The sequence below is a fragment of the Phaethon aethereus genome (assembly GCF_964289735.1).
Source record: "Phaethon aethereus genome assembly, chromosome: 20".
In the NCBI taxonomy this organism is placed as follows: domain Eukaryota; kingdom Metazoa; phylum Chordata; class Aves; order Phaethontiformes; family Phaethontidae; genus Phaethon; species Phaethon aethereus.
The window spans coordinates 9,969,781-10,039,618 of record NC_138596.1 but is presented as its reverse complement, the minus strand read 5'-3'; the positions used below and the strand labels follow the sequence as shown (position 1 = coordinate 10,039,618).

Genomic DNA, 69,838 nt, shown 5'->3' with positions numbered 1-69,838 from the left:
TAGTTAGCATTGGGTGTAACAGCAGATTTATCATTCATAAAAAACACTGGCAATGTTCCTTCATTCGTAATAACTTGCATCCACGGTTTCTGTTTAGAAGCTTCTTAAAAAGTGTTTATGGTTCTGCACATTTCATACCAAACTGGAGGAAAATGGTAAACATGTCTTCTTTCGATGCAATCCCATTCAGTAATCTTCTCCCCAAGAACTCAGGGTCATTTACGAGTCTGAGTCTTCTTTGGCACTGCAGGTCGCTTGGCTTGCCACAAGTGGTTATGAATAGTAAGAGCATCCACGCTGACAGACATGGTTTTGGCCGGAATCACGTTAAACTGTTTTCTGTCCGAACTGTACTTATAAAGTTTGTCAATCATTTTCTTGGTGATGCTCTTTGGCCCTGTTCCAGTCAGCTTGTAGATTTCTTCGGTGTCAGGATAGTAGCAATAAAGTGCTCTAAACTGGCAGCCAGCATCGCGGAACAAAATGATGTAGTGGTTGGCATCACATTTTTCTAATTCCTGCATTAAAAATAAACACACATATACATAGATCGTTCACAGTGAAATTTCCCGTATTATACCAAGCTTTAAGCTTTCACATATAGCTGAATAACTGCTTAAAGTTTTTTGAAACACTAGATCCGTAACTATGATTTTCAGTCCTTCTATAAACTTACGAGTTAAACTCTTAATACAGGATCATGTTTTCCACAAGCCCGTACAGTCACAGGAAGTAAAGGATTCTCAGTACAGGCACTTCTAGGAAATGGCATTCACTACAACGCACCAGGGGGATTATGAAACGAGCATTACAGATACATTTTATTGTGAGCGCATTAATATTTCCGTATTTTAATGTTTACCTCTAATATTGAATTCTTATGTGGTTCATTCACTTTTCCAGCAAGACAGCAGTGAGATATAGCATTGTGAATAATAGGTTTGTTCGATTTGCTGCTGGGTTCCTTAAATAATTTTGGACCTAAGGAAGATAAACAGGTAAAAAATTATTTGCCCTACATTTATGAACATTAAGATTTTCATTCATCAAAGTGAAAAAAACCCCTCAAATATTTTTCTACAAAAAATACCTACTTTTGGAGATATTAAACAGAACAAAGTACACCTGACAACTTCTCAAAAATACCAATGTGTCACATCAAATACACCACAGCTTTTTATGACCTGCTAGTCGTAACAAATGCTTAAATTAAAACAAAATAGTCACCTGTGTATTCTGCCACTGAAGCAATAGAAGATGCCGTTGAAGCGTTCTCCCAGTCTCTTTCTGTGTTTCTGCTAGGATTCCTGCTCAGTATTGGTAAGGACTCCATTGATTCAACTCTGGGGGGAAGGGGGGTGATAAAATATATGCCAAGATTTTGGGGTTTTCCCTTCCAATCTTAAATAAATTCACCAGTTGCTGGCCCTGAACGGAATAGGCTATTGTCCCTTTTCCCACCCCAAAACAGTCAGATACGCCCTGCTAGATTATCAAAGCAAAATTCTATTATTCCTTTGGGAGAAAACAAAACAAAATTGCAAGTTTGTACAGAACATTGGAGTTGGCAGCCACAGAAAATAGAAGATGAATTCACTAATTACTATTGTGCCTCTGTGCCAGTGAACTGAAGGAAACAGCACTGAATCCCAACACTATTCCATAACATAGTAAAAAATAAAAAAAAATTGAAATTGAGCCTATCTCTCTACCTCTGAGATGGCGTGCCACCAGAGTGCACACTTTCAGGTTCAGTTGTTGCTGCTGAGGCCAAAGAAAGACTGGAACCAGACTGAGCACTGCTCAAATTATCAGCTACAAAATAAAAAAAAAAAACCACACACACAACCGTGAAACACATTTTGTTAAAGTAGATTTGCAGACTCAGGGAGAGCAAACAAATCAAACTTCTTACGTGTGGAAGAACACTTTGTCCCTGAATCACTGTAAGATTCTTCACGATGGACTGACTTTGGCCTGGGTTTTTTGGGCTTTGATTTGGGCTTTCCAAGCCCTTGCTCCTCCAAAATTTGCTGCTGCTTTTTCCTTAGATATTCTTGCTTGATAAGTTCTCTTCGAGCCTTCTCTTCTTCTTTCCGTATTCGGTCCTCCTCAGCTTTGCGACTGAAAAGCAAACACAACATTATATTCCACATATAATAATTTTCCTCATCCTAAAGATCAAAATAAGTATTCTTTTCCACGTTATTACCGAGCTTCATCTCTTTTTTGTTCAACTTCAGCCTCCAACTGCTGTTTCCGAATCCGAGCCTCCTCAGCTTTGCGCTGCTGTTTCAAAAGGAACGCTGCACGTTTTTTTGCGAGCTCATCTTCTGCTTTCTGTTCATCCTACAAAATTCATACAGCAATAGAAAGTTTTAAAGAGTAGAAGAGACTATACTAAGCTGGACATCACAAGCTTGCTGAGGATTCCAGGAAGATATGAGGAAAACATAAGCTATTACTTTTGGAAATCTTTACATTTTTAGAATTGAGGAGTGTAAATCAGAACCGCATTGTACTTTTTGTTGTTCAAGAAAAATTTAAGAGACAGTTTTAGTGTTCCCTTAAGTCTGTGAGGAGGGAAAAAAAAGGGTCTCGTCTTACTCTGACTTGTTTTTAAGTATGCTTAATCATCGCAAAAGCTTCTAGAACTGCAAAGGACAATGCAACTACCATGTGGGCTGGGATGGACAGCACAAATAACCCCAGCATAACGATAGCCTTTGAGTCAGTCAATATTAATCACACTATATAAACCCAAAAATTAAATTCACCGAGATTGAGACAGCCTCGCTCGATGTTCTTGAAAGAGAAATTAAAAAAGAAAGTATCGCCATGCCAGCACATTTGAGGTATTTACAATAATCATTGCTAAGCACAAATTAAGATACTAAATGTTCCAATAGCAGTTCTGAACTTCACTAGGAGTAGACACATTATTTTAAAACCATCCAACCCAACAATAGAAGAAATACCACTGTACTAAACCAACAGCTTAACAAGCCTTCTCCAAGCCAGAGTTAGGTGCGAAATGAGAAAAATTACTTACATTTAATACATTTTCATCATGAGCCCTATACACTACCATTATAGGACAAAAATGAAAGCTGCATGAAAAACAGTAATTTCTTCCAGTAATTCCAACAGTGCATTGAAGCACCTAATTTTTCACTTGCATCTACAGCCATATAACTAAATTCTCCAATACAGCCCATGACTTTTAGGCTGCTAGGCTGCTCAAAATCAGGAGAAATTTGGGTGCAAATCCCCCAAAATACCCAGTGCAGACTCTCAGCTCCCTGACAAGTTTTAAAACCTGTTCAGCAGGCTTTTACTAGATACCTGCGTTCCGTCAGAATTTTTTCTTTCAGTTGATACAGGTTCACAGAATGCTGGGATTTCAAAATGGTAAATTCTTCCCTTGCATAATGTGATTCTTTTGTGCTGAGTATTTACAACATGTTTGTATGTTTGTCTGTTGCTCAAATAGGAAAAAAACTACAGGAAAGAGAAGAAAAGCAAGGTTAAACCTGGTTCCTAGTAAGGTTAACAAGAACCAGGATTTCATACAAGTCAAAAACATTTTTCTCCACAAACAATTCTTTTCCAGTGCAATTTTTAAAAATCCTAATATTGCAACCGAGAGGTACTGTGTTCCATCAGAAGACTGGAGGATGAAGTGGACAAAAATAGTTCTAACGCTGGGCAAATGTGTAACAATAACAAAATATAGAAAGGTAATACGTTTACCTTGAAGAAAAACCCCACACCAGACTTCTGATCACCTTCACTAATTATATCCGTAGAGCTATCCTGGTTTTCAAGTTCTCCTTCATCTGGAGCTTTTAAGTCAGACAGGTCTACTTCAATGAGATTAGCCTTGCTTCTCAGTGGCTCATCCACTGGGACATTTTCTTTTCCTGAGCCATCAGAAGAATTCAACCCTGTTTCCTTGAAGCTGTTATTCACCTCTTTGCTCATTTCAGAAATAATATTTGCATCTTTGGAGGTGGAGAGAACAAGTGCCCGTTGATTGCTCTCATCATGAAGTCTATAGGTATCAAAGAAACACTTTTCTTGACAACCACTTCCATGATCAGGACTATTTTCCAAGCCAATTTCTGTTGGTGTCTTTGACAAGCTATTGGATGGAAATGGTCTTAAATGTGGTAAGGTTTCTAGACTCTGTGTTGGGGTTTTAACACGTGCTGAATTTTGTTGTCTGTCTTTAGTGACTTTCAGATCAGCTGGTCTTCCTGATCGAGGACTCCTTCCCTGACCAAATCGAGGTGGTTTACGAAGACTGTTCATTCCAGTTGGAGATAGGGGCTCAACAAAATGAATTGATGGTTTTACCTTTTGGTCCTGAGAGTTACTTCTGGTTCCTGGTGATGGCACTGATGGAGATTTCATAAGTAGTTCCTGTTGCTGAGAAATCTTTAATATAGCCTGCTGAAGTGTACTAATTGTTTCATTTAGTTTTTCTATAGAAAGATCACATTCATTTATATCCACTTCAGTAACATTGTCTTCTAGGAGGGCAACAGAAATAATTTTACTTTTTTCCAAATCATGTAGAGCAGCAGAGTCTTTTGGTTTGTGTTGCTCAGCAAAAGCTAGGCTTTCTTGCATTTTTACTTTTGTTACTTCTTGAGAGTCATTAAGCATTTCTTCTCTCTCCTCCTCTTTCACAAGAAACTCCTCAGATTTGGAACCCAAAGAAACTTCATCTAAGTCTTCACCATTGTGCCGAGAATATTCTTTTGCAAAATGTTCTGGTTTAAGTGGCTGTGGAACATCAGGAGATTTCCCTTTTTTAACAACATGCAAGAAAGCAGCCTTGCCCAATTTTAGTCGCTGCCTTGCTGATAAGGCTTCCATCTTCTTCTTCTGAGCTTCTATTGCTCTTCGTTTCTCTTCCAACTGCATGTGAAGCTGCACCAGTTCAGAAGCTAAAAGATTAACATTATCTTTATTTTGTCTGCTGGGGCTTTGTTCTCGTTTTTGTTTCCATGTGGTCAGTGGTGCTGGGCAGCTTTCTGATCCATCTGGTGTGGTCTTCTGTGAACTACTTGTGCTGGACTTCGTTTCATAGCTATTAAGTCTCTGAAGCTTTCGTTCTGCGAAATTGGTCATTCGGACACTCCCGCTAGCCACTGACACACTGCTGACTTGAGAAATTGTACTCAAACATGGGCTGGAACGTCCACTAGCATCATCCTTATCTTCATGTTCTTTTACCTTCATATCTTCTTGCAATTTTGCAGATTCTTCCTCACCAATGTATTTACTGACTATAGGATGGTCACCTATGACTACCAAATCCTGTTCAGCGTCTTCTATGTCTAAGAGATCTGAATCAGAGTCCTGTCTGACCATAGTCCATGTAGTGTCTGGAACATGCAAATTGAGACTTTTCACATAATTTACACTGACTTTACTTGCTATGTCATCATCAGATTTAGCAGCATGAAGAAAAAATCCTCCAGTGGATAGCTCCTGAGTGGAAGGATCTAGACTGCTACTAGCCAAAGGTCTGGAAGCTTCTAACCCTGCCTCCACCAGTGCCACCGAATCTGCAGTACTAGCATCTGCAGCTGGAGTGAAATCAGAACTAGAAATTGGAGTAAAAGTCCTATTGAGGTCATGGTCACCGTAACTGCTAGTTGTTTTCTTCCGGATCAAAGGCAAGTGTCCCTCATTTAATCTCTTTGTTATAAAACTCCTTTGCTTCCCCTCCCCACATTCATCCTCTTTATTGATTATCTGTTTTTCCTTTGCTGGCTTTAGAACTGCAGGCATTAAGGGCTCCAAGTAAAAACTGTCTGGTTTGCTTTCGGAAGTCTCGCTATTTGTTTTTGGAGACCACGCGGTCGCAATTATGCTGGGTACTCTGGCTGATGCATTCTGCAATTCAAGATCACCACGGTTTGGCCTTTCTTCAGATCTGATTATTGCAATAAGCTCTTCATCTTCATCCTCAATTTCAACATTGTTCAGCAAGCTCTTCCCGTTAGTTTTTGTTGATGGAGGATGGGGCTGATTTTTTGGTGTTACATTAACAATGTTTGAAGCAAGACTGTCTTTGCTGATTGATCTAGCCAGACTAATGCTATCACCAGACCCAGGGTCCACATCACTACTGGCAGAATGATGAAGAGCAAATGGTGTTGGCTGAGACAGAGGCCTAGAAAAGATAAGAACAGTCTACTGACACTCAAGCACAAAAAGTTACAACTGGTTGAACTAATTTTTGCTCCATTTGTAAAATGTATCCTGTATCAAAAGTGACCAGCAATACTAAGCAGCAATTTCAGATACTTAAGTTTTCAACAGTGCTTACTCAAAACCACGTTTAAGGTATTTTCAATTGCAACCCTAAAATCAGTCATCTCTGAAAATGTACATTGAAAGAAAACAAAATTAAGTGACTCTCAGTCCAGTTTTAAGGAAGAGATGCCACATTACAGTGACAATGAAATTGTCACACTATCCTTTCATTAAACAGTATTGTGATACTTAAATGCATCTCTTACCTGGGTTTCCTCTCTGGCCATGCAAGAACTGAACCTCGTGGCTGCCCGTCAACACGGGTCAGAGAATTAGAACGATGCCGATGTCCTGAAATATTTTTTTAAATTGTTAATGGTTTGGAAATGGTCTTTAAACTAGCACTTTTACTATATTTAATAGCAAACATCATAAACTCTTTCACCAAGAGATGGCAGCAGAAAACAGATTTGCTGAAATATTAACCAAAGACAGACAGACAGTCAAAGCCTGAAAAAACCACCCCCACAATGAAAAGTGCCCACATACACAAATCTGACTTTTGGATTTCCAAACATGAAACTGTTCAATTTGCTTTCCCTGTCAATCCCCCAACCTTAAAACAAATTAAAAAGAGTCCTCACTGCATGCTTTTAGAGCCTAAGCAATTGGAATGTTTGGTACTTTAGCTGATAAAAGAAATTATGAGCATCTCTGGGTAAGCATAAAGCCTAGGTTTTCAGTAATTAAAAAAATGTTTAGGCGCAGTACCAGAGTTTGTCATTCTGGATGACAATCTTGCTTCCTAAGACTTTTGCTAGTCTTATGAACATTTGAAAAGTGGCTTTTTCCTTTCTTTCCACAGGATTGACATTATTATTTTTAATTTCTTGCACTTGAGATTCTGAGAAATAAGCTCATTTGTGAAAGAAAAAAAAAAGTCCAGTTACTTTCTCAAAAGATCTTTAAAATTTTTCATTGCAAACAAAGATGATTTACTCAAACTAAACATGCTTACCACTTGGCTGATTGCAGTTTAATTCAATTTTAGATCATTCACATATATGAACTTATATTTCTATTCATTACTGTATTGACATTGATGGTCATTGCCTGTTGAAATGCAAATTCAAGGTAGACTTACCAGGGCTGTCTTCTCCCTGTAAAGATTTTTGTTGCTTTTGTCTCAAAGGAAGCAGTGGATGGGAAGGGCTAAAGGCAGGGCTTCCTCCTTTGCCACTAATTCAAAAAAGCAAAAATTCATTACAACATGAATTTTTATTCTATAATGACAGAAATTATATAGCTGCAAAGCTATACTGGTAATAGTTACTCCCATCCTCTTTAAAACACAGTAATATTCATTTCAACAAAGCTACTTAAAGAGAAGAAAAGGTTTTCACATGTAACAGAACAAAAGTAAACCTATTACCTGAAATCAAACTGTTTAAGTTTCTGAATACAGCAGATTTAAGATGTAGCTCATGTAAGTAGTATATTAGAGACAGAGTAAAGGCTGAAATAACTTATTGGCTGCCATCAGACTTAGGTCAGCTGAAAAACGTTGTCATTAACCTTTTTGTCCATTAGATTCTAATTAAATGCATTTTCATATTGTCGTTCATAGAATACGGTTAGGTAAAGATGGGCTGCTTGAACAGTTTTCATGTTGCACATTTTTTCCAAAATCGAAGTTAGACTAACTACTTCTTCTATTATGCAATGGTGACGTTTACTGGTGGGGCATATTGGCATTTGCCAAACAAAGATCAAACATAACAGCGCAAACTATTTCTTTGGACTTGAGAATTGAGAATATTTTAGAGACTGGCTGCACACAACTCAAATTCACTCCATTTGTAGAAAAATCAGAACATTTAGCAGCAGAAACTCCTAGGTTATCCAAATGGAAGCATAAATTAGTCTGAACAACATGAAAACAGACTTACAGATAGTCAGGCTCCTCAGGGTGCAGGTAGTACCTATTGCAAGCTTCAGGGCCTGTCTGAGCAGAGGGCTGCAAGTCTGCTGGGCTTGTACTAGCAGGGGTAGCCATGAAACTTCGCTTAGTTGCATTGGAAATAGGAACAGGTGGACGACTGCTCTTCTGCTGCAACACTGTTTTAACTGTGCATATATTTGTAACATGAACACAACTTATACTAGCCATTAAAATAACAAAACAGAACAGGAAGTTTCCACACTGCAGTAAATTAGAATGAAAACTTTTCAACACAACACTAAAATGAAACCTGAAGTAATAGGCTGTATTTAAAATATGTATCTTAAGGTGACCTCATAGGAAAGGAAGTTAGAAGTAAATAATTAGTGGGTCTAGGGAAAAATTACCTGTCCATCTCCTTCCAAACATTAGAAATTAAGTGGATCTAGGACTAACTTTCTTTCCATCTTTACTGCTTTGAAAGATCCCCAGCAAGCAGAAACTTTGGGTAGAAACAAAACTCCAAAGGAAACACCACTGTGCAACAGTTTCTTTGTAATATAAGTATTTTAAATAACATGCTAACATTTATTAAGAGTTTAAAAACTTACCATCTTTTATTTCCTGAATATCTCTTGGTTGTACAAAATCTGGTTTGACATTCTCAAACCACCAGAAGAGTTCCGCAATGAATACCATGACATTAGGCTAAAGCGGGGAAAAAAAGAAAAAACACACTTCACAATAACAAACCACTTATGATTTACCCACATATTATTTAAAAATACATCTTTCATTATGTTTCTTACCTTTAAAACCAAAGGAGCATATAACATGTCCTCCAATGTGAGGTAAAAGCATTTGTTTAGATATTCATTCGAGAATTCTCTCAAAAGTTGAATATTATAGAGGCTGTCTGCAATTGAAGTTACCTCCTTCAAACAAATATCTGAAAAGGTGGGAAAAAGTAAGTTATGACACTATCCCAATGAAGTAAGCTTCCATCCACAAATTAACAGAAACACTACATACGGGAACTTCACACACTGTTTATACACCGTCATTTAATATTTATTGGCTACCAGTGACATTTCTCTACCTGTTAAGTACCAGAGGGATAGGAAAAGGAGGAAGAAAAACACAAATAAAACAGTATCAATTCTGCATTCATTTTAGAATCCACTTAGGATTCTGTCTATCACAGCGACAGAAAAGTTAAGCAGGCTACAAAGAACACACATAATGACAATATATAAAAGCAATTAAAACCAGACATCTTGATTTGCAGATAATAAAAGGTTACTCCTAGGAGTCACAGTGCTGGTTCCTTCTGAAACCATTCAGGAGCTCTGCAAGGTACAACACATCTGAGAATTTAAAAACCAATACAAAAATGTTGACTTGTAGAAGTTAAATGCAACAAGGATATTGAATTATTAAGAAAAACATTTTCTGGGAAAGAGAACTCATGCTTGATATGCTGAAGAGTGACAATGGCTGAAGATTGGGAGACATTATTTCAAAAATCTAGATTTTTAAAATGTCAAGTTACGGACTCATAGGGAAGAACATGAGAATTATCAGCTAACAGTAGTGGACACATATTCCTTTTTTATGGTCTATTAAAACCAAGCTCAGTTATTTGAGCAAAGCGAGCCATGTCATCCAGATCTATAAAAGATAGGATTATTTTGTAGCTCATAATATACAGAGCACAGCCTTCTAAATACAGTAAGTAAAAAAAGAAAAAAAAAAAATCAGAGAGGTTACTTTTTTAAATACACTGATGCAGATTCCATATGTGACCTGACTCCAACTTGCCGTAGTCCACTACCTATTAGATGTGTTGCATTTTCATTTGACAACGTATTTCTAGTTCAACTTCCAAAGATTGAAGAATTTTTTTAAAATTTATTTTCCAGAAACCTTTATTACATACCATCTAGTTTCATTTGCTCTGGACAATAATAGTGTATCACAGCTAGAAGAGCAGCACCATCACTCCCATCCTTCATCAAATCTTCAAGCAAAGGAAAGTAAGGTAATTGCCTGCTTGAAAGATGGTCTCTTCGGTAACGCACCTAACAAAAGGAAACAAGTGTTCATATGATGCTAACGAAAAGGAAAAAAAAAAAAGAAAAAAGAAAAAGGAGTTTTTGTTAAGCACTGAAAACTCTTTACCGTGGATCCTTTACAGCATTCTGCTCTAAGTCAAAAACAATTTACAAGGTTATACTTTTCTCTCAGCAGAAGCCAATTCTGAAGAATACGGTGCTTCCCTTTTCATCATTCTCCTCCTATCTGGAAGCAATCCGTGCTGCTGAATTCCTAGCTTCGTTCACAGATTTTAACTTATTACAAGCAATTTCAGTCAAAATCCTTCCACACAGATGCACGAATGCAGCAGATCCAAAGAAAGAGACACAGGTAGCTACATGAAAACACTTAAAGCTTGGGGAAAACAAAACACAGCAAAAAATAATTCAGATGAGCTAGTGATTTCTCATACATTACTTACATTCACACACTTGCCCTCATGTCCACAGACAGCAAAGTTCTCTCAGAGATTCAGAACATCTTATGTCTGGCAAACCAGTACACAACACTAATGTCATGCAAAAAAACCCCAAGCATGGCCTTTTCCAAAAACGGTCAGCAAGAGGAGCAAGCAGGCCTTTTAAACCAACGGCACAACGCTCTTTGATTTCACTATAGATACATACAAAATTTTTCTGCAAACCATCTCCTAGCCCTCACGTAATTTGGAGCATAGCTGAAGAGTAGCTAAAGCCAGTCAACTAAAGAACAAATCTTGGCATTGCTTCTTGCAATTTTTGCAAGAAAAGTTTTAGTGGTGACATTTACAAAGCATCCACATGCTAGCTAGACTAAAAGGCTGCAACTAAGTTTGAGCAGCAAAGCGAGCGGGCAAGCGAAAGAGCAATAAACTGCAGAGCCTAGCAGAAATACCTTTCAGTGCTGGAAAAAGATTCCTTTTACACTTTAGTGCATTAATATCACTTAGCATTTAACAAACTATCTTGACTGATGTGCTGGCCTAACATGTAGATATACAGAGAATGTATTTAATCATCAGTGGAAAGTTGGATTTTACCAATGGTATCATGCACTTCCCAAGACAACCTGGGGAAGCTCTCTACACAAACATACACATACTCATATGTGTCAATTTAGGATGGCACAGGCTGAGAAAAAAATCTGTTTAAAGGAACGAAGATCACTCATACTCAGAGTAATAAGAACCAGTTTCATTTACTTATTCTGCACAAATATAAACATGTTATGTTGAGTTTCCCTGGCAAAGGCAAGTAACTCTAAAAGCTATCTCTGCACTCTAATGCTATTTTTCCTGTCCTTTTACAAGGTACAAATTATTTTTTTTTTCCCCCAGCCTGGAGCACTCCAAAAATATGTAATGGAACGTGAATCATACTGTACCACACGAGCATATTCCACTGGTTCCAGCATGCAGTGCGATATGGCATGCATCAGATCAGGCTTACACAAAAAGAAATAGTGAGATACACGATGGTGATTATTCAAACAAGAAACAAATCAAATGCATTAGCAACATCCATTATGCACTGGAAATTGGTCATTAAGTCTGGTGAAATAAGTATGCACACTAAGGTGAACTGGTTAGCTTAAAAGGTTCATCATTTATCCCCATAGTTGAAGTAAGCATATTAGAGACAAACTTCAGAAATTTCTTTTTTTTAAACTGTAATTCCTCCTGTATTTAAAGTAGATAAAAATATTTCCTTTCCAATAGGTTTAAATGGAATTTAAGCCAACTACAGTCAATACTGAGAACTAAAATCTGTAAGAATTCCTTGTTTATTTTAGCTTTGGTGAAAAAACCCACATATTTATCATGAAAGAGGTTTTTTATGGACTTAATTCCTTATTTTTTGCTCAACTATTATTCACTTAACCGTTCAGTCTTTTATACTGAAAATTCTGAATTCTTTCTTATATTCTAAGCTGAGTTTTGCGGTTTGTTCCTCCTCCCACCCATGCATACAATTAAAGACATTTGTACGCATTAAAGTGCAGAAATGGGTGCTACTGAAATAGAGATAACTATATTTAAAAAAAAAACACACAGGGAAAAAAAAAATACAGAAGGGACACAGTGTGACAACTACTATGGCGACTGCAAAATCTGTCAGTAAACCAGTATAAGCCAAGTGGTACTGGACTAGCAGTGAGATAACCTCTGTTTACTTCTTCCTTTACCACTAACTTGCTCAATGATATCCTGCAAGTCAATCCCATTCCTGTAGTTTCTTCTACTCTCACCCAGTTGTCTCCAAACAAAACATAAGCCTACTCAACTTCCGCGAAAGGCTATCAAATGTATGCCTCAAATACAGATGCGATCTTTAAGCACACTAGAATGCAAGTGATACACACTAGGTCAATACTTCATTACACACTGGTGCAGGTCATTAAGTGAGGCTGGAAGGCAGGGCTCCGTCACAGATTTTATTAGCCTGCAGGTCCCCACCTGAATTTCCTTTATTTCAGATATTTAAAGTTTTTACTGTGGTCCATATATTTGGTTCAAAGAAATAAAAGATTATGAGGCAGAGGAGTGGGACTGAGCTCTCTGTGAAAAGGCAGAGAGATTGTGGGGGCAGGTGACTGCCTGATCACGCCTGCCTTTTCCAACCACACTGCTCTTTGGAACTTGCAACTGAGACAACAGATTTCATCTTCCCAGAGAGAAAATGAAAAACCCTAAATCCAGCAAGAGCAGGAGAAAGGCTATCAAGGCTAAGGAAAGCAAATGAACAAAGGAAAATCTCTGCAAGTGGAAATAAAACCAAGAAAGTCAGCCAAAAGCAAGCAGGTTTGTATACTAGAAGTACGACTTTATTGTTTTTTTATATATAGTGGAATTGATACTCCGTTTTCACTCTTCACCATAAAGAAAATAAGTATTTTGTTCCAATACGTAAAATGTTAATTCTATCTTTCCTCCAGTTATGCCAGCTGCAGTCTCATTAATTTACCATACAATTCCAGCAACTGTCATAACAGGTCCAAACTGGTTTGTCAAATCTTCTAACCCCATCTCAATGAATAACGGCGTTCTGGTTTTGACAGATTTACAAACCTGTGCAAGAGCAGGTGCAAGAGGAGTGCAAGAGCATTATTTAATGAACTACTGCAAACATCTGGGTAACTATGGATTCAAAGATTAATCAACCATTTAAACCGACCAGCTCTTATACCACCTTAGTGCTGTGATCAATTGCCTACTTACAACAAAAATAGTAAATGCAACCATTTCAACTGTTGTTAATTTTCTACATTTTTGCTGCTACTCCATATCCCTCACTCCTGCACTGTGGAAACAATAGTGAAATGCTGTAAAGTGATTATGCTATATGCTGTACAGTATGCAGAAATCATGTTATGAAAACTAAGTCTGATGACCCAAAAGCTTACACAGGTGTGTTTTCAAAGACCATCTAAGAAGCATTGTAATGGAAACAAACATTCTGAAGAAATTTAAAAAGCCATGATTTTGTGGATGACAACTGGTGTAAAAGTAGTTCACTTACAGGTACTAATTTCCAATACCATTTGGAAGGAGACTGCTCAGGAAGCAAGGAAAGGAACGTAGGAATAGGAAAGGAACATCAGCAATGCAAGTTAAAAGCAGTAATACTTGAATGCACTTCAGCAATAAACACTTTCATATTTTAGAGGGGTTGTAGCCTAGAAATTTAGATTTAAAAATATTAAAATGAGACCCAAAAGTTAATAGAGTCAAATAGTTAAAGGGATCCTTCAGACCACACATCAACTTGTAAATTAAACAGCTCTTTAGCCCCTAATCATTGAAGGATATTATTTTACATAAAAAGCACATTAAAAACCTTTGCCACTAACATGGAAGTCAAACAATTGTGCCTTGTTCATATGTCACACTTTTATCCCCTTTGTACAGCAATGCCAATTGAAGGAAAGAATATAGCAGTTTTTCTTAAGGCTTCAACAAGTCATAAATTGGGAGCTCAGACAGCTGATATACATTATGTTTCAGAAAGATCTGTTTTACATTCTCCAGAAATGAAAGTGTACTATATGTTGCAATGTTAGTGCATTGTCATATAATTTCAAGGGAAAAAGGTGGAAAAAACCACAAACACACACATATAACATTTGAATGCCAAGAGTATGCTTACTAGATAGAACTTAAATAAGTCTCTAAATATACATTAGACAACCCATGCATAATGAATATGCCTCAAGAGCTTTCAAAATATAATATATATTTTGTGCTTTGAAAGCTGAGTCATATTTACCCATGTAAAGTTAATACAAGTTATTTTAAGTTGAAACAAGTTATCTTAGTCCAACTGAAACGTAAAGGAAAGTCAGAAGATACCAGTGAGCTTGAAAGGTAAGGACAGGCAGTGACAATAGACACAAAACAAACTGCACGCACAAAATCTCAGGAGTTTTGAGGACTGGATGCCTCACACTTCTCAGACAAAGAAAATACTGATGTGTTTATATTTAAATCCATTAATCATCAACTCACAAAATCACAACTGAAGACAAATTTGTTTTACCTTCTGGTGCCCTGGACTTTCCATTAGTTGCTGTTTCAATTTAATCTCTTTCTCTGTTATCTCTCTCATTTTAAGGTTCACCTAAAAGGGCATAGCAAAGATATTAAAAAACATCTGAATACATATTTCCACTAGTCAAGTTTTCTTCTTTCTCCCCTTAATGGTCAATCCATTCTACAAACATAAAAAGTTCACAGAATAATGTGTTACACAGTTTTCAAGACCAACTCTTTTATTAGCAGTAGCTATAATCACAACAAGGAAATCCTGGGTTTGCAAAGGAAACATTCTCTTTGGAATGTGACTCTGTTGTCACTTGAAAGGGTTTCAGTAACTTAATCTCTACCCTTTGAAAAGCTTCACTATTTCTGTTAAATGCATTCAAACTAGTCAGAATTAAGTCTCTACTGTTATTTAACATGAAACAAAGTTTCACCTAAAAAAAACCCCAAGAAATCCACACCTCATAGCAGCTTGTCTGAAAATAAAGAACTCAGGTTCTACAGTTTTCCTAATTTGGTTCTTCATTATCATCTTTTTTTTAAAATTTGCCTTGAAAAATTTACCAGCTTTATTACAGCATCGCTAGGAAAAACAAACTTCATTTCCCTGCTAGTCTGATTCTCTTTCCCAATGCATATGGAAACCTTGGGAAGCCAAGCAAGAAGATGAAATTAGAATACATTGCAGTAATAAGGGAATCAAATGCCATTAATAATAATCTGTATTAGGAGGATGTTATACCCAACTACCATTGGACTTAAGGTAACAAGTAACAACACAGAAATTAAAGCAGTTCTCTTCATCTGAAGTGGAAAAGATGATAGAAATGCACAGGTAAGAAAGATGTAAGACACTCATGAGAACCTTTTTAAAAATCTGGAAAGTGACAATAAGAAACAGGCATGCTTTTCTCAAAATAAATTTTACCTTGTTAATCCAGAAAACCATTGCATCCTCCAAATCATAGGGCAGTTCTTTTGAGGCACTGAATGTAGAGAAACGCTTGACACTAGCAACCACTTTTTCAATGCTGATCATTTCTACAGTATAGGCCATCATAAGAGCATCAATCATTGCCATATGAGAACTCTAAAAGAAAACAGTGAGTATTGAAAAATAAAATTCTTTAAGAAAAAAAAAATTCTATGTTCTAACTGTATTTAAAATGAAAAATTCCTGAGGTTAGCGACCTAGAAATCAAGAGCTCTTCATTCCATTAACTATTTTAAATAGCGTTAAATAAAAAGAAGATCATTAGGTGGATTTAATTAAGCTAACCATTTTGATTGGTGCACAGCCCAGATCAGATTCAGACACAGGTGTATCATCACTCTCCATGACGTAAATCCCTTTTCGAGACAGAGCCTGGATCACTGACTGGTGTCCCTGCAGAGCAGCCACCTGATCCCCCTTCAGAATGAGGCTACAGACACGGCAGTACAGCTCGCTGGAGAGCAGCAGCTTGATGACGGGTGGTTTAATATGTTCTTGCTCATACTGATCTATGTAAAATGGGTCCTTCAGCTCCTCTGGGACATTATCTGAAACAGCAAAGAAAACTTTCAACAAGTGGGATTAGTTATAAACAAAAGTAAACATTTCTAAGTTAATTCAAAGATAGCATAGGAAAGAACAAAAAAGCACCAAGCACAAAAAATACTGAATGTAATTGTCTGCAGTTTTGTATTGCAAATGGTTTTCAATAGGTCTTTGTGCTTAAATTTTAATTAAGTAAAGCATATATAATTGGCTCCCACCATATACATGCTTCAGTAAAAATCCTATACATTACCAGCCAGCTTTCTCAAGATACTAGAGTCCCTTTCAAGAAAGCACTTCAACATGGACAAAAGTCCCACTGTCCTCTATGCATCTCCAGCTGTTTCCTTGAATAAGACCCATCTTAACCAGAACGATACACTGTCAACTCTACTGATTAGTGCATATTATTAGTATTTTAATTTTATTTGGAATGATAAATTATTTACTTAGATCACAGGCTAAAATGCTCTGTGTATCAGATGAACAAAGTATGTATCTTCAAAGAAAAATTTACAGCTACTTCAAGCAACATCCCAAAACATCTGTGCACAGCAATTAAATAACTGCAATGCTCAGTCTCTAAGAGGGGCTGGCCAAACATTCTCAAACTGAAAAACAAAACTAAACCGCCTACTTCTTGGTTCTAAACTGCCAAAGTTCATGGAAAGACCGAAATATCTCTAAAACCTTGAACATTTTACAAACGGTTTGCAAAACAATTGAGTCTCCAGTGAGCTGATTGTCTGTTTTTGAAGACAAGAGTATTGCAGCAAACTATTGCAGCTTTTCAGCCTTTAAATAAAAATAAAGAAAAACCACTCCACTTGGACTTGGATTTAACATGAAATTTAAACCAAGTCCAAAATTAACTTCTTTTGGAATGCCACAATTTCCACAAGTTGTCTTATGTTTTTATCGAACTGAACACAGCTCCTGAGTGTAGCGATATACATGCAAGTTAAAATTAGCAACACAGAAGGCTTCATCCCCACACACCACTTCTTCCCCGCCAGTTCCCAATCCTCATAAAGACTTAGACTTTTGCTAGGAATCAGCACAGCTTCATAGCTGGCAGGAAAGAAAGGGACTAACAACAGCTAATATTCTGATCACTCTAAAGACATCTAAGATATTTCAAATCCACGCGTTGCTCGCTGAAGTACTGCCAGTGCTAAAGGTTGTGAGCTACAACACAGGGCAAATGTCAACTGATACACAGTTGAAAGTGGAAGGAAATGCTGTTGTAAGCAATAATTTGTTGGTATTATTGAAAAGACATAAAACAAGTTAAAAATAGATATATCGCCAAATAAATACTTCTTACTCATATTCAAAAATCAGACTAGAAGCTATTGATCTTTATAATAGCCTAGTAATAATACAGACAGTTTTCAACTCCAGGAAAATACTTTCTAGCCTCAAGTGTGTTGTCTTAATAGAAGCCTGACATTTCATAATTTTCAAACATAAAATTCTATCTTACGCTATCCAGTCACTCTGAAAATCTTCCCCTGAAGTCATTTCAACAGTTCATTTTAAATATGTACATCTACAGTTAAAGGAATTATTAATTTGGCAGCATATTTACTTTTCATTCAGCCCGTTTCCAGAATAATTAAATTTCCCCATTCAAAAAAACTCCTACCCATAGCATATCTTTGAACTGCAAAATAAGCCGCACTGTATTTGTATACTGCAGAGCACTTAATGTTCATAAAGAAAAGAAACTGAGACAGAATGTTACCAATTACATGAGCCAGAGGTAATCTCATTGAAATAAAAATATGTAGTAGACCAGTGTTGTCGTAACAGCTCTACCAGCTACTCAGTCGTAGACTACTGCCCCTGTTTTTCAAAATGGAAAGCTTTTTGAAGTTTTTAAAAATTAAGATCACTCTTTTTCCTTTATGTGACATTGAATGTTGTGACATAAGGACTGTATAGTGAGGATGGTTGGAAGAGACACAACAAAACTCCGCTGGAACTACGTAAGTAGCATTTGTTAACATGGGTGTCCATTTTTAGTGAAATTGATAATAAATTCAAATATTTTTAATCTTCTTAACATTAGTCAACCTGACCTAAAATCAAAGGCTGTTGAAAGCTAATTCCATTTAATGGTCACTGCCATTTCCAGAAAGACAACTAGAGCTTCCATTTCTAAAGACTGGGGAAAGATCCAAAAATCAAAAGCTAAAGCAGCTCGTATAATTCAACATTTTAGCTTTGTTACAAGCAGCTACGCCTTTAACAATCGAAGATACATTGCTTTTTACTAAAATTATTTGTGAAAGGAAATAATAGAATACTAGCTCATAAAATATCCATGAAGTAGTACATTTCCAGCAAAAGCGTTAGCAGTACTCCAAGTTTTAAAGGCTTTTTAAAAACAAAAAAAAAGCGCTAATTCAAAATATCTGAAAGCTGAAGTACTTAGACGAGGGTTTTAGTACGAACATCTGCCCTCCACCAGCTCCGCAGACCCCCGCAGAGCAGGGTAACCGAGGTGACTGTCTGAAACTGCGCTGCAAGCAATGGCTGGACAAAGAACCCTGAACTTGGGCGGCACATCAGCTGCCCGTGCAGACCACCGCACCAGCAGCCAGGCAGCTCACTGCGGGGTTTCTTCGGGTCCCTTTCCCACAAGGTAGGCTGCAATTACATTACAGACTGTAACTACAGAAAGCAAAAAGCATTCTCTTCAACACCAACATACCCACAAGGGATACAATCGATTGGATTGGGGTCTTTGCACAACGTATTAAAACAGAAGCGACTCTCGGAACGCGATGCTCAGCTTCCTGTGTGACAGGGGCAGTAAATCCTCCCCCATTAATTTTCATTTAAACTAGCAACATTTTAATGATTTTTAAAAGCCCTTTCTAGCAATAAATGGATCTAGTTCTTACTGATAAGGTTCCTTATCACAGAAATCAATATATTAAAAAAAAAATACACCTTGTATCTTGGCTACTGTTCTTTATTCTGATGATCCAGTCAAGAGATCTGAAATATTTTTCTCCTGTATTGAAGAAACCTCTAACTTCATGTTTCTGATCTCCATATAATTGCTTAAGGACTGAATGGATTTGGATTGACCAAGATTAAAGACACCAGGGAGAGGGGGAATAACTTCTAGTATCAGGATTAATAACGTGAATACTATCATAAGAAGTTATTCATAAACATTAATCCTCCCATAATTGCAACTTATTTCACTGTAAACACTTGTCCAGTTTTATTTTCTACATTAGCTGGCAGAAGTGTTGTATACACTAAATCTGCCTATCTGCGACAGAAAAGAACAATTTTGTAACTAATTTGATGTCCTGACTAAAGGCCCACAGAAATTTTAAGATATAAAATCCGCATCAAAGCTCAAGAGTGATAATATTAACTTCACTATTTAATTCAAATTTATTTCATGCTGGACATAATCGTACTATCCACATGGCAGGCACAAATAAGTAAGAAATGGCAGGAAAAACTGTAATGTAGAAATTATGCTATAGAAGAACGTAACTCTGAGTTGAGAAACTTCCAAATACCATAGTTGTAGATGATGTACACAGTGCAATTATCTCAAACAGGGTAACACAGCCTTCCTAGACAGGCACAGATAAAAAAAAAAGTGCTCTAATTGCGAGATATCTTCAAAACTTGAAACCCGCACCTGAAAGTGCGACATAAGAAACCTATCTTATCTTTCACATCTCAGCTAATTATTCTTATCTGTACTATAATGTCACACAAACCACTTGCAGCACCCAGGTCTGCTCATTCTCCAAAACTGCCTTAAAAATGTCAAAATTGTCACATTGCCAAAAATCTCAGAAATACATTGCCGTTTTAGAACAATTACACACCATCAGAGTTAACCTAACACTAATTTAAACAACATACTATGGATACACAAGTAGCCACCAGTATTATGGATAGCTTTTATCCCCAGTTTTTATGGTTGAAATGTGTCATATGCTTTTTGCTTGCCTCACTACAGAACGTGTCAATGCTCTTTTTGAAGAAAATGTCCCAGTCTTTCCAAGTCCCAGTTTCTATAGCATCTTTTTCAACACCTTACTTTCATCACCTATAACTGAACTTAGCTGTTAGAAAAATTCTGTTCATTAAAACATGTGTGTGTATATATATATTTTTTAGGCTTTGGAATTTGGAAAAATCAACATGAAAAATTAATTTCTGAACAATTAACATCTAAGCTATAGCTACAAAAATTTCTGCTCGAGCAGTTTAACAAACCGTACCAAAGCAAATCAAAACCAATTAAACTTTGTCCTTTTTTTCTTATAAAAAGGTATCCAATACCATCTTAATTCCAAAAGGGAGTCACTTTTACGTTACTATTGCATATTATCGAAGAGCTTGCAAACCCCTTCTGGTTTTCCCTAATGTGATTTCTGAGTTGTTACACCAGCAAAATGTTAGCATCAACTTCAACGCAAGCTTTACAGTTGCCAGTTTTAGACAAACTGAGGTTCAAAAGACATAAAGCTTAAGAACTACCAGTGTTTTTATAGTAACTTAAAAACAATGGCACATAACCTGATAATCAGATCTGAGAAGGCAACCATCATTAATTCAGTTTGTCCTAAGTTTTTTTTTTTTTTATCAAGAATTGTTGAAGAATTTATGGTGCTACACTCAATATCAGCGTTGACTGGATCTCTTTCACACATGGAATGTATGTGAATTTTATACCATGTTACTTAGTTGCATGTAGTCATCTTATTATAGAGCAAAAATGGTTATTTTTGCTGTTTCCCACACTTTTAAAAACAAAGTAATAACATATTTTTTCCAAGTTTCAGCAGCATAAGCTTTTAGGTGTTCTTGCCCCACTGAGCCTACTGGAGAGATATGTCTACCCCCTATTTTTATAAAAGAGATGAAGGACTCAAAAATAAATCATCATAATTTCTAGTGAAGCAATTCTTTTGGTCTGTTCCATCATATCCATGAGCTCTAATCTCTCAAAAAGCTGTCAGTTCCAAGTATAAATCATCACATACGACATAGTCCACAGGATTACAAAAATAACTTCACCTGTAACCACCATCAGAGAGACAATTACTGCCAGACTCTTCTCTCCTAGCTTTAGGGTAGGGACCATTTCTCTACCATCTCACTTACAAAAACCTGTTCAAAGACGACTACCTGATTATGATTTGATAAAGAAAAATACAGCAGTCTGAACAAATTTGACTTACACCTTGAACTGGAGAAGTGGATACACCCCAGACCTTATTTTACCTCCAGAAGCATGAAGAACTGGTTTCACATGGAAAGAGAGCCAAAGCATCATGGTAAACAGAAAGAAGCTTATTCAAATACTGAGTAGGATTTCATTAGTATCAGTATCTGTTCACAGAAAAATTTAGTACGGTGTAGATGTCTTCTAAGCTGCGGACCATGAGCAGAAGCTACATTTTCTCAGCAACTAAGACCACCTGCATTATAATAAAAACATTCTGGGTTGGTTCTCATTACAGAACTGTATTATAAACTCTGCAAGTGATCTATAATGTTACACATGAAAATTTATACACAACAGACAGAAAAAAAACCCAAGCTAAAGACTTTGTATACTACTGGTGAGAGTGACCACACTCTCATTACCTTATCTTTTGAACAAGCATAAACCCACAAACCTAGATGAAGCAGAAGAGACAAAATAATAATTATGGAATTCTTCACCCCTGTAAACTTCACACAAGTAACATTCAGTGTTTATGAAACGGGCATTATTAAGGAAACAAACATTTAACTATTGAATATTTGCAAAACACAACAGCTTGCTTAAAAATATTTTTACTGTGGACCTGAGAAGAAAGTTGACAAGGAATAGAAGCAGGGAACCCAGGGATTTAGGCAATTTAGCCCAGGAAACATGCTCACACTGCTGCTACCAACCAGTAACTGTGGGAAGTTATTAAGATCCTGTAAAACCTTATTTGACAGGTAAGTATTAAGTACTTCAAAGACCAAAAAAAGTCTCAACTTCCATTTCCCCTACAATGTATTACCTTGGCTCTCCTGCCTGTGTCTTGCCAAAGGTCTTCAGGTTAATGTTAGCACTAAGTCTGGAAACTATGTAAAGCTCCTAGCCCTAATAAATACGTCAAAAAAAACCCCCACCCCACCAAGTTCATTTTGAAAAATCCAAATGTTATGAACTGTTTTAAAGAAGCAACAACATTTGCTATGGAAAGGGATGCAAACAACCCACTTGGTCACAGCAAGCTGCAACGCTAAAAAACTTCCATAGACTCCTTCCAGATCTAAATTGTAACATTATAACCATGATGATGGAAAACATAATTTCTATGTATAAATTAATTCTGTACTAACTAAATCTGCTGAGAAATCACAATTTTTCAATGTCATTGTCTATTTTCCCAAGTTGTACCTAGTTGTGTTCATTCTGACTGCTGCTGCTCAGAGCCCGAGGGGACAGTGGCACTGAAGGACCAGGTCCGTTTCCCTCTGCTCCGCGTTGTGTGGCATGTGGCCCTGTTACTGCTTGGCAATCTGGTTCATTCCACCAACTGAAAAAGTGATCTCTCCCACGGACAGCTTGCCAAGCCTCTCTAAACCTCCCACACTCACCTCCTGTGAACTGAAGTTCCACAAACTCAGTGGCACCCTTGCTCCTCAGCCACTTAAAAGTTATGAATTGTATTTTCACACTGCCAGTAGAATTCCTTAAAGTACACATTTGGCTCTAGTCAAAGTTTGCTGATGAAAAAGACAATTCCATTCCCTCAAACATCTCAGCTAAACAAACTTTATAATCTCTCAAGTGTACAGGTTTCCAGATGTTGTGCACAGACTTTTAGAATGATCCATGACAGTACTCACAGATTTATTTAGGGAGAGGGAGGGGGGCGACACCAAATGGGGAAACACGTTCCTTCACAACATTCTTCCCCTCCATCTTCTGAAATTCGGGCAAATAGTTGTAAGGGAGGGAGTCCATCTGTGACAACCAGGCAGCCACCACAGACAGGAGGAGCTATGGCCTTCCAGAAACAAACCATTCAGTCCAATTCCTATGCAAGAAGAGGGGTTTCTCTCTAGCAGTAAGTGTATTGGAGAGAAGGTAGCTGTGCGCAGCTGTTTGGCTACCAAAATTCTCTCTTTTCATGGCCAGGAAGGAAAAAAGGAGGAATGCATCATCAAATGAAACAAAGCACAAACGAGGCCTTCAACTCCACATTATTTGTCATGCATGCTCTCAGTAATTTGTCCTTGGAAAAAAAAAAAAAAAAGGATGAAGAATTTTTCTACTTAGCCGCCAGCTTAGATATGGAGAATTCAAATATCCTGTAACAGTAAATAGAAAATACAGTTTCAGGTAAAACCCGCAGTTGTAAATGACTTTTAGTAACAGTCTACACTAGAATCAAACTCCTGTTCTTGACCATTCCCATACTTCAGCACAAACTTAGCCTTACTCAGATGAAAATGAAATCTAGAATATGCATCAGCATTTGAAAAATTAAGGCACAAAATTACATCAATTCATGTATGTCAATTCCAAATCCAACATTTCAGAAAAACACTCTTTACTTAGCCACTTGAAGGCAGTTATGGAAACCCTATCAGATAAGAATTACTTCAGAATATAAGACAGTGTTTTAATATTATAAACAGAGAAGCATTTTTTTTTCCACCAAATTGACCAGAGGGAAGTCTAAAATAACATAAAGGCCCCCCAAAACTTTTATCTGACTAGTGAGATTTTATGTAACAGATTTGCAACTGTTTGGTAGCTGCCCAAGACCCACTTAACAACATCCACTATCTTAACACAAAAAGAAAACCCTGAGAGACGACCAGTCATGTACTAAGTTCAAATATTATTCAAAACGATAATCACATAGGAAACCTTTTTAAACCCATCTCTCTCTGAATTAAAGAGGCTTATACATTTCTAAGCATTTTACAATGCTATTGCAAAAGTAGTGGTTACTGTGTGACAACGCTTTGCACGAGCCATTTCAAAAATCAAACTAAATTTCCATGTACCATGGTCCTGCAAAGATATACACACACAAAACACCTTACTGGAGTTAACCAACAACGCAACACCAAAAGCCCCAGAAAAACTATTTTTTCCTACTGTTGATGGCATTTACCTTCTATTAAAATATAATCTGAACAAGCCTAAATACAGGAGGAAAAACTGGCAAATGCTGCTATAGCCTTCTCTATGCTAGAGATCACATCGCTGTCATGAAAGGTGTGTTTCTTTTCCAAAATTCTTAGTCAAAAGAAAGCCACATACTTATTCAATGCAAGTCCATGCTGTCAAGTGCATAAACAGACTTGCTGTTAATCCATTAACTGGTCCAAGCCATACAGATACAACCTTGCGTTCTGGAGCCCCAGAAGACACTACCAAGAAACACAAGGCCATAAAGCTTCTCTGTAGCATAGGAGCCATGCCAGTCAATTCTAATTTAGGATTAGCTTTATTTTGAAACAAAGTCATAATATAAATAATGCATCTCCATGTCTAGAATATCCATTTTACCTCTGATCACTAAAAAGTCTTCAGGAAACATGACAAATAATTCCAGCAACTGAAAAATATTTACACAAGGAAATGTTCTTTTAAGTTATCAATGTTTTACTAACACCCTCCCAAAATCCCCAAATTTTTTAAACGTCATCTGATAAATGGGGAGGCTTTGTCTCTTGTAGTGAAATACCTGCACTAATATTAAACATTATAAAAAGATGATTTCCTATCTTCCCCACGATCATTAAGATGATGAGAACATTGACAGAGCTGGAAATATTACAGAAGGAAAATCATTTAGAAAAATATTCCAACAAGGATTAATAGTTAACTGCAGGAATGGACTGCTTTTCTTCAACCTTGTCACAAAGTAAGCTAGTGCTAATCCATTAAGCATATTATGAGTTTGGCGAATTAGACTTAGATTAACACGGCTACCTCATTTTCCAAAACAAGAATCTGTACAAGTTTTTATTATCTGTTTTGTTCTGGATAAACAAAAAACACAAGTATTCCATCGTATTTCTTCATAATGAAGCTACTTAAACTCAAGCTGTATCTAGTGACAATAATTCAGACTAGACAGATAGATCTAGTTCAAAACAACAAAGCAAATTTCAATAGATGCCAGGAAAATACTGTACAAATGATACTCCAAGAATCTTTATTCTTCCATGCGTGACTGTAAAGGTTTATGACAACATAAGGTGAAGAACTCTGTCACCTACAACTTGCTGTTTAATGTCACAGAACACAAACTGTATCTGTTCATTCAACATTTCATTTACATAAAAGAATGTTGCTGATCATAAATCGATTGCTTTTTAGTTCATTTTGAAACCAAACCCACAATCTGACAAAAAAAGAAAAGCCCTAACTGAGCATACAAAGGGTATCAAGGTCCTAGCATCCGTTGGCCAAGATGACTAGACAAGGAAACACACGAAAGCCTTCACAGCCTGGAGGGACTCGGGGCCTGCAAGCAGTGACATACAGTTCTGTGGAGGAAAGTCTACTTAGCTAAAATGAGGATTTAAACATATTGAGGTGTGCATTCTTCATAAGCATAGTCAGTGAGCGTTCACCATGAGGTCTGCCGATTCAGAGCATCTCACATAATTCCATTATTCCTGTCGAAGGTACCAGGAAACATAAATTACATGAGAACCGACTGTCATGTTACTGATATTTAAAACAAAGGTGATTTAAGCCCAATTTAATTCCTTCTGGAATGGCAGGGGAGACGCAAAAAAACAAGAACAAAATCAAGAATGATTTCCTGATAAAAGTGATCTTACCTATTCCGTAGGCTTTAGCACAGATCCATTGTAGATTAGCAGCTATTTTTGCTCTGGCTGAATCATAGAGCTCCAAAGGGACAATCTCAACTGCACTATCTGCCAGGGCATCCATTTTTCTTCTGGTACTATCTCCACCCGCACAGACATCAACATCCACCATCTAAAACAAAAACAAAAGGCAGCGGACTTTACACAAGCAGTCGCTCCCACTGCATTTTTAAAACCTCACAGGAGTTGGCTGAAGGGATCGCCAGCGCGCATTATGCCACGCACAATACGGTGGGGCTGGACGCCACAGGCCCGGCATCCTTCGGGATTTTCATCGGAAGGGCTTATTTAGCAATTTAAAACGCACTCGGAAATCAAAAGACATCCGAGCCCCGAGCGAGCATCGCCGTTACCGAAGGGCGCGGATCAGAAAGCCCTCTGCCAAGGCTACGAGCCGGCGGCAGCCAACGAAGAAAGGAGCAGCTCCAGCCCCTGGCATAAAGAAGGGCTGGGGCATCCCCCCCGCGCACCCCCCGCAACCCCCAACAATGCGGGCAGGTGCCGCGGCCCCCGCCCGCCCCGCGGGGCCGCGCCGGGGGCCGGGGCAGGCCCGGGGCAGCACCTGGGGCTCCTTCGCTCGCCTCGCCCGGGAGAAACAGCAAAGGTTCCTCGCCCGCACCCCCATCCCCGCGCCGCCCCGCACCGCCGGCCCCGCCGGGCGGCGGGAAGCCGCGCCGTGCCGGAGAAGGGCAGGGGGGCGGCGGCTCCCCCCCCCCAGCCGCGGCCCAGCCCGCATCCCCGCCCCCACCCGGGAGGAGGAGGAGAGGGAGGAGGAGGAGGAGGAGGGAGAGGGGCGCAGCCCACCGGCGCCGGGCGGCTGCTCCGCACACGGGAGCCGCCGAGCCCCCGCCGCCGCTCCCCCCTCACGCCCGCCCGCTGCGGCCTACAGGCCCCGCCGCCTCACCTTTCCGCGCTACCGCTGCCTCATCCCTGGGGCGGGGGGGCCACCGCCGCGGCGCACGGGGCCCCGGCGGCGCGGCGAGAGGCGGGGGCAGGCTCGGCGGGCCGGGGCCGGGGCCGGTGCGGGAGGGCAGGCGAGAGCCGCTGCCGCCGCCGCCGTCGGGCCGGGGCTGCCAACGCTCGGGACCGCGCGCACGCGCATGCGCCCGCCTAGAGCGCGCGCCCTCTGTCCCCCCCCTCCCTCCTCTCCCCGGCCGGCCGGGGCGGCGCGCGCTCGGCGGGAAAGGAGGCGGGGCCCGCTCCCGCGCGCGCCGCCAGGCCCGGGCCGGCGGGCAGGGAGGGGGGCAGCACTGCGCAGGCGCGGGGCTCGGCCGCCTGCGGCCCTCGCTAGGCAACCGTTGCCGGGGGGACGGGGACCGGCCCGCGCGGCGCGGGGAGCCCGTCTTCTCTCACTGCCCCGCCGGGCCGCGGCCTTCTCCTGCCCCGCCGGGAGGGTGCCCGCCGGGCCGCCCCGGGCCGGGGCGAGGGCGCAGCCCCGGGGCTGTGGTAGCCCTGCCCCGGCCCGTGTGGCCGGCCTGGTGCGCGGCGCTCCCAGGGGCCGGGTGAGCCCTCACAGCCTCAGCGCCCCGCCAGGCCCCGCGGGCCGCGGGGAGAGGCACAGAGGCCCCAGGCCTGCTCAGGCTGCAGAGTCTTCCCCCTTGTGAGGGAGGGTGTCCAGCCGCCTCCCCGAGCGGTGACCCCGCACTGCAGCTTCCTGGCCGTGGCTACGGTTTCTGAGCACCGGGGTCTGCCTTGGGGGAGCCGTGGGGGTGACGGAGAAGGAACCTTTCTGGTTAAAACCGAGGTGAATGGTGAGAGCGGCTTGAGCCGCTTCCCCACCCACGCTGCACGCAGCTCTGTCAGGCTACGAGAGGTCCGGGCCCTCGTAACGCGCAGTCCTGGAGATGTGTGGGGTTGGCGCGGGTCTGGGGAGCCACGCTGGCAGACTGAACCACGGGACTGGGGGCTTTACAGCAACTGAGCTCCAACACCGCCAGCCTGTTGTTCCCTGCCTTGCCCTGGGAGCCTGGTGTGCCTCTTCACAGTGGTGTCACAACCTGTTGTCACCTTCACTTGGGCTTCTGCTTTCATGCAGGGAAGTGCAGAAATGCCCAAGAAATTTTGTCTCTGGATTGTAAATCACTAGCCGTGGAAACCTTTGGGTACACGATAAAGTCCACCATAGTAAAAATCAGACAATTGCCTAATCACATGGAGGATTGAGATCGATCTCTGCTGCCAGCCACACTTGAGAAAACATTGGTTGATAATCAGGGATACTTCAGATTATTACAAATAATTTCGCCCGAGACTGGACATGTTAGTATCTGCTTGTGACTGAAGGATGTCAAAGATGCTTTTCAGGCAAAAGCTTGGCTTAAGCATTTTATGTGTTCCTTAGCAAATAGAGAATTTCTTCACCTGGTTTATGTCATGATCCATAGATAACAGCAAGAAACAGCTGACAGGTATAACATGGTGGTTGTTCTTTGCTGGGTGCAGTTAGCCTATCAAAGTCCCCTTAGGGCCATTCTGCTGGGTGACAGCCAGCGTCCTGCTGCCAGCATGGAGAGATGCTCGGGATCGTCCTCCCCTCTGCTGCGCCCTGTGTTTGTGATCAGACCTGGATCCGGCAGATTACCTCGCTGGACAACTGAGTTTCAGGGCTCACCTGAAAAGTGAAGCTACATGATTGAGTAGAGGTTCAAGCCTTTAATGCCTATGCTGGATAGCTGAATTATCTTAATATCCATCTACTGAAAATGTGATTTTAAGTTTAGCTGCACAACAGTGATAGCAGACTGACTTTATTCTACCTAATTTTATTATGATTCTCATAAATTATTTTTTGCTGCATGTAAGTGGTGGATTATATAAATGTTTCAAAATCATTAAAGATTAATTTGGGTCTGTCTTAAGATTCAACATTTATTTCCCCTATGTCTTTTCAAAGTGCAAGCAGAGGGCATTCTGCTTTGTGTCATCAGGAAATACGATCTGGCGTTCAAAGGTTAGTCCAGTGTCTATCACTCTTCCATATTGCAAGACTGTACACAATTAAAGTACATGTCCTTTGCAAACAACATGCTGGTTGTTTTATAACCTCCATTTGAAGAGTTTGGTTTTCAATACAGGATTTCCAGGCTGTTGTTTTGTGACGTTACCGCTGTAACAAGCTGCTCTTGTTTTTAGATTAAGCATTAAGGCCCAATCCAAATCCCCTTAAACTCAAGAAGAATGTTTTCATTTATGTGGTGTGTTGGCCATTAAATAGACTGCAGAAAGAGAATGGCCCTTTCAGTCTTAGAGCAGGTGACCTGCAGGCAAGGGTGAAGGTGCACCTGAGAGAAAACTGGCCTACTTTTTCCTCTGACATATTTTTACCAGAGGTAAAGAATGGATCCAGTTAAACTTATCAGAATCACTTCAACTACATTTTAAGATGGTGGCAGACTCTGCCTGCAAAGCCAAGCCAGTATTATCTGGATGCCCGAAACTCTCAGAATAAAAAAGTGGAAAAGTTTGGCTCAAGCAAATGAACATTGTGGAGAAAAAGCATCAAGGGGAGTCTAGTGGTAAGGAGAATGCCCTTTTTTTACACGTTTCTGCTGCACTGAGAGTCCTGGCCTTAGAATTACCTCTTGTTCTCCCCCTTTCACTCATACAGCGTTATCCTCCAGATCTGTGTTTACGTATCTCTGTCTTCCAGTCAGATGTGAAATGAGCTGCCACTTCTTTCTCTATGGCAATGCCCTGAAAGTCTGTTACTTAGGGCATTTGTGTGTCCCTAAGTGGAACCTGAAATGGATGTTTGGGAAAACCTTGTAGCTGATGATGACGTGGTTTGTCTAGAACTCAGCACCATCACCAGCGTCCTCAAGATTAAAAAGATAAAAAGCCTGCATTTAAAATGGGAGGGTCATCAGTGGATTGCTAAATGTGTTTGCTTTTTCCATGAGAACATAAATGACTCTCCCATACTCAGTAGCAGCAAATTCATCATCACAAATTATTGTGTGCCACTTGTTTCTTTCCTGTACTCCACTACTGAACATGCTTCAAGGCTTTTCTTCTGGAGAATGTTAATACATTGCTTTTCTATATGAAATAATTTTCCTATTAGTCTCCTGGATTCCTTAACTATTCAGAGTGGGTGTACATGTGAACTGACAAATGCTGCGCAACTTGTCTTCCAGCAGAACTCTGAGATTAATTACTAGCATGTAATACTTTTGAGAAATTACCATATTCAAACACGACACCTATTACATATAACGAAGCTAAACCCACATGCTTGTTTTCTGCCATACTGGCAGATAGTTTTCTGCCTGGGATTTGGGTTTCTTCCACCATGTTTCATTCAGCAATATGTAAGGCTGCATGTAGAATAAAAATATCAGTCCCTTGTCATCCCAAGGATTTCAGATCGAATTTATATTGTAAAATAATGTGTAGTCTGTAGAAATATAGATGTGCTGTGCATTGGGGTTGTATAGGGTGGAGATACCTTCCGGGTATGCAGAGAAAGTAAGAGCTGACCTGTCAGCAGCACCTTCCAGTTAGAAAGGCCAGCAGGGAATTGGTATTCTCCCTCAGCATAACAAAAAGCACCTTCAGATGAAGGAAAATGTGTATCTGCTGGAGACAGCATGAAAGCCCATGGTTCACTGTCTGCCTGCAGCTATTTATGGAGTGGGAGGACTCCATGCGAGTTCTCTACCCATCACATAATGCTCTTAGCGCTGAAATCAGCAAAAAAAGCAGAGCAAGGGCCTATGAGTTGGGAACTGTTGGTGCACCGAGTAGCCTGATTTCTGCTTCATTTACTTTCCTCCATTAGGACTCACCACACTTTCCAAAGTGGTGATTTCCCATCGTTCACCTCCTTTCTGCCTCTCCCCAGGAAAAGAACAGTTATGAGCAGGAGAGAGAGACTTTCCCTCCACCAACGCAGGAGAGAGAGACTTTCCCTCCACCAACTCCTTAAACATTGCCCGCAATGGAGTAAGGTTTACCATACCCCAGGCCCACAGCGGAAGCGCTGTACAGACGGCTTTGCTCCAGGCAGCACCACCATGAAGCAAACAAAGAGAAACCACTCTGGTCTGGTGCATGCTGCACTCCTCTTCCCTCCGGCTGGTTTATAACCCACATCCTTCGGGACCCAGCCGCCTGCTCCAGCGCCACTCGCTAGCATCGCTGGGGGAGCGCTTGCTAATCCACCCCTCCTCTTCGGCAGCGTGTAAAGGTGGGTGGCTCTATCTGGGAAGGAGGTTCTTTGCCTTCAGTCTTGCTCAACAGCTCCTGCCTGCGCTCCCAGGAGCGGCGAGAGAAGAGGCTCAAATGAATCAACGGGATTTTTAACTCTTATCTTTGCAAAATTTCCGTGATGGTCAAAAGTGCCGAGGACGGCGCCGGCAGAGCTCGTGCACGCCCAGGCTGCCTGCAGCCCTGGCCTTACGGCTCTATCCTCAACCCCGGACTAATTTTGAACACCGCTGTGTCTGCTTCCTGGTGCTTAGTTCTGCAGGGCCTCGTTTGCCCCGGTGCTGAGCACTTAATACCCCCGGCTGGGATCAACTTAGAGCCTGGGCGCTTCCAGAGGTCACTGCATGGGGCTGACGCCGGCACCACCGCGCAGGCTGCTGGGAGAAGTCTCTGTCCTCTACGCCGGTAGGCTCTAGCATCCCCCAGTACATGCTACAAAGTTCAAAACCAGTTACATCTTACTAGAAATTCGCTAAGGAAAAAGAGATGTGGTCAGAAAAACCCATTTAAAATATCGCCTGAATGAATGGAGCCGGGGTACAGTACTGTGGGGGCAAAAGGGGGGGCTGGCAGACGACTCATTCCGTTGCTGCTCTGGCAGCTTCCAAATGTCTTTTTCTTCCTTGTACAAAATAGTTCCCTGTGACAGTTCATCATACAGCCAGCTTTAAGGAGCAGAGAGCAGAATATTATTCTCAGTAATAGAACAGTCGCTTCAGTGCGATTACCAACACCACGGGAACAGTTTCTACTGCATAATGCCCTTGTCAGTCATTACTTACATCCAGGTCTGTAACTCATGAGGAATATGCAGCGGCATGGCCTTGTGCACCGGGGAAACTGCATGCAACAAGCAATATTTTTCATGTAAATAAAGAAAGCAAATTAAGTACAGATTGTAGGACTCCATTCATGCATTCGTATTGTTTTAAAGGTAATGTGCATGCAGTTCAGCTATTATGCTGATGAGTGCAACAAGTTATTCAGATTTATTTCTTTTCCCCTTGCTTAAAGTGTTTGATGTGTATCAAAGGATGCCGGGGAACGACGGCTTCACACCTCCACCTGCCATTTCGGCCTTGCCTGGGCTTCCCCTGGCAGCCCGCGAGGCTGCTCCAGGGCTGCTCCTGCCCCTCCGAACCCGGCGTCTGTCCTGCTCCAGGGGCAAACGAGCCGGGCAGGGACCGCTGGCAGCTCTGGTCGTTGCAGAGAGGGGCTTCCCCCGCGCTGGTGTGCACGGTGCGAGGATGATCCCCATCGCATTTAAAATAATACTTCTATTTAGCACTTATCTTCAAAGTGCTGTACAAACATTAATTAATGACTCTGTTATTGCCAAGGGGAAGAGCTGGCAGAGGGAGGGGTGCCTGGCTGGCTCGCTGGAAGCCTTCACTTGCCGGCTGCGAGGAGCGGGATGCTCCCTCACCGGGCTTGCGGTTATCTGCGGCAATTACAGCTCTGGAGGCGCCGGCGGTGGGTTTTAAGTGCCTGCATTAATAACAGGAGGGGTTTTAGCATGTAAGATATTTTTATCTATAAGCTTATGTATTTTTAAAGTCCCTGGACTCTGTTTAGGAGGAGGATGGGTCAATAGCGTTTACAGCCCACCAGGTTTTCCAGAGAGACTTCTGTACCAAGAGGTTTGGTCCCAGCGTGCCTTCCCTATGCCTTGTCCTTCCTTCAGCAACACCAACCAGAGACACCCCAGGGACTGGCTGGGTGAGCACTGAAAGGTTTTTGAGTGTTGCCATGATCTAACGAATGAGCAAATGAGATTTTTCTCTAATTCCATATATCTTTATATTCATTAAACCCTTTTTAGCGGTCATATTTGGGTAGTGTTCAGACAGAAATCAATTTAAATGGGAACTGTTGATTTGCTTTACCCAGGTGATTTCTTCTTAAAATGCACTTTTTTCCTAAGGACGCTTTGGAAAGTAAAACTATGTTTACCACAAATGCGTGACTATGTAAAGAGACAATGACTTACCTCCGACTTTTTCACCACTATTTAAACATTATTGGAAAGCAATGAATAATTGAAAGGCAGAAGAAACGAATAAGAACAAAAATCTAATTGAATTCCAAAATGCAACATCTGCCCCCTGCTCCAGGCTGCGCTTTGCGAGGTGCGGTAGCCGAGAGCAAGACTGGACGTACTCAGCATCCTCATCCCAATAAACGCCCTCAGGTTGTGGCCAGAGCAGTACAAAGCCTCGGCGCCCTGATAACCTGACTTCCAGTGAAACCACACATAACCCTCCTCTCTCCTCGTGAGCCGGTGCGTGGTTATTCTCAAAAACAACGTCCTCAGCCACTGCTAACTGTTACCTTTGGGAATTCACAGTGGTCTCCAGCCCACCTTTTCCAAAAACCTGTTACAACATCGTTATTTCACCGAAACGTTTCACATTCGTTGCACAAAGGGAGATGTTCGCGTGGGAACAAATCCAGGGCCGCTTTGTTCCAGGTCCCCCAGGGGAAGCACAAAGCCAAGAGCTGCCTGGTGGGTCCTGGAAAATCGCCTCTTCCATCCCAGACGCAGAGGGATGGATCCAGCCCAGGCGTTGCCCTTTCCCTGTGGCAGGTTTGCGTTATGGCCTCAAGATGAAGGGGGTATTTTGAGGAAAGGGCTGTCATTTCCGCATTTTAAGGCTTCTGCCTCCATAAATGTAAAGCACGCGGCCCTGGGCTGAGGGCACAGCACTGCAATGCGCTCCAGGTGACTTTGAAGAGCAAAGCTTCCGCCCAGAGAGTTTCTAAAGAGCAGAAACTGCCTCGGAAGCAAATTAAAGCTCCTCTATCTCCGTCACAGCAGGGTCTGGCGGGGGGCGGGCAGTGCCGTCCCGCTGCATCGCCACTCATGCCTGTTCAGTATTTTTAGCTCCTGCTATTCTGGTGGGACACAGCTCCTGGTTCACCTTGCTGCCGGCTCCGTGCCCGACCCTCCGCCTGGCAGCCCCGTCCCCTCTCGCCCTCCTCTAGAGAGGTGCCAAAACAAACCCCCTCGGCTCCCTGCCGGCTTGCACATGCTGCGCTTCAGCACTCTTAAACGTGAAGCCAGAGAAGTGCGGGAATGTACAAATGAGAGCAACTGAAACGCGGCAAGCCTGCTTGTCCAGGTCCTGTTTACAGCAAGAACTTGGCGACTGCAAAACTCAGGCACCGAGCAGGAAACCGAGCCACCGGCAGCAAACGGGCTGGTGGACCTCAGAGCAGATGCCTCAGGCAGGCAGGAGCGGGCAGGGGGTGGGCAGAGGCCAGCGCGGTCCCCAGGCTCCCAGCAGGGATGCTAATGCCCTGGGGCGCACGTCCTGTCCCTCCCCGCTGCGGGGCTTGGTGCACGGGGACTCGCTGCACGCCCCGGGGTGCCCGGAGCGGGGTGTCAGCTGCGACCCCCTCCAAAGGCTTCGGCACACGCCGAGGCCGGTAGAGCCGCGTGCGGCTCTGCGCGGGCAGGACGCAGCCCCGCGCCAGGACGGGTGCGAGCGAGGGGAGAGGCCTCGAGGCTGCCAGCAGCACCCGGGGCTGAACGGCAATGCGGCTCACGGCGGTCCCGTCCTGCTGCGACGGGGGTGACCCCGCTGTCCCGGCGCTGGTGACTTGGGCCGTCGGACGTGAATGCTACCCCCCCGCGTGGGGCTGCGTGGGCCCGGTCCCCGGCGCGCAGTGCCGTACCGCCCCGGCCCCCACGCGTGCCGAGGCCGGTGCCTGCCCGGCACCGCTCTGCCCCGTGCTCCCCTCGCCCCCCGGGGCTCAGAGCTGGCTGAGAGCCGCCCACACCCCCCGGCTGGCCCTGGGGACCGGGGTGACGAGACCCCCGGGGCTGGCAGCAGCACACCGAGAAGGGGACACCCCGTATCCCTGGGGCATCCCACTGCCTGTCCTGCTGGGCGAGACACGCGGACGCTGTAAGACCCCTGGCAGAAGCCCCCCGGGTAAATCCCCGACAGCGCTGACGTACCGGTGGCAGCCGTCGACATCCGCGCAGCCTCGGGGGTCGCAGGGGGCTGTAGGCAGCAGCCCGTGACATGGGAGCCCATGGCACGTCCCCGGGGCTCAGCGCCGGGGCGCTCGGTCCCCTCCGCTCCCCGGGAAGGGCCGGGGGGAGCGGGGCAGCACCGCGCTCCCCAGCATCGCTGGCGTCGCCACGGCAACTGCCGAATGACTCACGCTCATTTATGAGTGACATCAGAGATACCGAGGAGGGGGCTGGAGGGGCCGAGGGCGATGCCAATAGCAGATATTCCCGTTTCGGTTTTGCTGGTTAAAGCTGGAAGGTTTTGTGCAGGGAGAACATCCAGATGCAGCTCCCTCAGGGCAGCGGCTCGCCGGGTCCTGGCGTTACCGCGCAGGAGCCCCGCGGGGGCAGGAGGGGAGGAGGGGCCGGAGCCCCTCGGCGGGTCAGCTCTGGAAGCTGCCCGGTGCTGGCAGCTGGGCGCGGAGGGGCGGGAGGGACACCCCTGCAGACGAGGCCGCGCTCCCCCGTCTGCCCTCGGGCCTCGACTCTCTTCGGAACTCAAGCAGGTGAAGGAAACCGGTTTAGAAATCGCTTGCCGTGAGCGGCCTCACCTTCGTGCTGGGCCCAGGAACGCGGAGGTCGCCTTCAGGGGGGCCCGCTGGGCTCCTCGTCCTCAGCCACGCTGCTCCTGCACGGCATCCCCAGGGGTCCCCGGCGCAGCTCCCCCGCGCCGGCGGCCCGGCACGCTCACGGCGTGGGAGCTGGAAAGGGCCTTGCTTGGAAACTAGGCAAGAGGAGGGAGAAGCATCAGCTGGGCACGTGCACCGGGCGGTTCAGGCACCGCCACCGGCAAACGCTCCACGCCCGGGCATTTTTCAGAGCATTTCGGTAGCACCTTTGCTTGTAGCCGGGCTCCGCTACGCACCCTCAGATAGCCACAGCCAGAAGCACCGACGCTCCGTCCCCTCTCGCTCACGGCCTTGTTAGATTGAGCCCGGTGAGACAGAACGAAGTATTTGCAGTAGGAGTCCTGCACGAGGCTCTGAGCCGCGCCAGGTCGGACCGTGATGCAGCAGCTACGCGATCTCCGAGAAACGGGCTTTCCTCAGCCCCCCGTGGGAGCAGCCCTGGGGGCACCACGCAACCCGCCCTCGGGGGGGCTTCTGGGCATCCATCCTTGCGTGAGGCCGGCAGCAGGGAACCCAGCGCTCGGGGCTTTTATTTTTAGCACAGCGAGCTATAAATGCAGCCCGCGGTAACCCACAGAAATCTGAGCGACTGCTCAGCCCGGGAGGTGACGGCACCGGGGAAGCCCGCGGTGGCCAGAGCTGCCAGGCCAGTGCCGCACCGCCGGGGCTCCGGCAGGGAAAGGCACCGTCCCGCTTCCAGATACCCAGGATAGACGAAAACACCCGGCGCTTCAAACCGCTCACGGGCTCGGCTGCGCTGGGCGCGACGCTCCGGCGGGAGGCGCAGGCTGCTGCCGTCCCCTGCCTGCGCCGGCAGGAGAGGGGAGAGGAGGGATGGGGAAGGATCACCTGAGGGCCGGAGCGCAGATTTCAGGGAGGATTGTGCATTTTTTTCTTTTCTTGGCGAGCGTTCGTGTGTGAGAGCAGGGGAGGAAGGCGCCCGTCGGCGAGGAAGCCAGGCGTAGGGGGGTAAACGCGGAGAGCGCCCCGTGATTCATCGCACGCAGCCTGGCAACGGGCTCCGCTGCAGGGGAAAACACAGATGGAAGAGGGCTGCTGCAAGGCCGAGCCGACAGCACGGAGATAGTTAGCTGGCGTCCTTTTAAGGATGATTTAGGAGAGTCCAAACTGCTTTCCTTTTCTTGCACGCTTCACGGGGGAGCCATGCGGGGGGTGGGGTTCCATGCCTGCACCGCCTGGCTCGCCCCAGCTGGGGCCATGCTGCCGCCCCGCTGCAGGGACCACGTGGGTGCAGAGCAAAAAATCTAATTCCATGTGCCAAGAAATCCCGAGAGATGTCCCGACCCCGCCACGGCCCTCGTGCAACGGGAAGGGGTCGAGGCGGCTGCGTGGCTGGAGGCAGCGGGCTCAGCGCGGCACCGGGACTGCGCTGCTCCGGGGGCTGCCCGGCGCAGCAGCCTCGAGGAGCAGCTGAGTAATTCAACCAAACTCCGGGTGTGTGGGAGCTGCCGCAGGTATGGGTCTCCCGGGCACAGATTCCCTGTGGAGCAGCCCTTCCTCAGAGGACAAATAGAGGTTTGCTTCAACAGAAATGTGGTTTATGCCCAAGCGACGGCTCAAAAGCCGAGCAACCACATCATGCATAAGTGCTACAAGCCTTCCATGAATAATTTTTTTTCAGGGCGCACCAGCAGCCACTCACACCTGCACAGCACAGCACCGAGATGCCAAGAGTTCACCAAGAATTCAGCACGAAGCCTCCGCAGCCCTCGCTCGCGCCGCGCACGCAGAGCCCTGGCGTGGAACCAGCTCAACCAGCTCACGGCTCCACGCACGCCGCTTCCCGGAGCGGGAGAGCTCGTTATGCAACTGCTGATGGCATCGTTAACGAAACCTGTTTGAGAGCTGCACCTCTTCCCTATGGCAGCGGGGGGAAGCAGCAGTGCTGCATCCTGGGGTGCAGGATGGGTGCAGGACCCCCGGATGCAGGGCTGGCAGCCCACCGGCTGCAGCGTCAGCCGCCTGCAGCCAGCGCCCCGCACAGCGCAGGCAGCGGCCGCACTGCTGGAGCGCCCAGAGCCACCAGTGACCCCTCAGCAGCCCCGGGCACTCGCAGGCACTGAACTCAGGCCTTTTATTTGGGCAGCAGCTCCTCAGCCAACCATCTGACTTACACCCTCGGCTTTGAGAGAGCTGGTCACCTCTCCAGGTTTATTTTGGGCCGGTGTGGTCTGGTCCAGCTCATCTCGAGTTACTGATGTCCCTCCCCCAGCTCCACCAGTGACCGGATTCCTGGTGACACTGGATACACGGGGCTTGGGCAGCGCCGTCCCTTCTCAGGTCACGCTCCGTGGCAGTCGCACCAATGCGGACCGCACACGTGCGCTACAGACCTGCCCAATTTCGAGCCGTTTTGCAGGACCAAACTGCCAGAGCGACAGTCCGGCTCACAAGTGCAAGTCTTACACCTGAAGCGAAGGCTTTCGAGTGGTGAGGGAAAAGAATTTGTTCCCTTAATTCTGCCCCAAATCCACTTTCCCTATAGCAAAGCATCCCCAGCAGCTTCCAGAGCTGCTGCTTCTTTTGCCCAAGTTCTCTCTTGTAGTAAAATCACCATTAAAAAAAAAAAAAAAGCCCAATCAAGCACAGAGCAAACGACTGGATTGTCAGAGAGGGGACTGCAGCCTTGACCTTGACCCGGGCGCGTCGGGGTGCAGGAGCCGCTGGAGCCCACTCCAGGCAGACACACAGAGGAGCCGGCCGGGTAGCTGTGACACTCGACTCCTTTTTACCGGTTGGGGCGACTAGTGACCACGATTCACAGGAGAAGAGCGAGCGCACGGAAGGAGAAAGCCCGACCAGCGCGCAGCTCGCTGGGAGAGGCTGCGTAAACCACCCTCTGAGGGAACGGCAATGACTCTCTTGCCACACCGCTGGTGGTGTCAGTAACGTCTCGCCAACACCACGTTGCATTTTCGCAGCCACGTGCAACCTGTACTCACCTTCCCCGCCCTTTGTAGTACAAACTCGGCTCCGATGGAGGCTGCAGGTAGCTCTTGGGCCGACGCAGCGGTGAGCTTCTCTCCTCGAGACGCGTCTCCGCGCCAAAAGCGCGCTTCTCGTCTCGGGAGCCGACAAACACTACGTGAATTACAACCCATCTTGTCACTCAGATAGCAGCACTTTTTAATCTTTAAGGTGTGGATTTCTGCCTAGACCTGCTGTACCAGTTTAGATTCAGAAGTACCATTATCTAATGACACACCACAAGCTCCTTTTTTTTTTCTTCTCTTTTGTTTTAATTTTAAATTAGTGGAGAGCTGGACCTTTGAACTGTCCTGCAGCCTATTGCTAACCTGTGCATTAAAGGAAATCCGAGTTAGGGGCCACCTGGCACCAAGAGAATACCTGCATTTACAACCTGCACCGAACAAGCATTTAGAGCTCACGCTAATCCTCCCTCTTCCACGGGATGCAACGGAAATTACTCTGAACTCCTCACTGGTCGCCGTAACGTGTGCTGAATAAACGGGCTGCGGGCAGGCCCTCCTCCCTGCCCTGAACATTGTATGAAAATGCTAACAACCCCACGTCTTCGTTAGAGGAATAACCTCGCGCGTTCACCCTCGTCATCAGCTGCCTCCAAGGCAACCACAGACCCACGGGCAAGGCTCGGCGCCGCCAACCACCCAGAGGAGGTTTTGGGTTCCTCATGTGCAAGTCGCGGCATCCCACCACCCCGCCAGCTGCTGTGTGCTCCAGCTATCGTCCTTAACGAGGGTTCCCTGGTTGTGGAAGAAAAGGCTTCCAATTTATCAGTCAGCAACTGTCAAGATAAATCCCTCTTAAATGGCATCAGTCCATCACCGGGGATCGCCAGATCTTGTTTCACAGAGCCCTTGCGCCGAGTCTTACCAACACAACTTTTCCTGGAAAAGAAAGAAATAACTTCCAAGTGCAAAGCCAGCTACCGAACCAGGATTTTCTGCACAAATTTTGGTATGGGTTTCTTGACCGGCTATCAAAATCTTTTCTGAGGAACGATTCTAGCAGTCTGCAGATACAAGGACACTGAACGATGTGAATTCATACACCTCTGCTGCTCCTGAAAATGATGTGTCAGAACACCTTGTAATAAATCAAAAAACTTTATTTTTAAGATATATTATAAATTTACAACACACATAACATCAGTGTCTTCAGTGTGTATGTGTGAGCAGGTTTAAAGGCTCAGCGTTCATTCTAGTCTCATTCGTGGGTACAATGTCTCCGCGGAGTAAAGGTACACAACTGCTTCAAGCCTGAACGGGTCTGACTTTGCTAACCACCTCGATAACTTCCAGGAATATATTTCAGTAGACAACAGCGACTGCTTAAAAGGAAAACAAGTTAGTAGCATTTCTTGCTTTTTGCCTGGAGTGGTACCACGGGGGAGCAAAGCCTGCTGGTTTTCCCACTCAAGGAGAGGTCAGCGACCCACGCGAGCGCGTCCAGAATGAACCCTGAACTCCACAGGCTCAGAGATGTCTGTCCTAGTTAAGCTTCTTAAAAGTAATGTTACATTTTAGAAACAGCTGTGCATGCCACACATCAGTGTCAGTTCCATATAAAAATCATTATATGCTGTACCTAATTATTTTACACACAGGTGAAATGAAAAATGTTAAGTCAGTACCTTGCAATATAACTTTACTTGTGCTGCCTTGTGGTAAGTGCTGGATAGCAAATCACGTTCTTGTACAGTTCATTAAACTATGATAAAAATATGCAAATTAAAAATCTCTACAGGTCGCTCACCTGCTGCAACAAAGACACTTTGTTTTGTGGGGCTTAGTTTAAAACGTGATCCGCTTTCTTCCCTCTCCCCAGAGCATGATATAAAACTATACCCAAATTCAGGAAGAATGTAATGCATTTACATTTATGGAAGTTCACATGCTGCAAACAGGATCTGCACTAAAGATCTTCAAATCTAGGTCCTTTAAAAAACCCCTTTGTTACACCTAGATACCAGGACACCGACGAGAACAAGCACCATGAGAGCACATTCATGTGGACACCTCAGCACCGCTCGCCGTTTCCTCTGCAGGGACGTGGGGCTCGCACCCCGGCCGAGCTCACCGACTGTCCTACCTCAGCAGCAGCCACCAGAAATCCTGAGAAGAACCATCAGCCCCGGGAGGAGGATACGGTCAGTGGTTTGCTTGTGCCTCAAAGCACACGGACTTATGATCAGATGGAAATAGCCAGCTGCAAGTGCCACTATTCTGCTAGTTAACAAAAAATGCTATTTATTGAAAGTAGAAATACAGGGCATTTACTTTGGATGAGACACTCACTATTCTTTGCCCACTACTTTTGTAAAATTGCTGCTGGAGTAAAGATTACCAGCAACCTCTGTATCTCTTCTACAAGCAGTATTTGCTGACAGTGTTACTATACATTCGTTTGGTGCAATGCTTAAACAACTTTCAAAATATATTAAACAATCCTCAGCCCATGAATCACAATGCCTAAAAAAAAAAAAGAAAAATCATAACACTCCCAACTAAAGAGGATTTCAATAACCACTTAAGTGTTTCGTGGATATGAAGATGAATCTCCAAAAGACAAGTTTGGTTCCAGGAGAGTGAGGAAAGAAGCGGGGATCGAGGTTCTGGGACACGCCTGCGACAGCGGCTGCGAGCAGCCAAAAAGAAGCAATTAGCTGGAGGTTTCAGAGCTGTTGCAGGAGCGAACCTTGCACCATCCCAGAGGAGCAGGAGTGCACTGATGACTGCTTTAGAAACCGTGCAAGTTAATTTTCCAGCTGCATGGACAACAGAAGCGTCCTTGAAATGGTGTAAAGATCAGCGAACCGTGAAGTAGCTGCGTAATCTTGTGTGACCATTTCCAGAGAGTGATGCAGTGATCTTAAGAGACAACTCATGTCACTGCTCACAAGGAGAGAAAGAACGGCAGATTCTTTGGACTGGACCAGACACTAGAGGTTTATTAGGAGAGTTATGCTAGCTCAGGCTCACAGGTCAAGACAATCGAGGTCCAAGTTGTAAAGTAGCCACTGGCTTTTTTTCTGAATACATCCCTTTAAATGCATTCCCCTATAAAGAGAGTAGAAATATGAAGCCCTGAGAACAAACTTCCATATAGTACATTTCTATTAAAAATATCTGTGTTTTGATGACAAAATTATCAGTTTTATATATTTAAATAAATAGCGAGCTAGCTTTCAAGAGTCATGTAATATCAAAAGGTAGAAGATTGTCTATACCAACCGATGGGGCAAAGAGCTAGAACTGCAAGAAACAGATACTACATTAGCCACCTACCGCCCCATTTCCTCACTTCATTTCACAGGCTTCCAAATATTCCCTTGACCACATTATGAGACACTTAAATATGACTTGAACACCACAGATGCAAGCATGGGACCTGAACCTGTGAATTCTTACTCCTGTGAGTAGCTCTTCCTCACAAAAGCTTTTTTTTTTTCCCCCCAAACAAAAACTTCTATTCCCGTGAGCTTAGCGACCTCTCGCCAGCCTACAGACCAGATCCACCAGTCCTCTACCCCTCTGCCACGGAACAGGACAGTTTATCACCAGGCAAAGCTCTTACCACACACACTCCTTGTGCCTGGAGATCCATCTGCACATTCTGACTCAATAGCAGTGAGAAAAATTTCAGTTTTTTGCAGGTTTTGTAAAAACCGGGATAATCACTACCTTCGCAAGCACAGTGGACTTGGCTCCCCCTCCATTTACTGTGACGAAGTGGCAATGGCCCCAGGTGTGACAGGGACACACAGCTCCCTAGCCTGCCACTAACTCACACCCTAACACCACCACTGATCTCTTGATCAATTCCTCAAGTGTTCGTTTAACCTCAGGGGCAGTTTTTGCTTGATTTAAATCAGCTCCTACTCCTTGCTGCACACACACTTCCTAAGTTCTGGCCTCGTTCAGCGACTGACCACTGGAAACTTAAGCTCTCGAAAGACAAGCAGGACTATGTTAAAGCCGTAACAAGCAAGACAACTGTTTGGCAGATCAGGAAGAATACGCTCTTCAACACTTCTGCTGTCTAAGCGTTGAGCTTCGGAATAACAAAATCCGGAAATAACAACATATTCTCAAGCCTTTAAGTATTTTAAAGATGCCGTATTCCTCTATCTCTAAGGTCTCTACATGCTGCTGCAACATCGTGTTATGTTCTTGAACCTGGGCATTCTTACTTTCTTCTATTACATAAGCATGATTTGTTTTACTGATGCTTTTTTTTCGTTACTTTATGAAAGGTTCAGTGGCACAGATTCCGTTCTGGCATAGCAAGGGAGGCAGCTCTAGTGACTTTTATCACCCTGATCAAACCGACACCGAAGAACAGCCATGGTTCATGAGCAGGTCCTGGCAGTATCACACTCTGATCCCACTGCTGTGGGGTTGACGCAGAGATACACAAGCAGCAGAACCTTTACCCTTAGAAGCGCATGAGACTGCTCCTCTGAAGCAGGTCAGACGCCAGATATCAGGAACACGCCTAGCTTCGACCCCCTAACAGTTGGGGAGCTGGTTCAAGTTCATCATCCACATTGCCCTGGCAGCAGCAACAGTCTTGGGGCAGCTCCTCCCATGCCAGCACAGGCAGGACAGGTTGCTCACTCTTGCCATATGGCGAGTCCCCTAGGTTCTGCCATCAAACCAGATGCCAACCTTTTAGATGACTCTAAGGTTGACAGGTGATCCTTGCCTGGTCTGTCTGGAAGCTCTACAGCCACTCCAGAGTCTGATCATGTATTACTGAAATCAAAAGAAGCATTTCAAACCTTTACATTCTTCAAAGACCAAGACTGCTACCAAAGTATCTGTTCATTAAGACTGAACCTGTCCTTATTCATTCAGAAGCCAAAACAACCCCCACCAAGCTACAGGACAGTTTTTCCCAGCATTGTCTTCTAAAACCACTCATTAAAAGGAATATTTACAAGAATCCTGATCGGTAGAGAAGGACACGCGCCTCTAACATTAAGAGGTTCAAGTAATAGTGTCTTCTGGTAGCACTACAGGCAAAAAGCTTCAGGGAGTAAGGAAAAAAATGGACAAAATAATCAAAACCTTTCGTAACACTACAATATCCAGCCACAACTACTCATGAGTAGTTGTGCTGAACTCACTGGCTTGCAGGATCAGGTTCCTAGCTTTCACAGTTATAGGACAAGGTTACAATTTAACGTCATGCTGCCAATCTGTTCTTACCAAGAGTTCAGGAAAATGATTTTACTGTCCAATAAAGTTTGTAATTTCTAAATGTAGAAGTGAATATTTCAGCAGCCATGAACTGTAAAGCTTAATATGAAATTAAAACTAACAAAAAGAAAACTACCCTGGGATAGTAAGTCAAGATAAAAATCTCGTGCTGTTTTGATTTCCCCACCCTTCATATTAATTATGTGAAATTGGCAACTTCAGTGCCTTGACTGCATAACCGCATAGATTAGATGCCAAATTCAGGCCAAAACTTGTTGTAGGGTTTCGGATTGCATCTTGTTCCTTTTTTCTTTAAAAAACCCAACTGCACAACCCCACCCCTCCTCAAAAAGGCGACTTGCAGAGCTATTCAGGAGCTCTCTATTTGACAGGGCACCTTTGTGCTATTTAAGGATAGGGTCTCCATCTGGTTACTCTGCATTTTGGAGAGGCAGGTCTTGCCTAGCCTGCCTTTCCAAAAAAGGGCTGTGAAGCACAAGACATGGCAGGGATCATGACAGATATCAATCATGTTTCACTAAATTGAAAAAAAACCAACCAAAATATTTTTGTTCAGACTGTTAAAAAAGTAAAACCTGCAGAACCCAATCTTAAAAACTAGCTGGATATTCCCAGTGAGTTCTGCTCTTTAAAAGCTCACAACTCCTGTCTGAAATCTCAAGTCAGTTTTCTGACAAAATAGGAAAGACACAGCCTGACATTCTTGCTATTTCCAAGGTAAAAATAAGTGTCAAGAAAAAACACTTCTATCTCAAAGATAGTCATTTCAAGCGTGCTTTTAAAAACGTCAAACAAGATAAAAACCTAAGCGATTCTGCTTCTTCACAGACCACCAATGAAAAACCCATGCAAATTAGTTGCTTTTTTGTAAACAGTTTGAAAAAAGTCAAAAAACACAAGTCTCCCTTTTCCAAAACTGTGCATATAAAAATGGAGAAAAACCACTACATGAGTACACCCCTCCTTGCACTAGGATATGGCAGAGTATGAACTTGTGAACTGCAGCCTACTTGAGAATCCAAGTCTTGGTGTAGCAAGTTCTGTCGTGAAAGAGATAGTGCATCCTTAATGTAGCTGACAGAGAATCTCCTACAAGTGTAACCACTGTGGGACTGCGACAACACTAACGGAGAAAATAAATAGGAAAAGGTAATGCTATTTATTAAAAGAATTCCATCTCTGAATTATTCTGTTTAAATTATAATGCAAGATAAACAAGTTTGGATAGAAATGTGCTTGCTCTCCCAGTATTCGGACTTTTAAAAAACATTTCCTAAGAATCAATTTAAAAAAGCACTTTATAATTTGATGTAGCCACAAATTAATACTGTATGGAGATGATTAATATCCTATGCTAGTGGTCAGTGACCTTTTGTAAACACTAGCCAGATGCTAACAAAACTGGCTAGAAAACTACTGTCACAGGCCTTTTTAACAAGCAATATTATATTTCTTTCCAACAATCAGATTCTTAATTGTTTTCACAAAACCTTTTCCTATTTTTTGATATACTTTATTTTAAACCTAATACCTGAAAACATAAACAAGTCTTCAAACTTCTTCCACTAACACTAAATCCACAAGGCAATTAACTTGGCCATAACTACATAAGCTCTTGTGCGAGAGACCCATTCACACCGGATTTCTCCCGCTCCCCTTCCATCCGCCCCGCTCCCCAAACAATCCATGCATCCTCCTGTTGAGGAGAAGGTGAAGCAAGGGACAATAGGAAGTGGCACAGTGGACTGGCATTGCCCTCTACGTGCGATTCAGTGTCTGGAAGATTCGGGAGATCTGTAGCATGACAGGCCCAGTTTCTGGATCATTCATCCACTGAGTGCTGTTCAGGGGGTTTTCAAGCATATCCTCGAAGGCTGCCAAGAGATGGAAATTACAACACTCAGTCCTTTAGTCGGCAAAGGCTTCCATGTTTGGGATGCTTCAACAAGAGGACAGTTAGAAATAGCGGCAGCCCAAAGACATTGGGCAAGCATCACCCAAAAACGGTGGGAATACACACCACACATTCACCATTTGCACACCCAAGTCTCCGCAGACTGGGATGCTACAGGCTGTTATGCTTTCCCCATTCCTCAGCATTAAATTCACCGCAGACAAGGGTGATTAAATACTCAGCCTGGATTGGATTATAGTCCATTTCAGAAAACCTCAAGGACCTGGGTTTGAAGAGCTAAAGCCTTAGCAAATGTCTACATGCAGTAGCAGGGAACATGCTATGCCATTCACCTCTTTAGGAAAGCCCACCTTAGAACTGGGTCATTTGCTGCCAGGACTCCTACGGGAAGGCTCTTCTGCAACTCCACTCTTCCGAGCAAAAGATTTTCCACACCCCAGCCTAGACTTCTGAATGGCTAGTGCTTGCACCAGCATCTTTTTCCTCCCCAGTACTTAACCAAGACAGTTCCTAGAAAGCACTGTCACCCCCTTGCCTTCCTGTGCTGCACTTTGGTTGTCCTATGGCTACTCTCTCATAACATCTGAAGAGAAAACTAAGCCAGCAAAGGAGCCAGTTTGCCAAAAGCTCCCCAGGAACGAGCAGTAGAGCCAGCAAAAGTGTATCCTCTTGAGCCCCCAAATCTCAGAGCTCTATCTGTTCATAGAGGCCCCTGGAGCCAGAAGGGAAGCAGCATCTACCCGCTGAGTAGCACGTGCTCTCTCCTTCCTGGTGTTTGGAGAGTAGAGGATGTCAGGGAGGCAGCCAGTTCCACCTGCCTAGAGATAGGCAGAAGGGGAAAGGCTGCCTGTGCAGAACAATCACCTCCATTTCTGAACAGTGGCAGTGATCCAAATATTTAAAAGTGGATTTTCTTTCTATACACAGCTGTCTTTACAATAAGCTTTGTTGTTTTGTTTTTCAAATGTGCTAGTTTTCGCTTCTCTACTTACACTGAAGGAACCAGACCACTACTGCAAGAGCTAAGCTGCAAATTTGGCAGAAGAATGGTCCAGGCAATAAATTTATAAGCCTTATGACAGACACTGAGCTGGACTACTGGACATTTGGAGCAGTCATTATGGAACAGGACAAAAAAGCAGCTGCACATCTGACCTATTCAGAAGTCACCAAAATGTCAGCGTTCTAAGAATCTGGCAGACTGGCACCAAGGTCAGTGTCTTAATTTTCCCAAGGAGTGTTAGTGTACAGAGCTCCAACGGACATTAGTGGGAGCTGCAAGTACCCAGCACCCCTGAAGGCTCATCATTAATACCTTGCCCAAGGTCAAGCAGCAAGCCTACAGAAAAGCCCAGAATAAAGTACTGATCTCACCTTTCACCACTTTAACTATATTCTTTTAAGCTTTTGAGTCTGCATAAAACTAAAGATGTATCAACATTCTGTAAGTATCTAGTTAAATGCAAACATTCATTATTAAAATCTGTGACATGAGCAATTTGCAGATGTATCATTTGGAATATATTCTCTGATGTTCATCCAAGCTTTACAAGCACACATAATGGCATTTCATTTTCTATTTACATTCTGAGCTGCAGTGTGGAACCCTTGTTGGAAACGAAGAGACCATTTGTTCAGAAATCAGAGTGGGAAGGTTCTGCTCTTGAATTTTTTAAAGGCTTGCAAACTCTCCTAATTACATTGAAAGTAGTATTTTTAAAAGCTCTCTTGAAAGAGCTGTGCATACACCCTTTATTTAAAAGCATTGCTTCAAATAAATTTTGAAACCAGAGACTAAATGCAAAACTTTTTATATACATCACAGAGCCAATCTCACTCTTCTGTATCGTCCTCCAGCGTCAGAGAGAGACCAATTCATCAGAGATTTCTGTTTCACTGCTAGGCTCATCAGTTGGGTACTTGCTGTGCTCACAGCCTTTCTGACCACGAGCACACAGGCTTTACCACAGAGCTGAAACCCACGCAAAGGGAAGTGTATTTTCACATACATTATCTCAACTTTGATAGGCAAGGCCTTAGCTCAGACTTCTTGTTTGGTTACTCTTCCATCTCAATGATCAGGCCTCAACACACAGTAAGCTGTACCGCAGGAGACAGCCTTGTTTCTTCTGCGAAATAATCAGAGTTCTAAACAGACGTTCCTGATTTTCCCCCTCGTAGCCAAAGGGAGCACACAAAAGGTTTCCTAAACCCACAAAAGCATTGCAGCCAGCCGCTATTAAAGTCTGGAGTTCAGAAAGTGTATTCCAGTAGCCTGGGGAATTAGTATCATTTCTGGGACAGCCCCAAGTTCTGTTCTGGGTTTAGCTGAGTTGCAGTATGAAGCAAACAAACAATACAGCCACTGAAAGTGAGGAAAAGGGTACAGAGCTGCACCTACCCCACGAAGTGTGCTGTCATCATCCAGTCTCTTATTTGCCAGCAACTACAGAGACAGTGCATATGTAGCAGGAACCCAAGCAGGACTTACCTAGTAGAGTTTTAGGGTTGGTTAGCCCTAACTGTACCACTGGGTTTTCTAAGATGGCTTGGAAGAGAGGGCTATGGGTGTCAATGCCCTTATCTAAGTCCTCTGGAGAAGGCTTTCTGTCTCCCAGCAGCCATTCACACTGAAAGAAATCACCATGCACAACAGATTTCATGATTGGTTCCATCAGAATGAAAGTGCCTCAAAAGTTTTGACAATGTGGCATGTTAAAAGTATTTTTTCCTCTCATAGTAAGGACAGAGCTATACATTTCACACCAGATTACTATTCATTTGTGCGTTGCTCTCGCACCTTTATTTCAACAGGAACAGCAGCAGTGCCTGGTATGGTAATAAAATTACACCAACTTTGGATGTTTCAAAGCTCAGGGAAGACCTGTATTATCCTACATAGGTACTGCCTCAGAGGAACCCCATCAACATGGTTACAATGCGTCAGCCTGAAGTACCATCCAGCCCAATATCCTCTAACAGTAGCCAGCATTGGATGCTTAAGAAGAGCAGATTCCTTGGCTGTCAGCTGTGTCCGCATAATTTTCCTTAATATATCATGCACTAGCAGGGGACTAATCAATCTTTGAAAACATTCATATTTTTGATTCCATAATCTGTGGAAAGCATTGCTACAGAATGGTAATTTACACACTGCGTGGCTTGAATCTCTTGCTTGATCATTTATTCCTGTCCTTTAATCAGTTATTAATTATTGGGAATAACTTTTCCTTTCTCATAACAGCACCATCTCTTTTGCAGACTCTGGCAAGGGAGTTTCTCAAAAGCTTTTTGAAAATCCACATATGCTATCCTAGCCAGATCAGCCTTAACCTCATGCATGCTGAGTTCCTCTAAGTAGTCTAAAACCTTTGTATTCTAGTTGTGTATCTAATTTGAAAGAGGCACAGAATATATAGTGCTCATTTCATCTCCAGTAATAGTTGGGCTTTATGATAGATCAAAATGTCAACCAATTCAATGATGAAAAGAATCAGTTGAGCAGAGTATTACTGCAGTAAGGAACAGAAATGACATTGTACTCACGGCTGCATTTTGCTGGTTGTTGTTTACTCTGAGTGCATCTACCACTTCTTTTTCATCAAATCCCATCTCCATCAGGGCAATGACAGCCTACATCAGATTTGCACAGCTTAATAAATGTAACATTTAAAACAGAAATTAGAACAATCACATCCATTCATTTTCTGTGCAGGAGCTTTTTGTGGGGTAAAAAACCCCATTGTTTCCATTTGTAGACCGCTAAGTAATCTTATCTACAAAGTTTTCAAATAATCCATATCAAAAATGCCTTTATTATAGAAAAATAAATCTTAGGAGTGAAGGTAAGTTCCTATCCTCAGCCCTGAAAGCTGAATGCAAAGCAAAGAGCAAGTTTACCCGGGGTAGAAAGAAAAGCAGGACAGAAACACCTTATTTTAGAACTTCTCTCATGTCACAAAGCTTTTGTTCACATCTCACTGACAGATCAAGCTCCAGTTCATTTGTAGTTCTATTTGCCCAATTTAATTTTACTTCCTGGATTATTATATTGCTAGTGAGCGTTATGTATTTAGACAAGTGTACTTAAATATTGTTATGAGAATCTTTAATAATTTAGAAATTGTACCCAGGTCATCAAATATATTTGCAGCTTTTGACCGAAATCACAAGGAACAGCTAGTTGTAGAAGCAAAGCGCTGGATTCTAAAGAGCACCTCCTGGTGAGTTTACAGTGTGATAACACCACATATTTTCACTCCAGCTAATACTGTGTTCTGAAAAACGGCTAACTTCTGCATTTGCTGCAAGACTTAAATCTGCTGGTGATATTTTTCCTTGCCCCTTAAATACAACAATGCTCTTCTCTCCTGCCCTGCAACCCTTCCTTCACAGATTGCAGCCTTAGAAAGCAATGCCAGCAGTCTGGCAGCTCATTTCAGTCCCGTCAGTTAATTTTCAGGTACAGAAGCAACATTGTCAGTAATTTAGATACTGTTATCTGAGACAGCAGTGCATCAATTCGGTAATATCTCCTGCAGCAACCTGAATTTAAACAGTCCCCAAAGACTTCCACTAAAATACTGTCAAGCCAGCATAATATACATCTACCCAGATGTCCCATTTCATTTAACTAAACATTTATTTGCATTCCGTGGTGGCCACACAGTCCCTTCCAATCCTAACAGTTACATAAAGAAGATAAGCAGCACGTACTCGTGGGTCTGGACGAAATTCTCTTTTCCTCCGGATCTTCTTGAATATTTCTGTCAGCTCATCCTTGGCCTCTTCCCCACCCGCTTCTGTACTAGGACCCACAGTTGCTTCAGCAGAGGATCCACCAGCTTCAGCAGAAGATCCACCAGCTTCAGCTGTGGCTTCCGATGGAGTCTGACCTGGAAGTGGAGCATCCACTGTAGGGTCATCTGCATGTTCTATCAACCACTCCATGGCCTGTGTCACTGACATACTGAAAAGCAAATCAAAACACAGCGATGAGAAGCACTCCAGACGTACAGTGGTGTTCCACACACATTTGCCTTTGCACTTATTCCCATAGTATATTGACTTGCGGGTTAATTAGTATCTGAGAAGCCATAAATAAAGTTTTGGAGCAAATATGAGAGCACCTTAATTGTCTGTGGATTCAGGGCACCACAGTCTCTGAAGCCAGGAAGACAGAGGAATGAAGTCCAACTTGGACAGCTGCAACCCGGATTTTAAAAGGCATTTTTGAGGAAGTCACCTTGTTCTCCACATCATTTGCTTTACTTCACAACAGACAAACACTGACTATTTGCAACTGTTGACAAAACTGCAAACAAAGCATGTTCCAAATTTACATGAAACCACATCTCAGATGCAACCTGCTTTGTTGCTTCTTAAGGAGATCTCTCAAACATCCATCCAGTGATCAAGGAATGCCATTTACAACACAAGAAAAAAAACAGAGGGTGAAAAACATTACATGTGCACAATATGACAACTTGAGAAAGAGCAAAATTCCACATAGGCAATTGCACCTGGACGTGTACCACACTGTTCTTCCTCCACTCTGACTTCAGAAGAAATCTGTGATCCCTCAAAGATGTGGCCAGCCCAAGGGAAGAGAACATCATTATCATCACACAGCCACTTGCTATCCAGTGCAAGTGCTCAAGCTAAGGGATCTCGAGAGTGCCCCAACACCTCCCTGCCCAATGAATACAGAGGAAGCAAAGAAAATGATAGGGCAACTGAACATGTAATTTCATTTGACACATGGGAATTATTACACATTCATAGACAGGAAAGGAAAGCCTTTGCTTATTTGGCTTTTCAGTTACACCATGAAAGATGGAAGACATCAGGGGAGAAAGAAAAGAGTGACTGGAATATGTTGTGGATTCTCTATCATTAGAAATTTTCAAGAATGGCCTAACAAACCCCTCTCAGGAGTGAGGCAGTACAGCTCATTCTTCTTAGGGCACAAGAAGAACTACATTACCCCCCATTTTCCTACAGTTGCTATCTGGACTTTACAATATTCTTGGAACAGACTTGAAAGATCAGCAAAAAGTATTTTTCTACAGCTGAAAGACCAATGTGGATGGGCTAGGTTTGCTTCTTTTTCCCCTCTCTGTAAAATCTGAATTCTAAAGTGTAAGAAAATGAGAGTTTAATACTTGGAAACAGTGACAGCCTGGCAGCCTTGTGAACTGCAGACCAGCTATTCTTTCCAGAGCAAGTCCAGCACTGTTTCCCCTTCCCTGTGCCATCTGCACCTGCATGCTGCCTGAGGCAGCACTGTTCTTTGAGTTAATGCTTCTTCCAGCCTAGTTTTAGGTGACCCACATAAGGAGACTTTAGAAAAAAATGCAATTTTTTTTTTAACCATATCAAGTAATTTACAGGCAGTGTGCTGAGTACACTTACTGATTTAATCGAAGGGCTTTGACAGCTCTGCTTTCTGGAAACCCCATTTCTGTAAGCTGTCGCAGAGCTATCTCATCCACTCTGTCTTCCTCATCCTCATCCAGCATGGCTACACATACACAAACAAAACAATGTTCAGATTGACTTCAAACTAAAATAAACCCCTTCCTCAATGGAAGGGCACGTGTTAAGTTCAAACCCCATTCTTCTGTTCCATCCCTGCTTTTGTTTCTGCCCCAAATTTGCTATCTCATCATTTACTTTGCTACACTCAGCTTGATCAGGCTCAGATAGATTCTTCCTGGACACAGACTTTGTCCAGATGCATTCAAGATCTCAAACGAAAGACAGCTAACTCTCACATTACCATGGTATTTCCACATAATATATAAGAGATTCTAGATAACCGACAAATAGATCTTCAGTGAAAGTAAGTTGGATCTTGGTCCTAGAAAATTTCAAGAGTAAGCATCTCTCAGGAACTGAATCAAGAGCTACACTTTCTCCCCATTTTATTATGTCCTTGTGCATTTTTAACTATTCTTTACCATCCCTATAGTGCAACTCTTGTGAAGTTTTCCAATTTTTTGACTACTAATGATTTTATTTTTAAATGGAATGGACTTTATACATTCACAACTTTTATATAACCTATACCTACAAGGTGAAATCTTTGCCGCAAAATTTGTAGTAGCTTTACTATTACACCAAAGTCTGGACTTCACTCTGCAAGCACACTCTTCAAGCCCACTCTTCTGCTATGGAAGAAAACAAGTTCCCAGGATTTAACTAGTAGCTATAAAGATATGTTAAAAATAAAGGTCTGTTCATACCATTTGCCTTCTTAAACAGTTCAACTGCATCTGGGTTCAGTGCTAACAATTTCTGTGCAACTTCTATGAGAGACACTAAGATCTTCCGGAGCTCTGTCTGGAACTGCAAGAAAGGAAACTGTCAAAACATTTAGATGGGAAGTTACCAGACATCATTAAATCTTAATATATCTATTGTTAGTATCTCAGCAGTAGTCTGCCCCCCTGCACAGAAGGTTGCTTTATTAGGCCTTTATTTTCCTTGTTTAGTCTCTCAAGAAGCACTGGGCCTTTCCTGCGAAGCGCTCCACGTAAGTAAAAGCTACTAGGCAGAAAGGTCCTTTTATTTTTACCACACCTTGCTGCCCAGTACCACCACAAGATGTGCAGCATTCAAGAAAACTCACCACCTCACAGAAACACTTTGCCTCCCACCTTGCACAAGCGTTGTAAGAAGACAGTCACAGTAGCTCCGTACCACTGCTATTTGCTTCTGTGAACCAGTGAGCCTTCCTGGTCTACCATTTGCTTTCTGGTAATCCGAATTTGAACAACATAGATCAAAGCTATTTTCTACTGAAGCATCACAAATTCCTTTCAGCTGGACATTTGTTTTTAAAAATGCTATGCTCAGTAATGCTCATATGCTCATATGTCATAACAATATGGCATTATGTTGCTTAAATGCCAACTGTCCCCTTAAGGTTACTAGGGCACTCTGACAGCATGCAATATGTAGGCTGCTTCATAACCCTACTAGTACAGAAGAGTAAAAGTAGCCCCCATGCTGCTGAAGACATTACAGACTCTATCAGCATTCAATTACTTAAGTCAAAATTTATGCCTAATTTCTCTTTTCAAAACCATGGAAGAGAAAAAAAACACTGCAAACACCTGAGCTATTTAAGACTGAAGAAATAAAACCCTCTAACTTCCCATCTGCCAAATCTGGAATATGCTTACTGAGGCTTTCCCATGGACAAATATTTAAAATCATAATTTAGAACAGAATGTTTTATTATCACTAAATTGTACGACCTGTGTCTACACCTTAAGCTACCTACTTTAGTATACATTATATACATCTGAATTTCTCTTACAGAGAAAAGAGAATCACATTCACATGCAAGACAAAGTTATACAAGATAAAAAGCCTATTTGGATGTTAGTGTGCGAGTTAAAAAAGTCCAGTCTAATACTTACATCCCTCATGTTGTGATGGGCCACAGTGCGATCTACATTGCGAGAGGGCAGATTTGCAGTTGCTTTGAGAATAGCATCCTTATCAGGAGCTTTCTGCTCTTGTTTCCTCTGAAGGATAGGAAACATGATCAGGTTTCATAACCCATTATCCACAGAACAGAGAACACAGCATAGCGGAGAGCGGCTTCATATTCTTCACCAAGGCATTAAGCAGTGCTCTGTAACTTGCAACTAAGAAACAGCAGTCTAGCAATACAGTGCATTAATTGCACCAGTATAATTTTGCAATTATAGAGCAAAACTGGACCTGTTGGGTTGCCCACTTTCAGGCCTTGCACCTATTTCTGCTATCTAAACACACAGGGAAATTCCAGCATAAAGAGGCAAAGTGATGTATCAAACATGGAGAGAACTCAGAGGCCTCAGTGCCCAGGGCCGTATTCTGCTCCACATGGTCTGTTCACAGCACGCTCTCTTCAAACCCCTGGTTTGTTGGGAGACGTACCAATACTGTGCATAGGCTAACACTTAACTGCTTAAGACTGAAGTGCTTCGCTGCTTGCAAGTATCATGCAGAGATATATAGTGCCTTGGATTTTCTGTACATGCTTATAGTCCAGGACAAAACATAGCAGGGTACAAACTATAAGTATTTCCCAGTCTTATAATTTATGCTCTACAGTGACATTCTGCACAGCAAGACCATAGTGAAGAGAGACACATACACCAATACCTACAAGGAAGGGATACAGAGACATACACCAATACCTACAGGAAGCAAGAAGAAACAAAGCTGTGCGAGGAAAAAGTAGAAAGACCTAAAATTCACAGTGTCAAGCACAAGCATCGCTCAAAGTGTTTATGCAGTAATATCAACTGCAGTACCACTCACACATAAGCATCATCCTGGGCATCATTGACTCTAACAATTACATTCCAATAAAATAAATAAAGAACAGTAGGGAGCCAACACTTCAGCTCTACAGACCTGGTTAGGGGGTGATGAGCTACACACAGATAGAGACAGAAGACAGCCTGACAGCAAATCAGCATATTTCTATTGGGTTTTCAAACAGAGACAAAGCAAGGCACTTGCTGAACTATGCTTAAACACTTATTAGACATTTGTGCAAAGATCAAATCTATACCACCCCCACAGAATGTATCTGCTATCTTATTTTAAGGCAAATGTCACAATCAAAGTTAAAAATGGAAAATCAGCTTCCTCAAAGTTTGGAAGAAATATGAAATAATTTCCCTGCATCTAACTGGCAGTATTTGCCTCTACAAACAAAAAGAGTACGCCACAGTAATCCTTCTGCAGCTTATTAATAAAGCAGTTAATCAAAATGGCCAAGTCAGGAAGTCTTTCCAACTCACTTTCTCCTCTGCTGACACATCTGTCATTTTGGGGAGTGGAGGTGGTGCACGCTTCTTTATTAAAAGCAAGACATCTGGAAAGAGAATGATACTGAAATACATTAGAAAGTAACATGAAGACAGTTCTTGTAAGATAATTAATTCCACTGTAGCATCAGAGTTTTTCACACTTTAAAACCTGCATGGTCTTGCACACTCCCCTTCAGTATTTGCAAGTCCTTAGAGCACAAGTGAATTCAAAACATTATTAGTTACACTTTGATTGTTACTGGTTTCTTCTCCTCACTCAACACTGTTAAAGAAAGGGTATTACAAGGCTCCAGTTGGCTTGTACATTAATAGTACATCAATTGGCTCATCATAATAAAAAAGCATCAGAACTTTCAGTGCTTCCACTGAGAAGGAAGCAGTAGGACAGGCCATGGATGGTTTTTGGTCTAAGCTGGGGTCTTCCTTCGATTGCAGCAAGTGCCAAGCTTCAACAAGAACTTGCAGTATCAGGCTGAAGCTCACCTTTGTGTGTGCATGGCAGTAGAGCGATTCACGGTCTACAGCAGGAATGCATCACTGGTAGCCCACCAGGCAAGTCTCTGGGGCAAACAAGTCTTCAGTCTCAGATATCCCATATGACCTGGCATGAGCTTGATTTGGGCTTCTGAGACTAATACTTTCCCCTTCAAGATCTCTTTCTAGAGATCACATGATGCTTTACAATTTTCTAGCACCTCTGTTACTACCACATACATTCTAAGGGTGGAAAGATGCAGACACACTAGTTAGAGCCCAAAGCAGGCTTGTGCCGCATCTGCAGCCCCTCAGCCACATATGGCCTGACGTGCAGTTTTTAGTCCATTGTATTAAGCAGGTAAAAAGCAAACAAAGCATGCTTTGCACAACGAGTTTCCTTGGTCTGGCTCAGCACGTAACAGCCAAGAGAACAGCTGGTGAAGGCCGTTAACCCTCATCCGTCCAGTGGATCAGAATGCGAAAGGATCCACATGCTGGCTCTTGGCCACACTGCGCAGTCAGCTGGTGGCCATCAGCTGTTGGCTGCGATCTTGTCGCCCTGACAAGCAAGGCGCAGGAAAGGCAGAGCACACTGCAGAGAGAAAAGGAGGGAAGAGGCATTCGCATGCCAGCTCACTATGACGGCACGGTTAATACTGCTTAGCTGCTGCAAACTGGAATACAAAACTCTGTACGAGCCGGCACCTCGCCTAGAAATAATACACCACCAGTCAGCAAAACCGCTGCCCCTCGCCTTTGCCTAAGGCTCCTCTTCAGCTCCAAAGGTGATAGGTGACATTGCCTTGGAAGAGAGACCAAACCGTTCATGTTCGCGGCAGCAGAACAAGGTGCTTTCTCAGGGGAGCGGGGGGTGTGTGTGGGGGGGGGGTGTGTGTGTGTCTTTTTTTACCCCTCTTCCTGTTTTGTCACCTTATTAGCTTCCTATGTCAAAGCAGAGAGCAGATATTAAAAAAGGGTACTGTTTGGAACTCGCCAAATTGTTAAACACAATCCCATGTTTCCAGGCTGACAGGACTAAAAACCAGACAATCTTACCTCTATCTTGGATATTTTCCTCCAACACTGTTTTTGTGTCTGTCAGCACCTTCTCAGAAGTAGCATGTATCAACTTATGATGCGTCACAGTTTTCGGATCCTCCAAGCTCCCAGGCACACACTGCAGAAGATAATAAATATTGAAAATCAGAAGACAGAAATAAGCCTACTGCATAAATCGAAATAAGCCTACTGCATGAATCACGGCACTTTGCACATAAGATTCTCCACGTACAAACTGTGCCATCATTTACTAGCTTCCTAACAGCTTAAGCTAGAGGCCAGGGCACAGAATGTATTTTAGGAAGGAAACTGAGGCTTAATTTATGCTGTAACAATACTAACTCTGGTAGGTTTCTACCTGCATATCCAAGCTTGTGCCTGGGACGACTAATCCACAAAAGGAAAGATTCTAGCCTTACTTGCTTGATGCTGTTAAATTAATAGCTACGCCCAGGACTTGGATTTGATGATCCTTATGGGTCCCTTCCAACTGGAGATATTCCATGATTCTATGATTTAAGTTTCAACTGATTATGGTGCTCTAAAAAACTCCTTTAAACAGTTTCAAAGACCTGACATTACAGCCCAGTTGCCCCAAATGAGCCCTTCAAGGGCACCAGCCAATGTGAGCAGATTTATACTTTTGCAGTACGGTACATCACACTTAATTCTGTGTTCTTAATCTGTAGTCCTATAGTCTGGCCTACAAAGATTTGGAGCAAAGCAAGGATGCTCTAGGATCCACAGTTACATTAATTCTCCAGCAGACTGCTAAGGTCACTCACACCTAGTGAGAGGTCTAGGGGTAGCAATTAGCATCATGAAGTAAGAATGCAAGTCTATAAAGAGCATCCAGTGTTTTCACAGAAGAAAGGCTATAATAACGCAGTACGTTTCCCATTTGTAGTGTCAAATAGTGTCCAAGCTAGTGTCAAAATAGAGGAGAGACTCTCTGCTTCATCTAATAATTATTATTTACACAGACTGTCAGACTAAACAAGCAACTGCCAGCAGTGATTTTGGTATACTTGACCTTAAACTGGGAGGGAAACTGCAGTTTCTGCACCTTGCTTCAAGCTGAAATCAACAGACTTGGCTGCTGGAGCCCTAACCTGGGCTCCTGCTGAAAGTGCTGAACAAGAGTTACAGTCACAACTTTTCTTCCCAACTATAAATGATGAGCATAGGGTAGATGTTTTCATATATGAATGCTGTGCTCAATTCCTTATTACAATTCTAAGTTGTACGTCAATTAATTCACTACAAAATCAAGTTCAAATCCTGAAAAAAGAGCGCACGCACACAGGCCTTGAACTGTCTCCTGTTCACACCGGAGTGGCTCCCAGATCCACAGTGATAGATTTCAAGTACATTACATCAGTGCATCTAGAAGATTCTAATTTGTCTGAGTGGAAAAAGAAAGCATAGTGGTTGCAATTCCAGAAAGGCAAAATTAAAAATAACAACCTACCAAAACCACAAAATTGATGCTGCTGTTCTTGCCACAGAACAGGACACTTAATACTGACCTCACCTGCTCTGCTCACAGAAAACAGCTTTTAATGACACTTCTTTCAACACACATTTCTACCAAGCCACTTTTACCATGTCTGCAGAAGAGTGCATTCACCCTTCACGTAACAGAGACACTTCCAGAAACCCCAGTGAAATCAGCGCTTCACTTTGCTGTGGCGTTTAGTCCTGTTCATCATAATATATATCACCAGCCTCGCTCAGAGGAATCCTTCTAGTCCACCACCACCTTTTCTGTTGTGACCGCAACGGATGGAAAACTCAGCTACCTGCTCTTTTTCGAAACATAATGCACTGGTTTTCAAGACGGATCTTCAGTTCCTTGTCTGAACCTCTGTACAGTTCTGATGCCTCAGTAAGATTGAGGTGAGAATGTTCTGAGTCCTGCTTTGCATTACAGTAGCTTCTTACTAATCCTTCAGCATATTAACTGCTGGAAAAAAGCCAAAGAATGCATTACAGCCTAGAAGCAGCTGGGAGTACCTCCTGTAATTGATCTGATAAAGTTACCCAAAATGCCTAAGAGTACATCAGTGGAACACCTCCTCTCCAAACAAGCTCAAAGTGTTACTGTTACAGAACCTCAGAGTCAGACCCCAAAAGGAAGAACTTGAAAATGGGAGCTGGGAGGTGTAGGTTTGGGGCAGCACAGGATGGGACACGACACGCACCTATTAATTTTTTCCCTAGCACATATGAAGGGGTGTGTGTGTGCAATCGTAAGACTTACTAATAAGGTGAAAGCGTAAGTGAAAAAATGAAAGTTGCTGTTTTAAAAGAAAAATCCTGTGGACACCTGTTCTTCCCTCCTGTTCCTCTAACCACTTTATTAACAACTGCATAGAACAATAAGGCATATATGGACAGTGCCCATATCAAAAAGTCTGCTTAGGGAAATACTCAGCTTACCTTAACATTTTAACACGCCCTGGAAGTAGAAGAGCCAGGCAATGCCTCTACAAGCTCTCAACAGCCCACCAGGAACTACCACCACTAATCATCAGATCTCACTGTGGAATCTTGCTTCCCGAGAACCGTATCTGCCAAAATACGGTATTTTTGTATTGAATACAATGCTTTAAAGTGTGACTGAAAACATCCTCCTTCCCAGAGACACAACAGCACTGGTAATCCATAGGAAGAGTGGTGAGGAGCAGAGGAATTCCCTGCACAGTGCAGAGGAAGCACCTGTCACACAAGTGAAAGGAAGGCGAGACATCAGGGTGCACCTTGAAGCCACAGGGCACGGCTGGGCTTAACAAGCAAGTCGGAGGTGCAGCATGCTGGGGAAGATGAGCTCTCTCCCATCTTTTTGTACAAAAGCATTGTAAGGAGGGGGATCTGCCGTTTCATGTTTTTGCTTCCAGCACAAATATTTGCATTTCTTTTTAACACTGGAGTTTACGCAGGCTGCTTTGCCAGGCAGGTGAGAAACCTTTGTTCACACGCACCTGAGCAACTGCTGAAATTGTAAACCCTGGTGATGCTAAATGCTATTTGCAGAGCCTGGAATCCTGATAAACCACAAGGCTTTCTGTTTGCTTTTAAAATAAGAAAATGTATTTTTTTGTTTGCTTTTATTAACAGAAACATTTGAAAATAGTACTGACACTCCCTGCTACTAAGCTTGGGTGGCTTAAACCATCTGCATCCCTCACAAAGTATCCAAAACATGCCCAGGGGCACGAACCTACCTTACCTTTGTACTCTGAGAACCAGCACCTTGCACTTCTGTGCCACAGACACTCCTTATCACACCTTAAAACCCAGGCCAGCATCACTGAGGCATCATAAGAAAAAGTGAAACAGAAGCACAGAAGCATTAAAAGCTTGCCCCGTGCTGCCAGGAAAATTTACAGGTAGAGCTTACATTTATGTACAACCCACATTTGTGCATCCCAAGTGCATGACCACAATTTACACCAGTATTTCGGAAATACCATTGAGTCTCAGCAAAAAGCAACGGTCTCTTGCAATTAGAGTATCAGAACCAGGACTGTCTCCAGCACTGGTGCTGTACTTGGACTGTCAGCACTGGGCACAGGAATTAGGCATCATAAAAACATGTAAGTTAAGCTTGAGTTTCTGTGGTTAAGCTGACCCTCCTCAATTATGGTTCTGAAATGAACAGCTGCTTTTTAGGGAAACCAACAGAAGAGCCCAGGGCCTGCTCCCATGCTCCCGCTGAGGCGGCGGGGCCTTGCACAGGGACAAGGGACTGTTCCAAGAGAAGCCTTTGATGGTGAAACTTGAGTTAAAAAGTAATTAGGAAGGGAAACAACTTATTATTGGGTATTTGTTCACAGACTACATATCATTACTAAAGGCAGCAGTTTAACAACTATCACCACTTAAATTGTTACACATGTTACTCTACTGGGAGTTTTGGTCTGTTTTGGTTTTGGGTTTTTTTTTTTTGCTCTAATGAAAAAAACACCATAAGATTCAGGAAAAAAGACATCAAGACTGACACTTCAGACATCAGTAAGCATTTGAATGTTATGGAGGGAAAAGTGGCCACCTTCCTAGTTCAAATGTCTAACAAACATCTTCCTCTGCTTCCTGAAAGAATGATTTCAAATACTTTAGGGAACATAATAATCAGCATCTCACAAGAGATGGCTGCATAAATTATCAAGGTGCCACCAAGATTCACTGCAACATACCCACGATCAGGAGTCATAATTTTTCCATTTCTGTTTTTCCCCTCCTCCATAAAACTATATATTATCCATAATGGTTATGCAAATCCATACCATTAGCACAAAGCATGAGAGACAATGAAATCAAACATCGGTGCCAAGTTAACAATTGTCTTCTGCCCTGACTCGCACTGCGATGCGAGCATCTATTCAATTAAGCTTCCTGATAATTAAAGGCCTTTCAGCTCTGCACATATGCATGTAACCATTACCCCACCCTGTTTTGGCAGTCTTTGCACCACTCTTCTGCTTAATCACTCAGCTGCGCTGAAGAGGGACAAGAGGGGAGCGCTAGACTTCTTCCAGGAACGTAACAGTGTGGGGGGCCCTGCACCTAACAGCTTTCAGCAAGGCACCCCCATTTTCCCTCACGAAGGGACACACCTACCTCAGGCAAAGCAGACCCAAACGTAGCCCTTCTCATCCCTAAATAAGGAGCACTTACAAAGACTACAGGACAAGAAAAAACAGTGTGTGCTGTGACTGGTAGATTCCAGGGGTTCTAGTCAAAAGCAAACAACTAGCAGGCTGAGGCAGAGGGCACCTGGGCTGCTGGCTGCCCTTACTTCACAGCGTGCTCATTCAGAAAAGACGACCTTTTACCCTTCAAATGGAGGCTGAGACATACCTGTAATACATATTACAGGTATGTTCTCCTACTGTAACTGTGTTTTATGGAAAAAAAAAGTCTTTGCAAGACTTAAGACAAAAAAAAACACTACTAACTACGATTTAGTAAACTGCGTTCCCAAAGATGGGAGCGGAGGCTCTTGCTTTTGCCACTCAAAGTTACATGTCTCTCGGCAAGAAATTCCGCAGGTTTTGACTCAAACCAGACCACGTTGCGTTGGTTCCAGAATGACAGACTTTAGGACAGTCCTGGTCATGGGTCACAACCTTACATGCTGTTGTCAATCATGTTTTTGCTTTAAAGTAAAACACTATTGTGGCATATATTCAAAATTCACTCCAATAGTTTTGAAGCCGCTGGTTTTGACATTTAACACCCACAAACACACCAGTGGTAACTAAGCGTGCAAGTACAAAGAGTCTGTGTTTTCCAGCTCAATTTCTACAGACTGTGCCTCTGCATTTTCACACGTTTTATCTTCCAGACAGTGATCAGTAATTTACTCTTTGGAAACGTCTATTAAGACCTTATGGCTTAGAGCACAGGGAGAGCATTAGACGAGCTTATTATCTCCCCACCGAATATCCCACTAGCTACAGCGCCAACGCAGGGTAAGGCTGTATCAAGACTTTTAAAAAAAGTAGTTCTCCTCCACAGTTACTACTTTCCCTGTCTGTTTTTAAATATAAACAAGGAACAAACCAGGCTATAATTTCTTAGGGGAAATCATCAGAAGCCAGTTCACCAGTCTCTCACAAAACCTGTGGTCACCAGTTCATGAAGTGCATGCAGGAGCCGGTGGTCTCTTACCTCTTCCGCAAAACACATGCCAAATTCTGTAACTAAACATTACAAAGTAATTTCCCACAAAATCCTCCTATTCCAACACACAAAACTCTTGAAACGGGCATTTTATTTCTATATGGAACAGTTTCACGTAATTCGAGGGGTGCGGGGAGAGGGGTGTGGCAGACAAGGCAAAACAGGAAATCTGAACACAGAAACATTTGCTTACTTGAGCTTTTTTTTTTTTAAAAAAAAAAAAAACGTTGACATGTCGTTGTAAGACTCTTGTTTTCTTCACGCGGGGACCTACCTGCCCTCCCCGCGACCGCGATTTCCAGCCCCAGCCCGGCACACGGCGCCCGCCGCAGACAGCGCGGACATCTCGGCGCTGCCGGTGCCCCACACCCGCCCCGGGCCGCCGCACCACACAACACACCCGAGGGCTTCCCGGGAGCACAGGGCAGCCCCCGGAGCCCGCCGGGGGAGCCACCAGCCCCGGGGGACGGGCCACTGCTCCTTACGTGCTTCAGGCATCGCTCCTTCAGCTTCTCCACCGTGGTGTCCTCGGGGACCTCCTCCAGCCACTCGGCGCCCTCCATGGTGCACACATGGAGCCTCAGCACCTTCCCCGCGAAGATCTTCTCCTCCTGCACGAACATCGCCCCGGGCGTCGCCGCCTCCGGCCCCCGCTCTGCGCCGGCGACGCCTCACCAGGCCCCGGGCACCGCCGTGCGCCGGGCCCCGCGCTACCGCCCTCCCATGAAGGTGACCCCGCCAGGCCCGAGGGGAGCGGCGAGCCCGGCCGGGCCGCGCAGGGAGAGGGGGAGCTCGTGGGCCCCTGACGGCGCTGCCCCGCCCGCCGCGCTGCCCCGGCCCCGCCGCCGCTCCTGTCACCGCCTCGGCCCGGCGCTCCCTCCGAGGGGACGGGGGCGCTCCCGCGGCGGCCGGAACCGGAAGGGCGGGGAGGCCGCTGTGCATGCTGGGAGATGTAGTCCTCTGCAGCGGAGGAGACGACGCCGTGGCTGCGCCGGAAGTGAGGACAGCGACGGCCCCGGGCGGGGATAAGAGGCCCCTGCCCCTGGGTGCGACGTTTATTACCTCCTCCACGGCGGGCAGGACGGCCTTGTTTAACATAAAGAAATAATAAAAGAAATACGTGTTTTCCCAGTGCATTGTGGGAATCGCAGTCTCGCCCTCCGCCCCGGAGCGCTGTGGGAAGTGTAGTCCTCCCTCTCCCGGTGCACGCTGGGAGCTGTAGTCCGGAGCCCTGAAGCGTCGCCCTCCGGCCTCGGCCGGGCCTCTGCTGCCGGCACGGGGAGCGCTCGGGCAGCCCCGGGGACACCCACCCGGGGGGCGCCGGGGGGGCCTGGCGAGAGCCTGCCCCCTCGCCCCCGAGCGGGACGGGGCGGGGCGGCCGGGGAGACACGGAGTTCTCCCTTCCGCCTTTAGAGGGGGACCGCGAGCTACCTGCGGGGTCGAGGAGCCACATCCCGGCTGCCGGGCTGCGGCCGCCTCCCCGCCGCGGGGGCCCGGGCCCAGCCCTGGTCGGCAGGCAGGTGGCCCTCCCTGGGGACAGAAAGAGTCTAAAGCCGCCCTCGGGGTCGTACCGAGCGGGGAGGTCCCACGGCCACGGAAGAGCGGCCGCTGAGAGCCGCACTGGGGCCTGTCTGTCTGTCCGGAGCCTGTCTGTCCCGGGCCTTCCTGTGCGAGCTTGGTCTGGCCTGGCCTGGCCTGGCCGGCTCTGCAGTTAGCCGCCCGTCTCCCATCCTTTTCACATGCCCGTGGGTGCTGCAGGGTGCGGCGAGTCATTGCCCGGGGAACAAGCGATATTTAAGACTAATCCACAGTAAAACGCTGGTCGCGCGCTTTCTACGCACTTGGCGTGCTCCAACTTGTTTTCCCTGCCCCGATTATTGCCTGGCCTGACAAGCTGTGGGTTTTTTTTGGTGTTAAATACGCTGTTAAAGGGAGCTTGAAATTAAAAAAGGGCACTGCAGCTATAGCTGCTGGATTTTTATACATGTATCAAATGGAGCTGTACTTGTCTAGAAATTACGAGGAATATGTCATCGTTTCATCTCTGAGAGTGAGTGCTGTAATATTCATATTACACACTCAGTCTGGAGATGGTTGAGCGGCAGCTAAAGCTCTCTGCAAGAAATAAATCCAGACAGAATTAGCAGACCCAGAGACAATAAAGGCAATAAAGTGTTATGTGAAAAGGAGCTGAAAGCTCTGGAGAGCCCAAATTTGATGCTGTCAAAAAGCAAATTTAGTTTTGGGTTGTCAAAAGCACTAGGTACTGCTGAAGCCCCAACCCAGGAGGGCGTCTCTGGGTGTCTTTATGCTTAGACTGTGCTGGGCCAGCAACTCCTGGGGGTCAAACGGGAGATTTTCTTTCCCATTTTTCAAGATGCAAAGGAATCCCATCCCCTTCCACAACCATTGCTGGCTCCCAGAGCCCACGAGAGGGAGCAAATTCCCCCTCAGCAAATTCCCTGCCAGCAGCAGCTCCCTTTGGGGACAGCCGGCACGAGTTTCCCCCTCGCCCCACAAGCGTGGCCCTGGAGCCATGGGGTGTCCGCCGGGGCTGACACGAGGGGAAGGCGCAGGTCCGAGGGCAGCAGCGGGGTGATCCTGAGTCCTGCCCTTGCGAAGGGCCGAGCGGGAAGCCCTGGCTCCAGCCAGCCGCTGCCCAAGGCCGAGCACCAGCTGCCCAACGCGTCCTTGGCCACCGAAGCCTCCCTGCATGGGCCTGGGTGCTGGCGCGGTGCTGGGCGCCCTGCCCAGGGAGAAAAACTCTTTTCCTCTGACTACCGACGTTATTTGCTCGCTGCAACTTTTCCTGCCTCACGGCGGGAGCTGGAAGTCTGGACATCGACTCGGGAAGGCGACTCTCGGTGACTTCGGCGGCCACTCTCTCTGTGGGGGAGAGCAACGATAATGTTTTGCGGGGAGATATTTTAAAAGAGCAAAGAAACATGGGGTGATCTCACGGCAGGCTAAATTCACTTGTGAGCTTTTAGTGTGGGGAGGGTGTGGGGATGTTACACAGCCATAAAGGGGCCTCTTAGCAGTCACTAATGCAAGTAGAAGCAATATTTGGAGATGAATCTGGAGCTGAGGAAGAAAAAAAAGGTGATTTCTGCTTTCTGGCCATATCTTGCGTCAAAACAGTGCTTGCCTAACACAAGTGGAATACTTTATTTTCATGCTTTGAATGCAGCTCCTGTGTGCTTGATAAAATGTACCCATAAAATTGCAAATACAAGGCAATTTGACTACTGATGGCTAATGCATCATAACGGCTAAGGAAATGTGAGCATTTAAAAATACCCCATTTAAACGTTGGGCACTACCTCCTTTACTTGCACTATAGCAGAATAAATAAACAATATGTGTGTATTATGTTAATATTGTCCAAACCCAAACGAATGAGTGCACAGTGTGTTACTTGCTTTTTATGACTGACCCATTATGCCCAGAGACCAATGTGTGAATGAGAAAAAGGGGAAATCAACAGCTCTTTTCCTTTGAGAAATGGCTCCTTTTGTTTTACGTCTACGGGTGGATTATTTTCCCTGATTGCATCTAGCAGCAGGGACCTCCGGCATTTCTGGGGGTGGTACAAGTCCCAGGGAAGACGGCTGCAAAACTCCATTGATTTGATGGTTGCAGGCGCTGGCCTGGGGGCCACCCCATGCTACGGGGAAGGGGGGAAGGCAGACCGGGGAGGGGGGACGGAGCCCACCCACACTCCAACACCCCGTGTTCGGGCTCGCTGGACTGTACTTAGGGAGCAGCCTAACGTTAGCGTTGGCTCCTGGAGGAACCAAAGAGGAGGGGTATGGGAGTGGGTGCTGCTGCCCAGGGTGTCCTTTGGAGCAAATTGGAGCAGTTTGGGGACCGCCCTACTCTCTGCAAGTTGTTTGGGGGCCTCTTAGGGAGATGCCATGTCCAAGGACTCCTCGGCATGCACGGGGCGCTGGCCGTGCCTCTCCTGGCCTGGTTTCTTCTGCTGCAAGGACTCCAAGGAGCTCATTCCAGACCTCCAGTGCTGGAGGAGCGGGGACATCCAGCTCAGGGAAATCCACACCAGCATCCCCTAATCTCTTTTAAATTGTCTGAGAGTGGGAGGAATAAAAGAGAGTGAAAATTACACACACACACACGGCTTTTCCTGGGCAATCTCAGAATTTATTGAGACAACTCCTGTGGGATGCTACATCATGTCATCCAAGACTTGTGTATCGACTCTCTTTTCCTACTGCTGCTGAGTGAAGAAATATGATAGCAGGAGGGATAATGAAGCAGACATGTTTTCTTCAAATCAAACCAATTCTCTCTTAAGATGGGATAAAAGGGTAAAGAACTTTCCCTTCACGATATTTTTCTCAGTAATGTGTTTTGACAATTTAATTTAGAAGTCATAGAGTAGCGAAGACAAAGTCACCCGGTGGGTGGACATCGGAGAGTTCAGTTGCCTTTGTGATGAATTGGTGATAGTACAGAGATGACAAAACAACACAGGGGGACAAGAAGGAGGCTGGCAGCACTGTCGGCAACATGCACAGGATAAATTGAACACTACACTTCATCCAGGATCTTCAATAGTCCCAGGCATCCTGATATAATTTATGAATTGCAATTAGCATTTTATTATGGCTCGTGCTCCAGATGCCTACCCATCATTTGGGTTCAGGTTTTGCGAGAGTTGCAGAGTGAAGTTTTTGTAAGTTTGAAGTACATATTTATTTAAATTAAAGCAATAAATATGCTCAAGAGGTTGCTTTCCTGTTTTTAAGCTGTGGAGGTTGAGAGCGTGGATTTCTCGCGGAGGCTTCCTGGGGCTCGCGTGGCTCTCCTCGCCCGGGCTCCAGCAGCACGCGCCCGTGTCCCGCTTGTGTTTGACGGCCCGTCGCAGGAGTGCGCGGGACGCGGTGCAGGATCGCCAGCGAAGCAGCCGAGGGAAGCACCAGGATCTGCCGGCACCCAACACGGTCGGGATCTCAGCTGTGCTCATCTCGGCCGAGCCGGTGCCGCGCCGTTCCGCGGAGCAGCCCCCACTCGCACCCGGTCTCAGGCTGCCTCTGTGTGCGGCTCCGAAGCCCCACGGGAGCCCCGTCCTGATGCTTCAAGGCCGACGGGTCCCAGAGTTATTTCTCTTTTTCTGAGGCATGGACAATCCTGTCTCTTGCCCCTGAGCAGCTTCCCCCGGCCGACAGCAGAGGAGCAATCACCTCCCCGCTCCCCTCTCCGTGCCAGCTGGGGCAGCAGCGCCCTTCTGCCTCCCCTTCCCTAAAAACAGAGGATCAGCTTAAAAAACTTTCCAAAAAGAGTGTCTGAAGTTGGAAACTGGAAAAACTTGTGGGCAATACCCATCAGGCTGTCACTGCCGGCACTGGTTCAGGACCCACAGCACCCCAGGGCCGCAGGCGGGCAGGAGGGTGCCCAGCCGGGGCTCCCCGCTGCGGCACCCGCGACCCGCTGCCCCGTCCCGCAGCGGCCGCGGCTGATACCCCGCTGCAGAGACACGCAGGGCTGTTGTACAATTTAACTCCGGAATCACTCTGAAAGGCCCCTGACTGTGCTCCAAACGACTCTGTAGGTTGTTATAAATATACAAAGCTTTTTGTGGGGATATTCATGAAATTCTATCACCGCTTACCCTGCCTGGTAATGGCCTTGTTTATGTATGGGCTCTATACCTGGCTTTGCAGCCTCTCCAAACACAATTCTATTACCGTGTTTAACTGCTCTATCAGTGCAGTACTTAGAGCTCTCTGCTTTCCTGCCCGGCTCCTTAATGGCCGGGGAAGGTATTAGGCACCGCAGTTTGTGAGTATTCAAAAGAAAGTTCAAATCTCACGATGTCTTTATTTTAAAATTCATGGAATTTCTAAGTACCAACTTCTAAGCCATGACCAAACAGTAATTTCTTTCTTAAGCAGCCTTTTATTTTCCCCTCTTTCCCTGCACCGGCTAAATTGCTCCCACCAGCTTCGCGGGACCCACAGCTCGCCAGGCGCCAGTCCCTGCCCGTCCCACCGCCGGGGCCCCCCCACCCTCCGGGTCCCCGCGAGCTCCTTTCTCCCCGAGAACAGCCGCAGTGCTGCTCTGCCCACATCGCCCGGGGGCATCGCTATGGGGCACTGAGGGGGGGGGCGAGGGACACCCCCCGTGCCCTCCTCGAGGGGCGCCGGGGTGGGCAGTGGCCAGAGGAGCGGAGACGAGGGGGAAAATAGAATTAGAAATCTGGGGGGTATTTCAAAGGTTGTGGCAGTACCGGTGTGGGAAGGGCGGCAGGATCAGGCCGCTGGCGGTGCCGGGGGTGGCGGGGCTGGAAATCATCCTTCGAGTCCTTCCTTATACTCAGCATTTTGCCACGGCAGAGCTCCAGTTCCCAGCTTGCTTTCCTAAAAGCAGAAGAAAAATCTTTCAACTTTAAGTATAATAACTATAAACTTTAAGTATATATTTAAGTATATAAAAATCTTTCAACTTTTAAGTCCCATGCAGGCCGGTGGGGAGCGATGAATGCCCAC

At 44.4% G+C, this 69,838-nt stretch overlaps 2 protein-coding genes across 5 annotated transcripts; both read right to left on the bottom strand.

Annotated features, from left to right (window-relative positions):
* Positions 1 to 215: 215 nt before the first annotated feature.
* Positions 216 to 35,506, bottom strand: CAMSAP1 (calmodulin regulated spectrin associated protein 1; the record flags this gene model as incomplete). Of its 4 annotated transcripts, XM_082009064.1 has the most annotated exons (20): positions 216 to 518; positions 863 to 981; positions 1,228 to 1,343; positions 1,713 to 1,815; positions 1,916 to 2,124; positions 2,213 to 2,349; positions 3,754 to 6,190; positions 6,540 to 6,624; positions 7,418 to 7,512; positions 8,223 to 8,400; positions 8,827 to 8,923; positions 9,025 to 9,164; positions 10,155 to 10,296; positions 11,675 to 11,734; positions 13,810 to 13,842; positions 14,827 to 14,907; positions 15,757 to 15,918; positions 16,108 to 16,370; positions 26,215 to 26,377; positions 35,438 to 35,506. In XM_082009064.1, 20 exons carry the CDS (start codon positions 35,504 to 35,506, stop codon positions 216 to 218), a joined length of 4,992 nt encoding a protein of 1,663 aa, XP_081865190.1. The 4 variants fall into 4 exon arrangements, with proteins under 4 accessions (XP_081865190.1, XP_081865191.1, XP_081865192.1 ...); XM_082009065.1 differs by lacking the exon at positions 11,675 to 11,734; XM_082009066.1 differs by lacking the exons at positions 11,675 to 11,734; positions 35,438 to 35,506 and adding an exon at positions 26,828 to 26,890.
* Positions 35,507 to 46,109: 10,603 nt separating this feature from the next.
* UBAC1 (UBA domain containing 1) lies at positions 46,110 to 63,952 on the bottom strand (the record flags this gene model as incomplete). The annotated part of the gene is made up of 10 exons (XM_082008932.1): positions 46,110 to 46,225; positions 48,758 to 48,896; positions 49,813 to 49,899; positions 50,983 to 51,235; positions 52,681 to 52,789; positions 53,514 to 53,616; positions 54,696 to 54,803; positions 56,076 to 56,149; positions 57,639 to 57,759; positions 63,815 to 63,952. The coding sequence occupies 10 exons, from the start codon at positions 63,950 to 63,952 to the stop codon at positions 46,110 to 46,112; spliced, it is 1,248 nt and encodes a 415-aa protein (XP_081865058.1).
* Positions 63,953 to 69,838: the final 5,886 nt, after the last annotated feature.